Here is a 70739-nt window from a genome sequence, read left to right on the forward strand (position 1 = left end):
TGCTGAAAAAAGTGTTTTACGATTTCAGTGTAGTACGGCTCTTAATAATTTAATGTGTTGCTATAATAAAAAGGAAAAATGCTGACGTGAATATATATATGTACGGAATCATAGATGTTTTTCATATTGAGCAATGTGAGAATCTATGTCAATTGTAATGTTACTACAGTACGACTCTAAAAAAAAATTGGTGTGGCAATAGAAGTTCTTTCATACGTAACAGTAGCGTTGGGTACTTTGGGTATCTATGATCGACCCATCACACAACCTTTGCACGAAAACTCTCTCTCTTTCTCTCTCGCCCTGCAACTGTTTTCGCGATCGATTTCAGGTCGTTAATTTGAGAAATCTCACAAACTTGGGGAAAGATGTCGGGAAAAGGCGCGAAAGGTTTGATTATGGGGAAAGCGAACAAGGACAAAGAGAAGAAGAAACCCGTCTCCCGATCTTCTCGAGCTGGTCTTCAGGTCTCTCCTTGTAATTTCTTGATCTATATTGCTTCTTATAAATAAAAAAATCCTTTTTCTTTTGTTGATTGATAGAGCTGCGAAAGGGGTTTCTTGAAATTGGGGGTGAGGTGGTCGGTTTGGTGTGTTTTATAAGATCTTATCAGATTGGTCCGTAGTAGTTAATCATCTTGAGAAATAGAGATTCTAGGCCTTCAAATTTGAACCGAATCGAGTGAGAAACAACAGAGTAATGGAACAGAACCTTACCGAATTAATTGAAAACGGAAGATTTTTTTTGTTAGATCTAAACCCATTTCATGATGATTTCCCCCAGCTTGTTTGACGTTTTGGTGGATTGGTATCAGCTTTTTTTTATAAAGGTTCAAATTTTATATCAAATTAGATGGTCTTTTAATATAAAGGTTCAAACACCTTGTCCGGGAGTTGTTTTGTTTATTTGTTTTTCTTTTTTGCTGTTAACACGCTGCCAACATTGATAGGGATTCAAGCATTCCATCTTTTTCCCTTCATAGAACTGATTTACGTTCTACTTCGGCTGAGACCATGGTTTTCTTGTGGGAGTGAGGGATTTTTCGTTGAACCCTTCGGTGTCCATTGATTGCAGAACACTTTAATCTAATAGGATAGTTTTCTTCTTAAGAACTTTTTTTTTTCAAGGCTTGAAATTAGGGGCGGAGCCAAGATTTTGTCTACGTGCGGATAACTAAGAACTTATGAATAATAATAAATTTTATTTTATAAAATCTACGAAAATCAACTTCTATTATATGTATCTACAATAATTTAAATTGACCAAAAGTATATACACATAGCATTTATACAAAATGTTAACATTGTTTTCACAAAAAAATCAATCACTAATCTATATGCATAAGTTTTCACAATTGTTTTCGATGAGTTCTCATATTTTGATCACAAGTCAGTGGTAACCAAACCTTGGAGCAGGAATCCATGTCATAAAATTCAAAATGATGTGATTAATTTATTAATTAACATACCGTGGTGTGAATCCTAACTGCATCAATTTGTGGCATCCAAAAACATGATCTGGTGCCACAGGGCTATAAGGAAAAAAAAAATTCTAAAAACTTCGGAAAAAAAATGTTAATTTTTTTTTTGAATTTTTGCCTTTTTGAATCTGAGTTTTTCATGAAATCTAGAAGACTGGTGTTGGATTGCAAATTTGATAATCCATATAGGCCCAACGACCCTTAGTAAGATTTCAAATATTACTAAATTAGTCATGCTAGCCTAATACATAAAGGATGGTTTGTTCACTAACAAACTTGATAAAGTAAGAGAGTCATCGATAAAAGAAAAAAAAGATAAAGTAAGGGAGTTATTGTAATAAAATTGCAACAGATAGGTCTGCCCAATAAGGCTTTCTTCAATTTTTTTTAAATTATTCAAAAGTCCTAAATTTTAGAAATTTTTGTGGGGGAGAACTCTTAAGAAATTATCATTTTTAAATTATTAATAACCTATTAAGGTTTTTAAAATTTTTGTGGGGGCAAACTCTTAAGAAATCAATTTTTCTTTTTAAATTACAAATTACTCTTTAAGGTTTTATAAAGTCTTGTGGGGGCAACTGCATAAATAAAAGATTGCTCTCTCCATGATGTTGGTACTTCATGGATGGTTCCTGAATTCCTGTTAACAATCACATTGTTATTTTCACTTCCGATTCGACGTTGTAGTTTTGTGTTATTCATTGGGGAATTAGGTTAGAAATTGGTTTTGTGATTTTTGACCAAAAAAAAGTAAAGTCACAGAACTGTGCTTGTTTCGCTCATATAAGTTCTTATGTTTATTTATTTTGGATAGATTTAAGTTTTATTTAGTCACCAAAAAAAGGAAGAGGAGGAGCTCGAAGTGACCTACCTATTACAGACGAAAGAAGAAGAAAAAAAAGACTAGTAAAGTAATACTAACACTTGAGACGACAAATATTCCTAGAATTACTAGTCTTTCTTGTTGAACTTGTGTTACATCAGACCCCCAATGTTCCATTGTCTACAATCCTTCGTAATCATCTACAACCTCAAGATCCCCTTTGATTTTTATTAGACAATGAGTGGACAGCTTTCGTGTGGTTATGTATGGAGATCACATCCTCCAAGAAAGAAAGAAAACTGTTTTATTGTCTAAAATCTCTTTGATAGTGATTTGCAACATTATGCATTTCTTTGCTTTGAGCCCAATTAAACATCTCCTAGTTCCTCTTTTAGAAGGCACACGTAAAATTTCTTTTTGAACTTACTTTGCTTGGTAAGTTGGGTATAAATGGGAAATGGAGTTAGGTTTGTGGTAAGGTGTTGTCAAACACCTCCCAAATTTTAGTTTCTTTTTTTTTCCATTGGTTTTTGTGGCTTAAGCTTCATGTGGCAAGGTGCGACAGCTCCCCCACCTCCCAAAGTGACATTGTTATGGGATTGTGACGTGTGCTAGAATCCTTTGTAATCACGACACTTGGAATTTGTTTCATGTTACTTTGTATGGACTGTGTTATAGTGGAATCAGACATGGACTTAATGGCACTATGCGTGTGTTGTTATAGAGAATCTCACTTAACGTGACATTGTTATGGGATTGTGACATGTGTTAGGATCCTTTGTAATCACAACCCTTGGAATTTGTTTCATGTTACTTTTCATGGACAGGGTTGTAGTGGAATTGGACATGGACTTAATGACATTATGCATGTGTTGTTATAGAGAATCTCACTTAAAAGACTTGAATATTATTAAAGAGCCTCATCTGATCGCCACCTCCTAATTATTGTAGAGTGACTATAGGTATCTGGGCTGATTTTCTCTCTTTGTGTGATATTAGGAGGTGTCTCCGTTGTCTATTTGTGATCTATTTGAAAGTTGGCTTCAGTTTGGGTGCCGGGGGGGGGGGGGGATGAAAATTTCTTTGGAGTCTTGTGCCTTTTGCCATCTGTTGATGCAGTTGGAAAGAGAGGAACAATTGAATTTTTAAGAATCTAGAGCAGTCCATCTAGGATATTATTATTTCCATTTTAGGCTTCTTGTTGTTTTGGTGTAAGTTTTTTAAGGAGTTTTGAGGTGTATTTTTAGAAGATTTTATTGGTAGGTGGGATTGGGTTTATTCTATAGCTACTCTGTAGTGGTTGTTTGGGGAGGTGGGGGCTCTGTTTTTTCTTTTTTGGCTTTTCTTTTTGTGTGGCTGGTCATCTCAATCGCCATTTTGTTTCTTTTCCAATATAATCTGATTTTTCCTATTAAAAAAAAAAGACTAAAGATGATACTTAACTTAGTCAAATTAAAAGCCAGCCATGGTATTGGCATATCTTGGAGAGGCCCATGTCAGTTTTTGACTTGGACTTTGTTAGGTATCAAATTATATATATCTGGTCTCTTTCCAAGAGTAGCTAGTAGTCCTTCTGCACCCTGGATTTATGGTCCAGTTCCCGATTCATCTCGCTCATGCAACCATCTATATACGTAGGAAGTATCCTCTTCGCTTGCCATTCAAAGTGAATTCTTTCTCCCCACCCGCTTCCTGTATCCATGTTTTTACAATTCCCTATATTATTATCTGAGCAACTTAGCTTCATGAACAATTGGTTGTTTTGGGACTGCCTGATAATAGAATGTTCTAATAAGAAATATAATGGGTTATGCTAATCGAAATATGCCTCTTGGGGATTTTATCAAATAAATGAAAGAACTGGTTGATTGCAATAACGCAAATAGTAGCCGGTTGTTGGCAACAGTCTCTAAATGCCGGACAAAGATTTCAAATTCACTATTAAATATGGCTAACATAAAAGTCCCTCTTTTCTTCTGTATGGCATGATAATGTTTTGGAAGGTGAACATTCTCAATTTGCAGTTGTAAACTTGAGAATTTTACCACTGTTTGGCCACAACCTAAATCTACCACTCAGAGATTACTTCACTTACGAAACCAGTTATATGATCCCCAACACTCACAGTGATCTCTATATTGGAGAGAATTGTCTCTAAACGCCCACTACCTTAAATCCTGAAGGTTTTTCATTATCCAAACTAAGGGCAAGGATCTATATCTGAGTAGACCCATTTATTGCTAAAGCTTTCTTAAACTGGAAAAAGGATGGAATCAAGTTCAAACTTTACCAGTTTCTAAAGGAAGTCAACAGAAGATACTGACGGCAGGGTGTAACCTCATAACGAATGATAGCTGTTGGGGTCTTAAATAACAGCCGTAGTGGCCACAACAGCTATAATTCATTATGAGGTTACACCCTGCCGTCTGTGATGACTTTTTTGAGGAATACCCACACGACCTACCAAGGTTGTTCTCTAGGCCCGCATTGGACTTGATTGGATGAGAATATAATTATCTTTTTTCCGGGCACTTAACCATAAGTCTACAACACCTGTCCCAAAAAAAAACTGTTATTACCACTCACCAGATCTTTTCTGACAGTACGGGCTACAATCACTCAGATGATACTTCTGTTTAAACATACAAACTTTTAGCCCTTGGGATGGTGGGACCGAATCCCTTTGAGGTATTATCTTGGCAGGCCTTGGAGAACCATGTGCACTTTCTTGTGTTCTTTTTTCATTAAATATAATTGTGCAATAGTTTTTCTTGTTAGATATAATTGTGCAATAGTTTTTCTTGTTCTCAATAGGTGAAGTAAGGATTGTTCTTTCTGCATTGTTCTGCATATTGAGTTATCTCAGTTGTCATTTTTAAAAGACTTTTTTTTTATTGTTCTGATGAATCAAAAGGGAATGGATGTCATAGTTAGTTATAGATTGTTTTCTCTAAATTGTTGCGTCAAATACTTGAAGATTTAAGCATCCATGTTACATATGTAACAGATTTTTCTTTTTCTATTGAGTTTTTTTGTGTATGCATTCTATACTTACAGTTCCCAGTCGGTCGGATCCACCGTCATCTAAAATCACGGATTGCAGCAAATGGAAGAGTGGGAGCTACAGCGGCTGTGTACTCTGCTGCAATTTTGGAGTACCTAACTGCAGAGGTGTTGGAGCTGGCAGGTAATGCAAGCAAGGATCTGAAGGTGAAGCGTATCACGCCAAGGCATTTGCAGCTTGCGATACGTGGGGACGAAGAACTTGATACTCTTATAAAAGGAACCATAGCCGGTGGTGGTGTGATCCCTCACATCCACAAATCACTCATCAACAAGTCATCCAAGGATTAGTTGGCAAATTCACCCTCCTTTTGTATTGTTCTGCTTGACATACTTAATGGTGAGAATGGGTTAGGGAGTCTGATAACCTTGTAGTTTCAGTTGTTTAAGCTGTGTAAATGTTTGGACTTTCAATGGCTGAACACTTTGTTATCTGCCGCAAAGACTGTAATACCTGCCTTTTATTTTTATTTTTTTTGTTGGCGATAGACTTTCCTTGTCTGGATAAAATGGGAAATTCTACTAGAGGTTTCGGAAGCGTTATTCTAGTAGTGTTGGGGTTTGATTGTTTCTGATTACCATTTTTTTTTAGGTTTGCTGAATGAGGCAGCATCTTAATTACATCTTTGGAGTCATGAATCTTCCCTGCTTTGATATGTGGACATCCCCTTCATCATCTTTTTTTTTTAGGTTCATCTGATAACTGATGTAAGTTGGAACTGGTTCAAGATTGATACCTACCCAGAACAGACGAATCTGAATTCAATTTGGTTGACCTTGTTTTGTGCCGCCTTTCAAATTGTGTTTCCATCTCTGAAAACAGTGAAATTAGACAACGTTCTTACAAGTCTTCCAGTAGCAAACAGAATAATTTGAAGTTTTTTAGAGAGAAGAATTCATCACACACTTGAAGTGCCTTCACAGGTGAAAATTGCCCGCTAATTAATGAGAAAATTTTGTTTGCAAGAAATTCTATCGAGGAAAAAGCTTATGGCAGTAATCTAACACCCAGAGTTGAGAATGGAAGGCCAATAAAAACATGCTGACTGCTTTGCTTTTCTCTTCTCCTCTCCCTTTCTTTTGTTCCCTCCCCACTTGCATCCTGTTTGGGGCAAAGAGAAGCAAGGGGCGGGAACATCTTAAATAGGGGAGAAGAGGGGACATCATACAAGGCTGGATGCTCCCAAGGGCAGAAAGCAAAACAAGGAGGAAACATCCTTCAAAGGGTTGAGTTGAGGTTCATCTTATCGTGCCGGAGAATTTTTTTTTGTGTGTGTGTGTGTGTGTGTGTGTCATTGAAAGTGTGTTCTTATCCAATCCTACTTCATCTGCCTCTACCCTCACTAACAAAATAGAAGGGGCGGTTATCTTCAAGAGAGGAAAGAGAGAATCGAAAAACCAACCACTGCCCCGAGCTGATTTATTGGCAGAAAATCAAATATCAACAAGCTATTTTGTTTCAAATGGAAGCCAAGTCGATTCCCAAGTATCTAATATCTTTTAAGGGTGTACTTGGCTATATAGCCCATGGTAGCCGAGTCAAACCCCATGTATCTAATATCTTGCACGCTTGGACTTGGTCATAGATCCAATAGCTTTCAAATAGAAGCCAATTCAAACACCATGTATCTAATATCTTTCAAGAAGGGTGAATTTGGATATAGATCCAAACCAGACAGCTGTACACTTTCACATCAAACCAATGGCCAGCACTTGGATTTATTTGCGCCAGATATACCTTCCAAGCTAAATTTCAAATCTTTAGTCAACGATAGGTAATCTATAGACCCATAGAACAAAGACAAACACTTTCTTAACAAACAACCCATTTATCATATTCAAAGTGGATTCCACAGTGAACACTTAAAATGCAATCAATTAATATTGAATAGTTAATTGGCGACAAATGAATTCAAATCCCAAAACCCCATTAAAGTCATGAAGTTGGTTAAATCACCCACTTTCACCAAATCTGGTTCTAACTTGAATAACATACAAACAACATCCCCTCACAACCCAATACCTACTATTAATCCTTAACACTAAAATTACAAGAGAAAAAGTGAAAAAACACTTCTCCCCCAAAAACCAAAACCAAGATCCCTAATACATTCTAACATCCCAACCCAAATTTCCAACCCCTACACAAAAATCACAAAACATCTCAAGCATGCAACAGAAAAAAAAAATTCACCCTTCAAGTAGCCTAGCCAGTCAGACATCCATCACCAAAATACAGCCAGAAATTGCTGGAAACTGCCAATTGAAGACTAGAGAGACGAGACCTTTGGAACAAGTACCGGGAACTGATGGATCTCATCCATCCATGGGTTCTTCTCCTTTTCGGGGTTTACGGTCCTTATAGCCTTCCACACTGCACTGTTACACTTGAACCCAGACCCAAACGCTATCTGCCAAGTTCTATCACCTTTCTTCATCCTTCCCTTAGCTTCGGTATAAGCCAATTCGTACCAAAGAGAACTACTTGAAGTGTTACCAAATCTATGAAGTGTCATCCTCGATGGTTCCATGTGCCAATCAGATAGCTGCAAATTCTTCTCCAATTCATCCAAAACAGCTCTTCCTCCGGCATGAATGCAGAAATGTTCAAAAGCCAATTTGAAGTCTGGGATGTAAGGCTTGACCTTCATCTTGAAAAGCTTTTTCCCAATCAATGTAGCAAAGAAGAGTAATTGTTCCGACATTGGAAGAACTAGAGGTCCCAATGTAGTGATGTTGGTCTTGAGAGCATCACCCGCAACCGCCATCAGATCTTTGGACAAAGAAACGCCAATCTTCCCATTGGAATCCTCTTCTTGGGTAACACAAGAAAAGCACTTATCATCGGCTCCTTTGTGGGTCCGAACTGTATGGACTAACTGGTATTTGGATCGTCGGCGGTCAGAGCTCTTGTTTGAAAGCAGAATAGCTGCCCCTCCCATTCGGAAAAGGCAATTCGAAACAAGCATTGATCGTTCATTCCCAAAATACCAATTCAAGGTGATGTTCTCCATACTAATGACCAAAGCATAAGAGTTGGGATGAACTTGAAGAAGATCTTTTGCAAGATCGATCGAGATCAAACCCGCACTACAACCCATCCCACCTAGATTATGACTAATTATATTCCCTCGAAGCTTGTAATGGTTGATAACCATGGCAGATAGGGATGGGGTAGGATTGAACAAACTGCAATTCACGATTAGGATTCCAATGTCTTTGGGCTTTATGGAGCTCTTAGCGAAAAGCTGATCAAGGGCACCAAACATCACCGCCTCAGCTTCTTTCCTGGCTTCCGCCATTGATGGGTTTGGTGGAACACGGAGGACGGCCTCGGGGAGGTAAGTTGATTCGCCAAGACCCGATCTCTCAAGGATCTTCCGTTGGAACTCAAGGTTCCCCTCGGTGAAGGTACCTGTTAACCGGGATCTCTCCATAAAGATCTGCCTAGTACATTTTCTGGCTTCCTCAGGTTTGTAACAGGAGAAGTCCACGAGGTAAACGGGACGAGGACGGGTAAGGAAATAAAAGGTGGATAAAAAGACGAGCAAGGTCGAGCAGAGGATCGCAGAGATGAGATTGAATTGGAGGTGATGCCAAAGATCACGAAGGTCTTGGAGGGAGAATGTGGAGAGTTGAGCGGCGATGAGGACAAGGAGAGGAGAAAGAAAGAGATACATTCCATGGGTGATCAGATAATGGTAACCAAGCTTTACATATTTCAGTTTCACAGATTGCTTGAAATCGGGGAGCTTTCGTGCGGATGATGGTGGTATTAGGGGTGTGTTAGGTTTTGATTCTGCCATTGTTGTAGCAAATTGAGGTGGGATGAGATCAGATCAGATACTAGAAGAAGAAACAAGGTCTGGAGAAAAATTAATGGAGAAAATAAATTGTGGGCTCCTTTTGTTTAGTAAGGATTTATGGTCTGGGAAGGGTCAAAGATGGTTTTTTTTTTTTTTTTTTTTTTTTTTTTTTTTTTAAGACTGTGGGATTGGATTTAAAATTTAAGACATGGGTCTTCTACTTTTCTCTAAACAAAAAATGAGTTTTTTCTTCAGAAGATCCTAAAGAAGAAAATGAGGGGAAAAAAGAGACCTTTTCGATTGAGTTTCAGAAATGCAGCTCTGTACAGATCTCCGAAATCTGCAAAACGAGATTACCCAACAAAATAGAAGTTAAAAACCCCCCAACTAAAAAAAAAAAAAAAAATTTAAATCCCTCTTCTTCTCATCTTCAATCTCCTCCCTATTTTTACCCAAATAGCAGATCTTAATTAAAAATAAAATCATAAAAAACAGATTCAAATCTAACTTCAAAACAAATTTTTCGTACAAATTACGATAAACCCATTGTAGAAAAAACAATTTGAAGTAAAACCCAGATCGAAAAAACTCACCTTGAACTTCAAATCTGGCGACAGATCGCCAAATTCTCTCTACAGAAAACCAGATAAAGTTGGAGAAACCAGAGTTTTTTGGAACGTGGAGGGCGATATGTAAATATTTATAGGAGTGGGAAAATACGCCAAACGAGAGTTTCAAGTGGCGACAAATACGCGTAATCGTTATTACGTCGGCGCCGGTCGTGTTTTACCGAAATTCCAGTAATTATTATCTAAAAAGTCAATGGTTGATTCTTATAGGCGGAGAGATCAACGGCCGTTCTGTAGTTCTATTTCGATATTCTTTGAAAATGTATCTCTACGTATGTTTCTAATCCCTAGAAGATATTACGAATCTCTAGGAAAATTCTATTATAATAAAGAACTTTATTATGTTCCACTTCCACAGGTTGGACATCAATGTGTCCAACTAATGGCTGAGCTGGCATTAGAGAATATCTTCCCATCACATGGAGTTCATTGGACCGTATAATTTTCTTGAGCTTTGTTTGGTATTGTTGTCAACTTCTGTTTATGAGAATGTAGGAAATAGGAATCCTTGAAATCGCTTTTTGACATAATTCACTTTAATTATTTTTCTTTTCTTTTCATTTCTTTGTGGAAAGTGGGTCAGGTCAGCATACGCCTATTTTAATTAAAATAAGTTATCTTAACCTAACAAAATAATTTTGTATAACGGTTTGTTTCAATAAAGATCTTATTGACACACAAATTTTTTTACTTATAATGCACCCATCCTTTTGGAGGTATTTTCCAAAAACAGGTGCAATTTATGACAAAATTTGGGTTCTAACTTCAAATACACTGTTCATTTTAATTCCCAAAACAAGTTTTCCAATGAATTCGTCATTTTTATAATCAAATAATTTGCTGATAAATTATTAGTGATATCGTTGATGTGGTAAAATTGTTAGCATTTTATTAGTAAATTCGTCGATTATTAAAGTGACGAATTCATGAAAAATTTGGGAATTTAAATTAATAATGTATCGGACTCAGAATTTCATCATATTCAGCACACAAAATGGAGATTAACCTATCCTTTTGAAATTAACTGATTATGTGTACGTTGGTGTGTTATGAGTAAACATTAATGTGTTAATAGATGTTTTCTTTTTAAAAAGAGTTATTATTGGCACCCCAACTTTTACTTATTACATCTCAAATTCTTAAATTATCTAACACCCCAGTTAAAGATCAAAACACATCATTCAAACATAACAAAGGCTTATTATCTCAACATTACAAAATATTATAACACTCATTCAAATAATTTCAATAGTTGTGTACGATTATGATTAGGCTTATGTTAAATCTTAAATAAAAAATATAATAAATTTAGCAACAAAAAAATAAGAAAGAACTTCTACTAACACCCAAAGTTTTATTTATCCCCAACCATTTACTTATTTTCTTTATTTTTGGGTGGGGTGTCATAAGTAAAAGTTGGGGTGCCAATGGCATCTCTCTTTTCAAAACAAAAGATGGAGAGAAGCCTTATTGTTCTAGAAGCCATCATTTATCATTTTCAAAAATCGACATCTTTCTCACACCGTCTTATCCCTCGTGTCAAGCATTTTTTTTACTTTATAATTTATTTCACTATGGTTAAACTATTTTGTTTCACATCATTAATTGCCACTATTATTGTGATTTCATCAAATTGGACTATGTCACCAATTAAGAGTGTTTGGAAACGACAATAGTAAATCTATACGATTTTTCAAAAACATCTAATATTCTATTGTGTTTTGATTCATACTTCTATTTTTCAATTCACGTGAGGGCACACACATTATACTGATAATGACATAGATAGAGATACATATACAAATTATTTGAAATACATTAATATAGATTCAGAGGCCGATATACATTGGGGGAAATTGCCCCCACAAGAAAATTTTAAAAGAGTCGTGCAGGGGGATTTTGTTTTTCACTTCATTTCACACTACATTGACAATGAGGTGCACACATAACTATAGATGCTTTTCACTCATATCTTGAGGAAACACATCTATGGCCAATAAATAATAATAATAGTTGTCTACACTTCGACGACATCTTGGTTCCGCCCCTAAATGCATATAAGGTTAGTTTTGTACTTACAAAATTCGTTTAATGAATTGTGATTGACAACAATTACCCTCCTCTTACCATAATTGTATAGACTATTTAGGAAAGGATTGTGATAATATGACGCCCCATCACAAAATCATAGATTAGTTGTCTTAGGATACACACGAAAAAGATTTATAATTATGTGTATCCCAAAGAAAATGATCTATGGTTTTGTGATGGGGGGCGTGTGTCAGAGGGGGGGCGTCATAAAATCACTACATTTTAGGTAAATATTTTAATTTAAAAAAATTTATTTATCATGCAGTTTATGTGAAACACTCACCTTTATTTCATCACAACATTGGATACACTGACTCATCCAATCCTGGCTCCATTAAGCGTCCGTCTGCATCTAATATAACGTTGGGTTGTTTGGATTTTAGACCTACCCTCAATGTTTTGGTGAATACTTAGATACCCATTTTCAAACATGCCCCTTATCCTTTGTTTAATTAACATACTAATATGATAAATATTCTAAATGTTGTATAGGTGTCTTGTACTCTGTTGGCATTACGTAGAGCCGCGGGGGTGTTAGAGACAATGCCCCCTTCTCAAGGGTTCAAGGGAGGAACGCCCAGTCCATTTTTTTTTTTAATTTTTATGAAAAAGGTAATTATGTAATATTTTCTTTGGAGTTTTCTATTTTTTTGAAAAATACATGTTTTTTCACTACTATTGGTTTTTGTAAATATAGTTTTATAGAGTTGTAAAACTTAAAAGAAAATAATGATTGTTCTTGTTCTGGTCTGTGGACGTATGCACACTATCGAATCACGTAAATCATTGTGCTTGTGCGATTTTTTTTTGTTCTCTTTGTTATTCATTTTTCACACTAATTACTCTAAATTTCAACATTTATACAAAAAGACTTGATGTTCTTTTCCCACAATAAGTCCCTGGGAGTTTTTTTTCTCTTGCTTTTGAGCACAATATTTTTTCTACATCAACCTTAAGAACAAAATACAGTTTTTGAATAAGTAAAAAAACAATAGAATTTTGGGTAGACCATTGAAGGTTTTATACAAGAATTTCGGAAAATTTTGAATAGACTAAAAATAATTTACTACAGAGTCAAAAATCTTGAAAATGACTAATTTTGAAATGAAAATTCAAATGGGCAACACTCATGGATTTATCCCATAAACTACATGGTGCACCTGGAGGGGGGCACATGCCTCAAGGATTAGTCAACTGCTCTGAGAGGTTTGAATACCTCGATCCCTATCCCCCCCCCCCAAATATATATATATATATATATATATATATATATATATATATATTTTTTTTTTGTGAGGGGGGGGGGTGAGTTGTTTAGTAGGACTGCACCTGAGCAGGTTGGGTGAGTTGGAGTATGGACCCAAGCTCAACTCAAGTAATAGAACCCTCAACCTGAGCTTGAGCTTCTAATATCGATTTACCTCGAGTTAGGTAGTTTTGGATAGGTTGCTCATTAAACAAATCAAATTTTATTTTGATAAGCAAACAAAAAAAAATATATATATCTTAAACAATGAATACAATTAACATAAATGAAAATTAAATATCTTGAATAGAAATTAATCAAAGTAATTTGAAAATATATATAATTAATAAAAAAATGTTTATACAAGGAAATCCTAATCTTGAATTAAGGCTGGTTTGAGTTATTCTAACCTAGGCCCAACTCATGTTCTACATAACTCAACTCAGGCTCACCCATCAATCAAGTTGAGCTTCAACTAGTCTACCACAGTCGCAACTCTGCTCTATATAATGAAAACGAGGGCATTAAATCATTTTGAGTGACTAAAGTACATATGTGCTTACAACACAGACATCTTCATTGGGAGGTAAACGAGGAAAAGTAATAATATTGGAGAGGTATAATTAAAAAATATTGAAAATTAAAGGAATACAAGATGAAAGTTATAAGGGTATTATTGAAAAGGGGAAGGGAGTGGGGGGGGGGGGAGAGATAGTAAAGATAGTAAAATTGGAGGAGGAGAAAAGCAATAATAGGATCATTGTAGCTGATGGGACATTTATCCCCTATGAGTGGATCCCACTATTGTGCTTTATTATAAAAATAAAAAATAAATTGGGGTTGAGGAATAAAAGATAAAAAATAATAAAGTTACTGAGGGTGAAAATGAAAGGCAATAGAATGAGTATGAGACCTCATAAAAGTGTGGTTAGATGAGAGATTTATCACTCACGAAACCGCAACAAAGTGGACCCTGTAGTGTTTTATTATATAGGTGTACAAAGAAATTTACCCAATAGACCTAATTGTTGCATTTTTTCTACAAAAACTCCCTTGGAGTTTTGACAACTCCAAGAGAACTTACTTTATGAAATTTGTTACCTAACAAACCATACTTTATCAAGTTTGTTACCCAACCAACCTTGGTGTGAGGATCCATGTCACACAATTCATATTGATGCAATTAATTTGTTATTTAACATACCTTGAAGTGGAATGTAATCGCATCAATTTGTGGCATCCAAAAAACATAATCCGATGCTACAAGATTATCAAGGACAAAATTCTAAGAACTTAAAAAATTAAAAATAGAAATTATCATTTAATTTTAGTTTTAAATTTGGAAGTTTGGCAACTATCCATTTTCAACACCGAAGATCATGTTTTTTTTTTTTTTTTTCTTCATTTTGAATAGAGTTTTTCCATGAAATCTAGAAGGATGCGGCTTTGGATTGCCAATTTGACAATCCATATGGGCCCAATGAGTTTTATTAAGTTTTGAAATCCTACTAAGTTAGTTGTGCTAGCTTTTTTCACAAAGTACACTCTATTCAACGACAAGTTTGATAAAGTAGGAGAGTTTTTGTAATAAAATTAGAAATATAGGTATGTTTGATAAATCTTTGTAATCTATATAATAAAATACAACTGTAGGGCTTACTCTTGTGGGGGACAAACTTCCATCTAGCTAGGATCCTTGTGCAATAGGGGTCTCATAGTTTTTATGGGATCAACTATTATTCCTTTGCCTTTCTAATTTTTTGATATTTTATCTTTAACTCATTTTATTGTTTTTATCTTTTATCCTTTTAACTTAAAAAATAAAAATAATAATACCCCCATTTTTTTTTTGGTTCACTTTCACTCCCTTACATCTAAAGAGAATGTCTGCGCCGTAGGCATGTGTGAACTAATACATAACATAAAGAGAAGGGTCAGGATCGGATGACAATCATAATTTGACAATCAACGATGACAATCCTTTATCTTATAGGGTTATAGTTTTGAAATGTGTTGGCCTTTTGTGAAAATGATCTCAATAACAAGGAGATCGTCATCAAAAAAAAATCAGATTATTATGAAACTTCTAACTCTATTAAAAGTGGTCTATAAGTTGAAGAATTACCGACCTTTAAATTGTAAACAAATTATGATGGGGTTAGAAGGCTTCATAATGGGCTTACTTTTTGTGAGGATGATCTTCTCACTCTAAACATCATCCTCACAAAAAATAAATACATTTAAAAATTCTAATCATATAAGACAACGAATTGTCACTTATTTATTTTTTTTTTTAAATGGGTAGGTTTTACTAGCGTCGACTTCCCCATGTTTTATTTACAAAGTTGTGAACTCGATATTAAATAAAAAATGTCAGAGTCCGACACTAAAAAAAGTAGAGAACTCGATAGTGAAAGTTACGAACTCAACGCTAAATAAAAAAAAATTGTCAAGTTTGACAATAAATAAAAGCATTGAACACGACAGTAAACAAAAAAGCAGTGAGTCCGCCAAGAAAGAGGGATCATTAGGAAATTAAAAATTTAATAAATGTCCTATCAAGTTACTGAACAAAATTTAGGGAATATTTAGAAATAAGTCCCTCCGTCGGAGTCTTTTTAAATAATTTTCCAAATATTGAAAGGCCCTTATATGATATATGTGATAGCTTGTAAGGTACACAAGAGGTGTGGGCGCATGTTGACGTCGCGGTGAGATTTCTTACTTACACGGTCCAAGTGACGGTCATTACGCACAGTGCGTACCATAGCAGCACAAAGTTTTGTTTTAATATCTTACACCGATCGATTCGGTCCAGACAAGGAATTCCGCTAAAAAGCACCTGGGGAACACTCAGCGCTTCTTCGCAATCTCATCATTTGTAACTTGTAAGTTGTAAGTCGTAGCGGGCTTTCCCTTCTTTTTATTTTGGTTTGTTTGTTTGTTTTTCTAGTTCTTCAATTTCCCGCGCTTATTTCTCTCTTTCAGCCTCTAATTTTCCCTAGCTTATTCGTTCCAGCTAACGAACTTCATCAACAGGTGCGATTAGCTATGGTTTGAGCTCTCTTTTTCACTTGTTGCTCTGGATTTTGAAACCCTAGCTTTCATTTTTGCAACTTCAATTTTAAAATTTTGAAACCCTAGAAGCAATTTTTTACTCGTTTTCTCACTGGATTTCACATTTCACCAGCGAATTTCCGTACAATAGTTTCATAAACTGTAGGACTGGATAGTTCTCTATCTCTCTCTATCTTCAAAATTTTTTTTTTTTGGTGTGTGTTAAAGTTGTAGTTTGTTGCTGTAAAATTGAAACCCTAATAACATTGGATATGAGTCTTAGATCAGATTTTTGGTTCAGAAAACCTTGGAATTTTGAACCGTTACTTGGTCGATCAAATAGTAATTCTTTATTATTATTTTTTCCACAGAAGTTGGATGATTTGCCGCATCAACTCTCACGATGTACATAAAGCAGGTAAATCCTCTCTTCATATATGTTTTTTTTTTTTTTAAATTTTAAATTCTTTATTTATTTATTATTATAACATATTTGCTACTTTTTTCCACAATTTTTTAAAAACTAGGTTATCATTGAAGGGTTTAAGAGCTACAGAGAACAAATTGCCACAGAACCATTCAGTCCAAAAGTCAACTGTGTTGGTAATGATTTTCTTCTTCTTTAATGTTTTCTACGTTTCTTGGTACAATCATGTGAAGTTAGGTTTTTAATTTTAATTTTTTTAAAATTTATGTGTGGCTGGTTAACTGATGTACTTGAGACCTGTTACACTTGTTGAATGGTATTGTTTGGAGGTCCATACTTTCCCAAGCGGGTCTAGATTTTGTTAATTGAAGTGTGATTTTGTACTCAGACATTCGATTAAGAAGCTAACCGATGTGTTGAAAAGCTTGTTCAGAGATCTACAACAACTATTTCACTATTTTGTGTATATTTTGATGTTTAGGAGTAAACACTTGTAGAAAGTTTTGCCATGATAAAAGTGACGAAAATAAGGGTCTTTTAATTGTTGTAAACTCAGTTGTTTTGAGTAAAAACAACTCAAAACTAATCCCAACAAAATAAACATGATAAAAAAAATAATTTTGAACCCAAACAACAAGCGGTAATCGAAATGATTATAAAATTTCCAATGCAACCCGTGACTGTTGTCTGATTTGCATCCCTCATTATTCATAGTAAAATAAAGAGTAGTGAACTTAAAAAGTGTAGAGACTCATTTATAAATTTGGGGATAGTTTGTACTTGTGTTTATTTATGCTTTATTACTATGAAATGGACTTCAAATATGTGATCTAACTGTTGTTGAAATTTTTATGAATGAAAATCTAGTGGAGTCTACTCGCTCTAGAGAAGTGATTTCTCTCGCAAGTTCTTGTACTTTCTTTAGGTTTATTTTTCTTATTCCTGTTTTATTTTCCCTATTAATATTTTCTATTGTGTCAGTAACGTGGTGTTCTGGTTGCTTCTTCCGCTTCTTTTAACACAATTTGTGTTTCTTCCTGTTCCCCAGTTGGTGCTAATGGATCTGGCAAGACAAACTTTTTCCATGGTAAGAATTTTGCAACTGGTTTTGTTCAGCTTTTGTATTTATGTTTTGGGATATAAGCATTGTATAGATTGATTTTTACTAAACTGACTTGGGGTTCATGGGTTGGTTTTACCTTTAGCAATACGTTTCGTACTCAGCGATCTCTTTCAAAACCTGCGCAGTGAAGATAGACATGCCCTTCTCCATGTATGTTCCCTTCTGTTCATTTTCCAGATTTCCCAGTCTATCCTTTTTGATAAATGGGTGAATCTCCGGGTGAAAATAAAAAAAATTCCTCTATTAAATTACATTTTTTATGTTTTTAAAATGTGGGCAAGTAAACTGTCTTTGTTGTCTTTTCACCTGTGGTGGACTGTATGTCAAAAGTAGTGGTTGCTCCAAACACTTTCCTTTCTAGTTCATATAATTTTGTGTGTGAATGATTTTCTAATTCAAACTCTTAAGTTGAACAGGAGGGTGCAGGTCACCAAGTGTTATCTGCTTATGTGGAAATAGTTTTTGATAATTCCGACAATCGCATCCCCGTAAGTTTTGTACTGCCATTGTTGTTTTATATTCTAAGAAGCCAAAGCCTTGAATCTTGTTTATATGGTGAAATGTTTGAATATTCTTGTTTGCATGCATCAGGCAATTTATTTTAATTTTTCATATAAAAATAAAATATAATCATTATTGTCTCCACACATACTTATTGTGTACGTAATTTGAGAAATGATTATTCCTAAATTATTCTTCTAACTGAAGCAGCCTCACATCTTTTAAACAGGGGTGTTCCATTACTTTTTTCCATTCAATTGGTATTCTTTGTATTTTAATTTGGAATCTTAAAAAAAATAAAAAATAAAAAAAAAAAAAAAAAAAAAAAAATCATTTTGTTAGTTGAGTTGAGAATTAAAAATAGAGATTTGTGATGTGAGAGAATAAGATGCATGAGATACGCTGTATCATTGTTAGTGTATCTCATCACAAATGGAAGGTTGTGATGAAGGATATTCTAGAATATATATTGATATTTAGAATATATCAATTGGGATATTCTAGAATATTTATATTAGGTACTTTTCATATGTCTTGGTTGATGTAATGTCTATAAATACCCTATTGAGGCTTTTATAATATTCATCCAAGAATTACCAATAAAATTCATATTTTCTAGATGGTATTAGAGCTCAAGTTCCACTGAGCACATCGATCTTAGTGCACCGTTCTTCGGTGATGGCGCCATCGTCATTGCCGAACCTTAATCATTTTGTTTACGTTATTAGTTTTTTTTTTTTCAATAAAAAAATCATTTTTCTCTATGTTCCGGACCTAGATATCTTATTTTCTTCTTTGCTATTATTTTAGATTTTTTGTTTTTCCAATAAAATTCACAATTCCTTTTATATCTCTACAAATCTCCCAATTTCACACATTCATGCTACACGATCTAAAAAAAAAATTTCTATCTAAAATCTCTCCAATGAGAGTTCTTTCATTTAAATAACACAATCCTACTTTTTTATGCTTCCGGGAGAAATCATGACAGATCTGGTCTAATAAGCTACCGGCTCCACACAAACTCAAAAAGAGCAGGATGCGACAGTGATGGATTTCATAGACAGACGATAACCACTAACAAGCATGATTGGCACTTCGACGATCAATGAACATATCCATTAATGAGATCAAACAATTGTTTAACAAAACCAATTGCATATTCCTTTTTCAAAGGACTATGCAATTGCCAGAGGATGTTAGAGAATAGGATGCACTATATTAAGATGCATGAGATACACTGTATCATTGTTAGTGTATCTCATCACAAATGGAAGGTTGTGATGAAGGATATTCTAGAATATATATTGATATTTAGAATATATCAATTGGGATATTCTAGAATATTTATATTAGGTAGTTTTCACATATCTTGGTTGATGTAATGTCTATAAATACCTTATTGGGGCTTTTGTAACATTCATCTAAGAATTCTCAATAAAATCAGATCTCTACATGTGAATATGCCAAACTTAGGGATTAAAATGGGACGGATTTATTTGAAATCCAAGTGATGCGAATTAAGTGAGTTTGGTTCCTTCAAGTATGTCCGAATTAAAATATGGTTCGGATATGGGTTGATGTCCCTTGACCCAAGTTGGATACGGATCCATCCTTATATCTGATAAGATTCAAATGATGTATTACTTTGCAAGTTGTATTTTTATATTTTTCAAGCTATCTTTCATCAACAAACAATGGTTGGGTGTAGTGGTCAAGGTCTCTTTTTAAAATGGAGAGGTATCGAGTTCAATTCCCCATTTGTCTACATTTTAACAATTTTATTTGAAATAAATGGTTTGACATTTCCGACCCAACCAACCCGAATCAATCAATTCGGTTGGATGGGATCCGTATATGGATTTAATGAAAGTAAAATGGTTTGGACATGGTTTTAGCAAGTAGGATATGGATATGGATATGAACATACTTATATCCGGCACCCGACCCTAGCCAAACTAGTCTCAAAAGAAAATGTTGAATTTGCTCCAAGTCTCATTGGATTGAAATTTCCCCAAAAGTTTCCCTTTCCCAATAGACCGGAATATACCTCGACATTGAAATTTAATGCATTGTTTGATTCCATATTTTTATGTGATTTTATATCTATTTTTGAAGCTTGTAGTTTATTTAGTTACAAGCTTAATACTTATAGTCTTATGTTTATTGTTATTTCCCATAGTATTACTTTTACTTCCATATTTCCCTCCTAGAATCTCCTGATAAAAACGAGACTTTAAAATTTCAATTCTTGGGCGATTCTATTGCTAAGAAAATCCAAAAAAAAGACTGGAAATACTGTAGCACTGTTCTTTCTCTACATAGCCAAAAGAAACATTATGTCTGGGTCAAATTTTGTGGAATCCACCCTGAATATGTTAATTGTATGAACTGGTCACATTTTACCACCACTAGCACTTGCTTGCAGGTTGATAAAGAGGAAGTGCGCTTGCGGCGAACAGTTGGTCTGAAAAAGGATGAGTATTTCTTGGATGGAAAACATATTACGTAAATTTCTTAGTTCTATGACATATTTCCCCTCTTTTGATTGCTTCACCCTTCCCCCCTGTTTTCAGTAAAATAACAAATTAATATGGTCAATTTGTAGGAAAACTGAAGTTATGAATTTACTAGAAAGTGCTGGATTCTCTCGTTCAAATCCTTATTATGTTGTTCAGCAAGGCAAGGTATGTGACTTTTAATTATGGTAGCCATTATTGCATATTTTTTATCCTGAGTTTATTGTATATTTTACAAATTTCCTGACCTGGTTTGTAGATAGCATCATTGACATTAATGAAAGACTCAGAACGACTAGATCTGCTGAAGGAAATTGGTGGCACCCGAGTTTACGAGGAGAGACGCCGTGAGAGTCTAAAAATAATGCAAGAAACTGGCAAGTTTACTCTTTTGTTGAACTCGATGCTTCTAATATATGTATGTGGGCATGTGATCAGCTCATTCTAACATTTCTAGCCTAATCAAAAGATGATTACATCTTGTAAAATTTCTGGCCATCCATTTGACCATTGACTTGAACTTCACATTTGACGTGGTTAGAAGTTTTATAAAAAGGTTTTTATTTGAGTTATTTTTTGTGAGGATGGTCTTCATGGTGGGAAGTAATCTTCTCGAAAAATCCTCCCTTGACCCATCTGTACGGGGGCTCCTAGAGCGTGCGTTTTTTAGTGAGTCAAGGTTGGTGCGTTAATATATCCCAACCTATATATGCATACCCATTCGGTCACACACCCTTGGTGGGCTTGGGTTACAATTGTCTCTTCTGGTGACCAGGTAATAAAAGGAAGCAAATCATTCAAGTTGTTCAATATTTGGATGAGAGATTAAGGGAACTGGATGAAGAAAAAGAGGAATTGAAAAAATATCAACAGCTCGACAGGCAGCGAAGATCTCTAGAGTATACCATTTATGACAAGGAGCTCCATGATGCCAGGCAGAAATTGGGAGAGGTAAGTCACTTTATATGCTAAAACCCAAACAAAGTTCTGCATTCTGTGTTCTTGCTCTTATTATGATGGCTTTCATGTAGCTTCCCGGTTGTTCTAAAAGGTTACTTTTTAGGTTGACCTATAGATCTTTTTCTGCGGTGGTTTTTGCTGACTAATGAAATTTTGAGAAAATTGGTGGAACGTTAGTGTTCGGAAAGATTGTTGACATTCTTCTGGGAGATGTTTTTCCTAGATGTCTTCTATAATTGGACTGTTTTGGAGAATTTATCATCTTACTAAAAAGAAAGGTAGTCATTGGAGATACTCTTTTTAACGTTTGTTTGTGTAGGGCTCTCATTCTCTCATAGAGACTACTCACTGAGAATCTAATAATTTTTTCCCCTGATCTCATGCCAGTTTGATGCCTTGATCTTCTTTACTCTATTTGTAGGTAGATGAAGCTCGAACCAAGGTGTCTGGGACATCAACAAGGATGTACAATGAGGTGTTGGATGCCCATGAAAAGGCCAAAGAGTTAGAGAAGGACTTTAAAGACCTTACTAAAAATATTCAAGTTATGAACAAAGAGAAGGAAGTAATGGAGAAGCGACGAGCAGAAGCAATGAAGAAGCATGCACAGATTGATTTTGATGTTAGAGATCTAAATGAGAAAATCTCTGGGAATATCAGAGCAAAGGTATTTCTTTATGACCTTTTAGTATATCAAAAATCCTTGTTTCGCAAGAAGGCTTCTGATGAGGTAAGTGCATGGGTTGATGCCTTATTTTTTATGGTTTTAGGTGGAGGCTGGAAGAGAGCTTGAGGTTCTGCAGAAGACAATTCAGGAATCAAGAGAGGAATTGGAAGAAATTAGGTCATCATACAATGATCAAGTTACTAAGGAGGAGGAAATAACAAAAGGGTATGTCTTAGTACCTGGACCATCTAACTCAGAGACTCACCCACACAATATATACTAGGGTTAGCATGGTCAATCCCGCCTTTATCTTCTCTAGATATGACTCTTTTAAGAAGAAAAGGGAACTCTTATCTCTCATGTAACCATCTTCATCTTCCTATTCTTTGCATGCCAATAAGGGTCTGTTTAGTGCACCTAAAAATGTTGTTCATGCTATTTTCACATGGGAAATGACTGCTTAAATACCGTAGAAAGTCTTGTATTGGCCAACATCCATTGGTCAATGGATGTTTATCAATACAAGTTTGAATTTTTCCCTTTATGTTGAGATTAGCACTCTCTTTAGTTTGCACCAATTGCTCGTTAGGTATTCATATCTCCTTCTCTGCTCTGTGCCATACTCAAAATGGTGGTCATACTATGGAACTGATATGGTCACAAAGCATTTTCTTTTACAAACTTTTGCAGTCTGTTGTTCTTCTACCTATCTGAGCGGGACTCTCTTAGTGTGTCACATTCTTTCCTAAACTGTACCTTTTTTCCACATCTCACTTGCGTTTCTCAAATGAAGACAACTTTCTGTCACTTACTGAACAAAAAGGAGGAAAGCATAAAAAAGGAAGTTACCTTTTTGTCCTAGGTACATTTTAGAGAGATTCTATTGCCACAACAACTTTTGCTAAGAGCACCCTAATGCATATGAAATAACCAAAGAATTAGCATAGAAATTGGGGTGCTCTTAGTAAAAGTTGGTGTGGCAATAGAAGCTCTCATAGTTTATCATCTATTAATAAACATTTGACCGCGTTTTACCTCTGGAGGAGGTTTTTTCAATAGAAATTCTCATATTCTATTTGCTTATGGGTTTTCTTGGAACATGTAGAATAATGGACCGTGAAAAGCAGCTTAGTATTCTTTACCAAAAGCAAGGCCGTGCAACCCAATTTTCTAGTAAAGCTTCTAGAGACAAATGGCTTCAAAAGGAAATTGATGATCTTCAACGAGTCCTGTCATCAAATTTGGATCAGGTACTTGCTTTAAATTAAATATTTATGGTTTGGAATTTCAATGGGGTTCTCTTTGAGAATTTTGTGTTTAGATGGGACTCCCTTTGTTATGTGTGAAGTCTTCTTTCTGTGGTGTCTTGTACTTTCGGCCAGTCTCCTTGATTGCCTTTTTTAATGAATTAGTTTTACTTATATAAGAAAAAAAATGTACGGTTTGGATGTGTGAGATTCCTGAACAATTTTATTGTTGTTCAGAACCAGAAAGGGGGATTCATGTTCTCATCCATGTGATACTTGGCTACTCTCTGGTTGTCTGTAATTGCTTACTTACACATGCATTGATTTTTTTTCTTCACTTCTCACAATAATGTAGTTTTATTTTGTAGTTAATTTCCAGAAAACTGCTGTATTATGTTTTTTGATGAATAACTGATCTTGTTTTTTCTTCCTGGGTAATTGATCCTGGGTTAACAAGGCAATAACTGATTCTTTATTTCATTTTACAGGAGAGAAAACTTCAGGCTGAAATTCAGGAGCTTAAATCTGGGATGCAAAAGCAGGACGAATACATAGAGGGACGCAAAGCTAAATTAGCAGATCTAGAATCTGTTCTCTCAAACTATCGTGAGGACTTCAGTGTATTAAAGGAAAAGAGGGATAAACTACAGGATGAACGGAAGTATGTTTTTTCTGTCTTGTTTTCTTGCTTTGAGATATCTGAAGGTATTTCAATATGATTAGGATCATAGCTTCTGTTCAGGAACTTGTGGGGGATGGAAAGTGACCTCTCTGCTGAAATTGATAAGCTTAAAGCAGATGTTGCAAAAGCAGAAAAGAGTTTGGATCATGCTACACCTGGTGTGAGTAATTGCTTTTCTTGCCTTGTATTTTCTGGCTTATTATGTTTCTATTCGGCTGTTCGTTTGCTTGGGGTTTGCTATCTGTCTGAGGATGCTGCCGTTTGATTCAAAGACGTACCTTTCCTAAGAACTTATGTTAAGTAAAGCCAATTTTACAAATAATTATATTAAGTTGGTTTTGGACCGTGTAATCATTTAAGAGCAACATTTTCGTTGTTGTGCTAAAATGAGCTTTTTCTTGTTAACATTTTCTTTATTTGAGAGACTTTCATCTCCCCTTAGGATCATGGAGGCAGATAATCATACAGATGCTAAATGTATTGCTATTTTAATGCTTGTATGCATGATCTGGTAGTTATGGCAGACTCAGTCTGCAGGACAATTAGATTCACCTTTTATCTATAGCAATGCCATTTTTCTGTTAATTCTCAGTATTGCTCTCTCATTCACTTTTCTCAGGATATCAGGCGAGGATTGAATTCTATCCGAAGGCTAGAAAGAGATCATCAAATTCAAGGAGTACTTGGTCCAATTATTGAGTTGCTTGATTGTGATGAGAAGTTTTTCACTGCTGTTGAAGTTACTGCTGGAAACAGGTTTCAGCCATATATCTATATATATATATATATATATATATATATATATATATATATATATATATATATTATCCATTATTTTTCGATAAGCTATATGTGTGCTTCTATAATATTCACAATCTCTTATTAACTATGGATTCCATACTTGGAATGGTTATCTAAGACAACTCGTATTCTTTATGTACAGCTTATTTCATGTGGTGGTTGAAACCGATGAAATATCAACTAGGATAATTAGATACCTTAATTCAGAAAAGGGTGGACGGGTTACTTTTATACCATTGAATAGGGTGAAGTCCCCACATGTAACTTATCCCCACAATTCTGATGTGGTACCTCTTCTAAAGAAGCTGAAGTTCTCTTCCCATTGTACTCCTGCTTTCCAACAGGTGAGTCTGCATTATATTATTTTTTCTCATTAAATTGTTAGGTTTTTGTCAGATGCTGCACCTGTCTGTTATGTATTCTTGTTTTCTTTTTTTCCTTTATTCTCTTGCTCGATCTCTTTGATTGACTTTGTTTTCTCTCATCTTGCTTTAGTAAATTGTACTTATGGTTTCAACCTATTGATTTTGCGGGTAACTTGGTCGAGATGTTTTATTTTTAATCTTAATTTTTTTTGTTTCACATGCCACTAATAATCACTTAATAGCCTTTTGCAACTTATACCTTCATAGGAAAAAATGAATTAAGTGCTAGCAGAAAGTAGTCACAAGCAATTGTTGTTGTTTTTTATTTTCATCATGTTAAAGGATTTTCTAGTCACCTTGACTCCTTGAGATAGTGCATTACTTAAAGAGTTATTTAACTAAGATAATTGTTGCATTTGTTCTCTTTATGCCGTCATTATCTAATACAATCTTCTTTACTAGGTGTTTGGTAGAACAGTTATTTGTAGAGATTTGGATGTGGCCACTAAGGTTGCTCGCGTAGATGGTTTGGACTGCATAACTTTGGAAGGTTTGAAATTGAACTGTTAAACCTTATTACTTGACATTTTTAGTAAGTAATCTGAAGCCTTCTCTAGTACACATCTTATTCCAGGCGATCAAGTAAGCAAGAAAGGCGGCATGACAGGGGGATTCTATGATTTTAGGCGTTCAAAACTGAAGTTTGTGAACATCATTAGGCAAAACAAGAATTCTATCATCACTAAGAAACGCAGTTTGGACAAGATTAAAGAGGAGCTTGAAAATATCCTTTGATAGAATTGATCCTCTAATATTATCATTATTCTTGGTTAGCTGTCACTTGCCTTCGTTTAAATTATTAATATTTATTTTTGTTTTTCCGGCAAATTTAATATTTCCAGAACATTTTTCTTCGTGAATTTTGATTGTTTTACATGTATTGCATGTGAATGCATATTTATAAACCTTGAGTAAAAAACCCAGATACTGCATATTTGTGCACATGCTGCTCTTTTGCTGCAAGTCTCTTAACATTTTCTGCTTTCTTTCTGTTTTCACTTAACTTTCCCCACAGAAAGACCAGGAAATTACTAAACTTGTCAGTGACCAACAGAAAGTTGAGGCTGAGCAGGCTCATTACAAGTCTGAGTTGGAACAAGTTAGGCAAGATATTGCAAATGCTAATAAGCAAAAAGCATCCATTTTAAAAGCTCTTGAAAAGAAGGTACTTAAAAAGCTATAATTTACTATGTTTATGCTTGGTAGTGCAACTTCACATGTGGTAATGGTTGCGTGCTGGTTCGAATATTCTTTATCTATTTGTAGGAAAGGCTGCTTGCAAATTCTCATACTCAAATCGAGCAGCTTAGAGCTGGTATGGCCATGAAACGAGCCGAAATGGGAACGGATCTTATTGACCACTTATCGCCAGAAGAAAAAGACCTTCTTTCACGATTGAATCCTGAAATCACAGAACTGAAAGAGAGGCTTATTGCCTGTAAAACAGATCGAATAGAGGTTTGTTAATGGAACCTTAATTTGAATTTCTTTACATTTCTGGTGAATTCGTACTGATGTGGACTGGATTCTCATGTATGTCATTTACAGACAGAAACTAGAAAAGGAGAACTTGAGACCAATTTATCAATCAACCTTGTAAGACGGCAACAAGAGTTGGAAGCCATAAAATTGTCTGCTGATGATGATTTGTTACCCGGAGAAGCTGATCTAAAAAGGCGGGAACTAGCAGATTCTAAAGCATCTGTTGAAGATGTGACACAACAGCTTAAAAGTGTGAAATTATGGTCACATGCCTAATTTTTCATCATAATTTTTTTATTTATCTCATGTTACCCTGTTCTGAAGAAAGTACACTCCACAGGAGCTTCGGTTAAAATTGATGAACTCACAAAGCACGTGAAAAGTATCAAGGATGAAAAAAATAAATTAAAGGTAGTCTTTTTCAACCTGTTGTGAATTTTATTGGTCAACATAGGGTATATGGTTGAGTTGTCATTATGTGTTAGATATTTACATATTCTCTCGTGCATCCTTCAGGCTCTGGAAGACAAGTATGAGCAGACACTTCAGGAAGAAGCAAAAGAACTAGAACAACTACTGAGTAAAAGGAATGTTCTTCTTGCAAAACAAGAAGATTGCATGAAGAAAATCAGGGATTTGGGTTCATTACCATCGGATGCTTTTGAAACGTAATATTTTTCACCAAATTTCAAATTTCTGTCGGAGATTATGGATTATTATTGTGGTTTCTGACATTATAGTTATTTTTCATCGTGAATGATTTACAATGGAAAGCTTGTACTGCATTTTTTTTATTACTGGTTCTGGAACTGGAATATGTCACTATGACTTGATTTTATTGAAGGCTTATTCCCCTTTCTGGTTATTATTTTTTCTGTTTTGAGCCATACTCTTTTTGTAGCTAAATTCTTAAATTCTGTTTTGAGCTTTGATGTAGATGAGCAACTAATTGCAGTCTGTTTTCAGCGTACAAGTTTTTTTTTTTTTTTATTACTTCAATTTTTTTTAGAAATAAATTCATTTTACTTTAATTGGTTAGATCTTCATGTTAACAAGCTATAGTGGCTCACTAGTGGGAATTAACAGGAAGCTGGTCTATTCTTGTCATCGATGGTATGAGTTTTTGCAGAAACAAACATATTTTTGATCAATTTTTTTGTTTGTTTGAAAAGTTTAGTTTTATTAGCAAGAGAAAACAAAAAAAGAGCTCATACTGGTATCGTGAAGAAGTTAACGTGTTAGAAGAAGGTGAAGTTATGTTGCTGGATCCCCTTGAAAGGCTTAGTAAAATCGAAAATCATGGCCGATCTAGGGAGGTGTCAATTGATAACGAATACCTAAAATAGTTAATTATTCATGAAATATTTTATTTAAAGGTATTTTATATATAATTTATATGAATTCAATTGTGACTTACTATTAACTCGGGGCATTTGTTTTTAACGTAAAATTACCAAAAAATCCCATCTCCACAGGGTCTGAAAGGAAACACTAGTGATATATTTCTATTTCCATGCTATATAATTTTTTGTATTTAGAATGTATCATCATCAAAGTTCTTAACTGTGTATGCATCTATTTTTTGGCTCCTAGTCTGTAGTTCTACAAGCCCTAGTTGATGTGCAACTCCAACATTCTCCGACTCTTCTTCCACATTTTTTGTTCTCTTCCTATTTCCATCTCTCTCTCTCTATACTGAATCTATTCCTTCATCCATTCTTAGAACAGAGTTATGCAGTTAGATGGTGATTATACTCCAAGTTTTGTGTTTTAGGTTGACGGTTTAAACTTGGAAAGTTAGAAGTATAAAACTATGGATGTGATTAAGTTTTACTTTGATAGTTTGAAATTTGGATTTTTCTTAATGAATTATCTTCTTATTTTCTTATAATGTTAATAAGCAGGTATAAGCGGAAAAGCATCAAGGAATTGCATAAAATGCTTCACAAGTGCAATGAGCAACTACAGCAGTTTAGTCATGTAAACAAGAAAGCACTTGACCAATATGTCAACTTCACAGAGCAACGGGAAGAACTCCAGAAGAGGCAAGCTGAGCTGGATGCGGGAGATGAGGTACTACTTTGCCATTAGCCTTGTCATTTGCCTATTTTAAAATTTCACTTATAATTAGTAGATTAAGATCTTGGTTTCAGATCAATGTCTCAAGTATTCATTACTTCATACTTCTGCAGAAAATTAGGGAACTAATATCTGTTTTGGATCAACGAAAGGATGAATCAATTGAACGCACGTTTAAAGGTGTTGCTAGGCATTTCCGAGAAGCATTTTCCGAGCTTGTACCTGGTGGCCATGGCTTCTTGGTTATGATGAAAAAAAAGGTTTGTTTTCTCTTTCTTGGTCCAAATATTTTATAATAGCATGTGTATTTACCTCTCTATGATAGCCAACCCCAAAATTTTGGGATAAGGCTTTGATGACGATGACTAGTGTGGTGGCTAATTTTCGGGGTCTGCGTTTTTGTTAACTATCTTCCTGGGTAAAATATGTTCCACCATACATTAGTAGTGCACAAATGCATAAATTGAATCCTTGTCATATATTGAGATCATCACAAAATGATTATGCATAAACATACAAGTACTTAATTATTGAGATTTTTGAGTCCCAATTAAACTTAGAGCTGCTTGTTATGGAATTGAGAGAGCCCCATTAGAATTCTGATGCAGTTGATTATGCAGTTTTTGACCGTCACAAGAAGTAATCCGGGTCATACCAAAGAAATCTGAGAAATGTATCGTTTCTATTCCCCTAGTAGAACAACGTTGAGTTCAAAAGATTATATTAGAACAAGCCTTTGTTTGTAACACTAGTTTTCTCAAAGCCCCTTTTGCTCATCTCTCTCGTCAAAGTAGCAGTATGGTGTTCTTTGGTGTTGAATTAGGGTGTTCACGAAGAACAGGTTGTCCCAGCTCGTTACTGTCAAGAATGCCCTGACTATTGCATGAGAACAGGCCAACGGATTCATCTTCGAAGCATTTTCCCTTGCATATTTTTTTTACAATAGAACCAGATGTAGATTATTCAAGAATCAAAGTCAACTTGTTTTATAAAAAAGAAGATATCAATGAACTTCTGTGAAATGGTTCCATGGGATTCAGCCAGCAAGAGGCTTTGAGAAAAGTAGTGTTTCCTAAATTATATGAAGCCAATAAGCAAACAGCGAATCCATGGGCATTTGGACCCGAGTCTCCATGAAAAAGCAGAATGAAACTCATTTTTTTTTTGTTTGTTTAGTTCTCAAGCTATAAATTCTGCAAGAATATTAGGTTGTCTGTAAGGTTTTGCAATTCTTGCATTTGAAGCACCAAATCTGGGGAAGCGTGCTTCCTGATAGCTCAGAAACCAGTACACTTGATAGCTAAAAGCTATTCTTGTTTCTGCCTCGAGAAATTCATGTTGGATGCAAGGAGCTCACACGCCACTAATTTGCAACCAACCTTTTTCTATCTTTACCCTTGTAAGTAGTATCATATTGCTGTCTACTTAGGTAAAATCTCCTTCCACATTCCCTTATTTTTATGGTCAACAAATCTTCTGTTTTAATAATTAGATGAAGGCCTGTTTGGTCTTTCAAGTGCCACCTTTTCCTTCCTTCCCTTTTTAATAATTAGCTAACACGTTGAATGGTCAAATTTATTCTGTAAGCTATTTACTCTCCGAAAAAAATGTAAGTTCTGCAATGATCTTGGGTCTATGACCTGTGATAATGTAATAGTACATATCCTTTTGTTGTTTAAATCAGCAATGTTCAGAAACCTGTCATTGTGAAATCAATGGTATTGGGACTAGTTTTAACTGGGTATTTGACTAATGAATCAGATCCCCCACTTGCATGTGTCTGCTAATCAAATCATTTCAATTCTTTTAGGGGACTGTCAATTCTTGGTTGGTGTAAGCTCTTTGGAGAGGGTCAAACTATGTTTTAAGGGGGTTCCGTTTTGAAGATTTTTTGTTTAGGTGGAGATGATTTGTAGTGGGTGATTCTTTGTGGAGAGGGGTTGTGTTGGTTCTTTTTTTTTTTTTTTCTTGTCTTTTGCTTGTTTCTTTTTTTCTGAGGTCTCCTTGTTCTCATTTTAATAAAATTTGGCTTATCAAAAATAAAATAAAATAGTTTGCTCTTGATCATTACTATATATACATATGGAATTATGAATGTCTCACGAAACAATTTTGAAAACGGCTGAAAACCATATGGATGAGAAGAGCAAGAAATTTTGGATTCAGGAGTGGATTGTCTGATGCAATCCTGAGTTGGTTTGGTCAATCTGGACATCCAGATCTACTGTGTCATTGTGATCGTCGAGTAGTAACTACTGATTTTCCAGTGATATTTATGTTATTTATTTATTTATTTTTGCAATGCATTACATGTGAGTCTTTTTTTATTTGTTTTTTAATAGGATGGTGACCATGGTGATGATGATCGTGATGATGAAGGACCTCACGAGGCAGACCCAGAAGGAAGGGTTGAGAAATACATTGGTGTGAAAGTTAAGGTATGTCTTAGCATGTGGAAGCACCCATTTCTTTCCTTAAGATTAAAGTGCATGAGATCTTTGAGCTTGCACAATGTCTAGTGTGCAAGCAATGATTGGTTCCTCACTAGAGCCTTATGTTCTCCATAGAATGTGATTAGAATTTCTTAGACCCAAATCAGAGCCCACAGTGAACTTTCCCAACATTTGACAAAATCACCGTCCTTTGAGGAAAATGTCTCGAGCTTTTGTGGGTCTCAACCAATTTTCTATTTAAGTTCAGGATTTTTGAATTAGCTTCTTTTGTGGCAGGTTTCTTTTACTGGCCAAGGGGAGACGCAGTCCATGAAACAACTGTCTGGGGGTCAGAAAACAGTTGTGGCCTTAACACTGATCTTTGCCATACAGCGTTGCGACCCTGCTCCTTTCTATCTTTTTGATGAGATTGATGCGGCATTAGATCCTCAGTACAGAACTGCTGTTGGAAGTATCCTATCTTTCATCAGTTTTGTGGTGGTTCTCTTTTTATCTACTAGTTATATTTCCACCTATTTGTTGATTCCATGCACATAATTGCATATAAAAATACAATATACATGTGTAAGTACACACTCACATACATAGATGTTTCTCTATGTACGTGACTCTGTACATTTACATATGTATAGATGCAACCACGACCTATATCACGTGCATGATTAATAGTATAGCTCCATCTAGGACTGTTGGATGGGGCGTGTTCTTCCCATGAGGTTCTGAAGATTTATGTGGCATGTATCATCTTGTGCCAGAATTTAATTGAAGTAATTAAAAGATTTTTTCTATGGCTAGTTGCATTGATAAAGTGCAGGTCTTAGAATAAAGGTAGTGTCAGGTTCTGCTAACCCCAAAAAGTAGGATTCATTGACAAAGCCATACATTTTAGACTTGTGTGTAAAGATAATTGGTAATATCATATCAAAAGATAGAACATTTTTAGTTAAATTAAGATCTAATATTAGTTTATTGTAATTCCTTGCTTATCAAGATGGATATCATTATCTTTTTCCAATTTCTCATTCCATCTTGTTCTAGATGTTTCATTTTTTTCCTTTCACCTGTTCACTTAACAAGACAGATATTTTAAACTTTGATTACATGAAACACTATGGAGCACACATTCTTTGTTTATTCTGATTAAGCCCACAAAACCTAAACGTCACATTGATAATTGCACTTATCTCCTTGATTGTAGGCTATTTCTTCACCATCCCAAATTAAGGCACCCTTATATGGCTGCCAGGATGTATTGAACTTTGTATTTGGCCATGATTAATCCCGTGGGCTCAGGCTTGGTGTTCATGGGTTGAACACAATCATCCATTATTCTTTTCTTCATTTCATTTGGTCCCATTCTATATACCATTTTTAAATCTAATATTACGGTGCATAACCCCTTTTTTGTTTGTTGGAGAGTCTGGAAGGAGAGGAATAATCGTGTTTTCTTTGGAAGGAGCACTCTTTCCAAGAGTTCATCATCACTTTTGAGTATTTTCGTTTAGGTGGGGTCATATATTTAAGAATTAGCTGGAGTTTACAATTCTAGTCGGGTTATTTGCTTTGTTTATCTTCGGTCCTCGGCAATAAGTAGGTCTTTTGACCTTCTCCTTTCATCATTCATAGATATACCTTATACCTATAAAAATTAAATCTCAACCATTGTATTTAAAATTGGCTGGGAATCCTTAAACATTGGCATTAGATATGATTCGCCGCCTAGCAGACATGGCGAATACTCAGTTTATAACCACAACTTTCCGGTCAGAGCTTGTGAAAGTTGCTGACAAGATATATGGCGTGACACATAAGAACAGGGTCAGCCGTGTGAATGTCATATCCAAGGAACGAGCCCTAGATTTTATCGAGCACGACCAATCTCACAATACCGACTAAGGTTAGCTTTCTTGTAACCAAATGCTTATTCTATTTCTGATTTTGAAACTTAAGTTGACCTCTCTCATCTGTGGATGCAATTTCGTTTTGCAGGTTTGGTAGGGGAGAGATTTTTGAAAAGAAAGTTCTCTTTAACTTTGATATTTTCCAATCAGGGTAGTTTGGTGTTACTGCTATTCTGTCATCGCCATGTATGATATGTAACCAGCTGGTGAATTCAAGCTTCTTTGGGTTATGGACGAAGTTATAAAGATTGTATAGTTCTGAAACAAGAACTTTGCCTTTGTTCAGTAGTCGATCACTTGGGTGCATAAAACTCTTGTCATCATAATTCAAGCAATTTTAGTGGGTTCAATACAAATCTCAACTTGGGAAACATTTTTTCTCTCTAGGCAAGCAAGGTTCAATGAGATTCGGACCTATGTTTGACACTCTACATGTCTTCACCAACTTAAGTTGACACCTTCAACTTGGGAAGCATTTTTAATTACATTTGCATCGATTTGAGCATTAGTTTTCTCATTTGTTTCATGTGTTCTTTAGTCGTTTCCATCATTCTTGCTTGATGCTTGCGCAGCTCAGGTTGAATCCTTGGTTTGTCTGATGAGGTTAGGGAAAATGCTTACAGTGGGGCTGGGAGAAAATAGATAATTTCCGCTTCGTTCCTCTTATTATCTTTCTCATACCCCAGGCCCCCAAAGACCAGGTCGCACTATCCAAGCTACCTTGGTGACCAATGCTATCCAACTCCCAAATGTTCTCATTGCAACCAAACTTTCAATATTCTCGACTTGTGCTGCTCATCCAAGCAGGCCAATCTTGTATGCTAGATTGGATTTCTTTACTTTGAATCCATTAATCGCATGACTGATGAATGAGCATATATACATATTTGTAATAGTTTTCTGGTGGCCTATCCTTACCATCTGAGATGCATTGATTCTAACCTGGGGTTCCCGATGATGGGTCATCACATTGCTTCACCACACCACCTGGAAATGCGTTACTACATTAGGGTTAGGTTGATTAGCTTTGTTGAGCTCAATTACATCTAAAAACTTGTAAACTTTACTGACTGCCATTCATTTTGTTAAGTCTGTATCTTATCATCAAGATATGTAACTACAACTTTCAAATAAGTCAGCTGCTTAGAATACAATCAAACCAAGCTCTCTAGCTAAACCCGAATCCTGTTTGCTCTTTTGGCTTTGTAGTGTACTCTTGGCAGGCCAATTTTGTGAAGAGTTGAAGCATGGGAAGCGGGCCAGAGATTGGCTCTCATTTCAGTACATATCAATCCAGGAGCAAGCAAGTAACAAGAAGACTTGATTTTAATTCTGCCTATGACCCATACAGGTTGCTGAAAAGTCTAAACTATGATCGTGCAATTCATTAGAGACACATGGAAAATAAACAATCACTAAACTCCAAAACTTTCATATTTTAGCATCTCTTCAACCTTGTAAACCAGACTTCCTAAAGGTCCAGGTTTATTTGATGCAATAAGGTGAAGATCTGGTTCAACAACTAATACCCACTATGTTGGGTGTACAGAATCCGCACCATGAATCTCATTTCTTGGGTTGAAATTGAGTGATGAACTTTGTAACAACATAGCAGTCGGGTGGGGTAATATTTGTGTAGTAGTTCTCGATGGTGTCAGTGATTTCGAACCCAAATTTCTTATAGAAGTTGATAGCATCTTCATTGTTTGTCTGGACATGCAAGTAAATCTCTGAGATATTCTGCTTGGAGCAGAGATCTAGAACATGGTTCAACAGCTTGGTACCTGCAAGAAACCCAGAGGCCATTGAGTCAGTCTGGTTCAAGTTTACAAGTAACCCTATAAATGTGATGAGGAGATAAAGCATCTATGGATTAGATCACAAGTCTACGTGCTGATCAGAGTGTTCATCAGCCTCAGCAATCCATGGTGCCTTACAGTGGGTTTGTAGCCTTTGGATTGATTAGAAAGTCATGTCTTCCCAATGAGCTTTCCATTTTAAACAGTCCAAAAAAACTGCAACATTAGACCCAATTTTTTTAAGGACATCCTACCTTGAGTCCTATTTATTGCAAGCTTAGCCCAATATACACTTGCAAATGAATTTCATATTTTGCATCTGAGATGTTATAAAAAGATCCTTTTTGGAAATTGTGATCAGAAAAAACATGCAAGTTAAAAGTTCTAAAAAAGAGAGGAGTGTCAAAAAGTACGTGGATTAAGGTAGTGAGAGCATGTATAAGGACTCTTGAGGTAGCTTTAGATAAAAGAGGAACATGATTTGTTCAGCCGATCCGAGATTTTTGGGTTATGGCTTTGATGATGATGATGATTTCTCCAGATCCAAATGATTTTACGGTGGTGAAGTAGTATCTTCATTCATAGGGTAGCTAAAATAATCGAGCATTGGTAAAAGGAACTGCTACAAAAAATTTACACTAGAAGCTAAAATAACCCATTCTAATTCTGGTGTATGTGGAGCATCTTAGCTCTATGCCTTTAATATTGGACACATGTATTCCAAACATAACTTAAAATTTTGACGGATGGCTCAATAACATCACCAAAAGGCCCGTGTTAAAGGCACCCCAATTCTTAGTAAGGGCGCCCATCTTAGTCAGGTCACCCTTTAAACTTATTTCTATGATTTGAGCACCCCACTTTTTTATTTTTTATGTTGACATGCCTCCTTCCACGCGACATAGGTGGGGTGCTCTAATCATGGTAAAACTTTAGTTTTCAATAGTTTGTGGGTGCCCTTATTTATATGGTGGGCGCCCTTAAAAAGAGCTCCAAAACAATCCTAGTTTTGTGATATTCCATTGAGTACTTAATGAGGTTTCAACACGTAGAGTTTACTGAAACAGGGCCCTAATTTTTTTTTATCAGTAAAACAGGGCCCTAATCAAGTTTAGGATTGTTAAACCTCGGTCAGAATGTCAACAGATCAATTCACAGCTACGAATTTGCAAGTTATATTGGAAGTAACTGGACCAATTTGCTATCTTAAAATTATAATCCAACAGTTTTGCCTTCCCAATTAATTGGGGAAGCGTAGCCAATTTGGAATTGATGAAGGGGAACTATGATGCTAGATGGGTCTAGGATTAGTTTCATGGGTCTAGTTTCTCCCAAGCGTAGTGTCCATATGGCACTCGAGCTAATGACGCATTGGGGAAGACTGACTTGGAATACGTCCAGGGATTTGCTTGAATGACAAATGGGCATAACGCTTGGGAGAAGCTAGGTCATGATACTAAGGTTGCAATGTGAGGAATAATACCCCCTCTGCACAATTTTTTTGTTCTGTTTTTCACATTCTATTCCTACTTTTAAAAATGACTTATCATCTCCACGAAACTCAATGAGAAAATAACCACCTTAAGCGTGTTAACTAAAAATTAGCAGAACCAAGGAAACATAAACTGTACTCACCGATTCCTAGCCCACGATATGGAGCCAAAACACCGAGTGTCATGATGTAAACACGAACAGACCCACCTTCCTTCTTCTCGAGGCGGCATGCAATTGCACCCACACAAATGTCACTGTAGTATGCTGGAAAAAGTAAACCATGATTTAGGGAGCACGCCATCATACTGTAAGAAATGGAAAATGGTGCAAGTCTCAAAAAGAAATAGATCAAGAAAGAAAAGGGCAAGTACAAGGATCTGAAAAAAGACAAGTACACATCTAAAATGTAACCCTAGACAATACTCCCCGTCTAGGAGTTTGTCACTAGGTATTTGACCAAATATGATCATCCAGAATCTACACTATTATTATTATTCTTTTTTTTTTTTGTAAGTAGACGATTTATTTTATTAGAAAAAAACAGGTGATTGATAGACCAACATACGAAGAAAGTAAAAAGAGCAAAGAAAATAGAACACAAAAGATCCAACTGGAGCATACACGATCCCATCGAAATAATAGATTCTCAAAGAAGACGCCTAAGAATTCTTTTAAGGTTTTGCTCCAATAAAACAAATATTCCATAGCACTAATGATAACATTGCGGGTTGAGCTCTCTTTCACCTCAAAGACCCGATTGTTCCTTTCCTTCCATATTGCACAACAAACCGCGAAGGGAGTCATGCTCCATAATATCCTTTCAGGAGAAATGCCATGGATTTCCACAATTGGAACACGGAGGATAGGGCTAAGCAGATTGAAAAGGATTTTCCACGAGATGGAAAGTGAAAAGTATTAGTCCCACATAAGGTTTATGAATAAGTGATTGTTTGATAATGACTAATGAGCACGGAATATTTATCATTTCTACATAAGGAACTCAAAATGTTACTCAAATGCCTAATTTTATTTGAGAAAATGATATTCCACCCTTTTATTAACTTCCTTGTCTGATGTTCTATCACATTCACGAGTCTCAAACAATATGACCTCTGTTATTAAATTTTTTTTTGGTGGAATACGCCACAACAATAAAAGAAAATAAGATATGATGATCTCCCCAAACAATACACACCTATTTGTGTCAAAGAAGGAAAGCCTAGAGAAATTTCCAATATTGAGCACACTCCTAAATTTCTCAAGCCAAACAGAAAGGCGTAAAAAGGAGATTCATACCTATCCCTTTCAGAATGGACATAACACATTGATACAAAATAAATTTCCTTCAAGGGATAAGACGTGCACAATGAAAATTTTCTTCAACTATTGATACTAATAAAAATCACTCCTCCACCGACAAACTATGAAACACCATAAAAAACTTCTTTGATGGTATCACATGCTAAATGTAAATAAACATATGCATTACAAGGGCCCACACATTCCTCTTGCAGCTAACATGCCTCTAAAATGTACTTTATCTTGATGATTTAGAATAAATATACTCAATAAAAATTAAATGCTAGACTTTAACAAACAAGTGAATTTCGTTGAAAACCCTAAACAAATTGAATAAAATAAAACATATTCTGAAATTTTTAATAATTTCATTTTATGGGTTTTAGTAACATAGCTTTTTTGCTACATATCATTCATAGGCAATATGAACTTTATCTATTATTTCACATATTTTAATTAATTAAAACATTGTATGAACAAATGACAGTAGATATGCATTTAACCCATATTTTAAAATAAATCTATAATATATATATTTAAAACGCTAAGTCCAAAATTATCTGCTATTTATTTCTTTTTAATTTTTGGGTTTCTCAAAACTCTTTCAAAAGAAGGTGCTAGCTCAATGAGGTGGTGAAGTTTGTTTGTGGTAATGCTATAGACTTTGGGATCGAAACCCACTTCACACTTAAATCCACAAAAAAGAAATATCTTTTCAAAAAATCCTTTAATCTTGATTAGAGATTCCTAAAATTGCCGACAATCCAAACTGAAAATTTTAATAACTCATTTGCAAGGTTTAAAATTTTGTCTTGAAGTATTGTCTTGGTCAGGAGAAAAACTGAGACCATCTCGACCAAGACGATCCCAAAAGACTGAATGTTACGAGCACAATGTCTTGTATTGGTCTCAGTTGAGAAATTTCGAGCTGGTATGAAACTTAAAACCATGCTCACCCATTTAGAGAAAAATGGACTTCAAATACAAAATTTACTGTTAGCTAAGACTTTTTGGTTTTTCTCTCCTAAAATGGAATGAAACATAAAGGAATCTTGAACCCTCCTATATTCTATATCAGTAATGCCCAAACACCCTTATCAGGTTTAATATGACCATCCCTACTCAAAAAGAGATTGCCTTCAAGAAATTATCTTTCCAATGATTATCCATTTCTAAGAAGCCAAAAAGGATAATATAGAAAGTTAGGAAAAGAAGGGATGGTTACTATTTATCCTCTCCCTAAAAAGAAAAAAGGAATATTCAAGCAAACTAAATAACTTCATCCTAAAAAGAAAGAAAAGGAATCTTCAAGCAAGCTAAATAACTTCAAACATTCCATAATTTCACTATTGAACAAACTTTTGTAAAGATTCGTACTCCTTTTAACAAAGAGATAAGTAACTGGTCAATTATTGATGCAAGCTAGTATGTCAAGGACAAATGTTGGAAAATCTACTAACTCTGAACTACCATTCTCTGAGAAAACACATACTGCCACCAATCACCACTACACGTGAAATAAATACCAAGAACAAAGACATTAAAGTTTTCTATATCTTCAATGCAATTGTCCTAGAAGCACTACATTATGCTCAACTTTCTGACACCAAGATCCCAAAATCATAGTTGCTAGAGAAGGAAATGAGTAAGGGAAAGACCCTTAAAATCCATAACTGATGCAGAAACGGGAAATGAGTGGCAAATGAGAGTGAAAACATATGGAGAAACGGGTGGAAACATGTAAAATATGACATTGAAATTCTATGGTTCTATCATTGCCAGAGGACAAGTATTTGGATAGAGAGGCCCATTGAGAATGAGGTAATGTTGACATCAAAAAAGGATTTAGAAGCAGATAAGGCATTGGGGTCCATATGTTTTTGGGCTTACGTTATACAAGAAGTAATATGGGTAGGTGGAAGAAATTTCAAGGAGGCACTAAACAAATTTCACGAGGAAGTGCATTTTGACCTTTGCTCAAGTAGTACTGTAGTACATTTATTATTAATTCCTAGAGAACAATACAGATCAAATATTCTCGACCATCAATTTAGTGAGAAGGGTGTGTCGTCACAAATATCTCACGTTTAGACTCAAAAGAACCGTTGGGTACTATTTTCTCTCTCGAAAAAGATGCTAATGCAAAAGATCGGACTTGACTCCATAACTGTTTACCTAGTTGTACATGAAGCAATTGCTTGTAGAACGACCAAGTCCCTTGGTGTCTATTTTTTTGGCAAATGAGGTAGTGTTAATTGACAAAACTAGAGACGGAATCAACAAAACTATTACTTTAGAGAGATACATTGGAGTCCAAGGGATTTACAATAAATAAGTAGAACCAAAATGGAGTATTGAAGTGCAGCTTCAGTCATGTCAGCATAGAGAGGAAAAGGATGTAAGAAATCGATGATCAGGAAATACCTTGAAACACCTATTTTCGTTATTTTGGTTCTATTTTACATAAGGATGAATAGATTGAGGAGGCTGTTGTTCATAAAATTACAAGTGGATACTTAAAATTAAGGTGCGCTTTTGGAGTGCTATGCAACTGATACATTTCAACTAAATTAAAAGTAAAATTTTATAAAATGACAATAAGACTGACCATGCTTTGTAATATCAAGAACATGTTCATAGTAATTCTTGGGTTTCTTATTTTTGGTGGAAAATCAATTGTTTGGGATTTTCTTTTTCAGTTAAAAGGGAAGGGGAATCCAAACAGGCCCTAAGCCAAAAACCCCAACAAAAGGATACCACATCAATGGAACAACATCTGAACTCTTTTAAAATCTATAACAACGCCGATGAAGAAAAATTCATTAATCAACCCAAAAAAAAAAAAAATTTTTGAAGGAAAAAAGATCTAGATAAACTTTCTTAGTTCTTGGGTTTCTTATTTTAGGTGAAAAATGGATATTTGAGATTGTCTTTTTCTATTTAAAGGGTGGGTAAGAGATCCAAACAGGACCTAAGTCTAAAACCCTAAAGAGGAGATGTTACAACAACAACAACAACAAATCCATAAATAAACATAGAAAACACAACACAACAAATTAAAGGGGGAAAAAAAATAAAAAGAGATACAAAAAAAGAAAAAAAGGGTAAGTGAGTGAGATAAGACCTAGCTTTGTAAATTCGAAAGAAGCGAGGGCATCAGCGTAATATTTATCATTGTAGCGAACAGGGAAGAGAGCAGTGTTGAGCTTCTTAAGCTGCATCAGGTTTTTGTCTCTCACTCCATCCAAAGATATCACCACTTCTCTCTTTCCACCTCCCATTTCCTCCTTCCTCTATACGGAGGACAACCCAACCAACTGTTTCTAGAGAGAGAAAAAAAGAGATATATATATATATATATATATATATATATATATATATATAGAGAGAGAGAGAAGAGAGAGAGAGAGAGATGGATTAAAAAGTACCCCCACTTTTGTTTTTGACCATAGACGAAGCTATGGAATAAAATTGGAAACTGTTATTTTGGCAGTGGTGATTGCTAATGTACGCTGGGTGAGTGGTGTGCGCCTCTACGGTGGGATCTAACTTTTTTGAGAGCTGCTATTGGCTTATTGGTGCCCAAACTTTTACTTAACACACCCCAATTTCTTAAATTATTTATCACTAAAACACACTATTCAAACATGAGGGATTGTTCATAGGATAATAATTGTGACAAAATTTATGATAATGATTTTTTTGTAAATCACTTTTGATAGGATTAGAAGTTTCAGAATGGGCTGATTTTTTTGTGAAGATGATCTCCTTACCCCTATTTACAAGTTGAAGAATCGTGGACTGTCAATTTTTTTATAAATCACTTATGATGGTTTAGATGTTTTGGAATGAGCTGATTTTTTGTGATGATGATCTTTATGACAAGTAGATCTTCCTCACTAAAAATCAGCTTAAAATCTTCTAATCCATACAAGACAAAATCATTGTCATAGATTTTATCACGATTATTGTCCCATGAACCATCCTCTTCAAAGATTACAAAGTTGTGTTCAAAGTATTACCTCAACATTACAAAATCTTATAAGAGATTCAAACAACTTCAACAATTGTTTACTTAAGTTTATTTATTAAGTAAAAGTTGGGGTGGCAATAGCCACTCTCTTTTGCGTTTAGTAAAGATGAGAAACCAATTTTTTTTTTAATACGAGCCGGGGACTTCGCTTATATGGATTGATTAATTACTTTTTATTGATAAATTAATAATTTATTATATGAAATTTCATGTTTATTATTATTATTCCATTAAAAATATGTTGCTTCGAAGTAGTTTGATAGGATATTAGCAACCCATAGAAGTGAACTGAAACAAATTGGCCTTAGCTTGATTTGGTTTGGTTTGATTCATTGATATTTTTGCTCGATTTTGATTCTTATTTAGTAGAATCAACCTATGTCCATTCAATTTTAATATGGCAAAAATCAAATCAAGTTGCACCCCTATTGCCTAGTATTTGCATGTACATGGGATTTGGGCGACATAGGATGTCAATTGGCTCTCCCCTGCTAGTAGGGTCTATGGTCCGGACACCCTGTCATATATATAAAAAAAAGTCTTTCCAAATTAATAAAATTAGATTATCCAAATTTTAAAGGATTATACAAGCCAATTGTTAACTCGATTCAATAGTTGATCCACACTAATTTTTCTTTTTTTTTTTTAATTTTAGGTTCTTTGAATTTTATCTGATATGTCACCCGATCATGTTTTTGGGTGCCACATGCACATAAACAGTCCACATAGATAGGCCCCTCAATGGAAGCCAATTATTTTATCCGTTGGTCAAAAATTAATTATTTTATCATTTGATTCGATTTGACTCGAACCGATATTTTTCTATGTAATGTGATGCCACGTATTTTTCATGACCACAATTGATCGATTTTTTCGTGCTTCTCTTATTCAATATCTTTTTTGTGTGATAAATCACACTATGTCCATAAAATAAAATAAAAAAATTATTCGTATAAATAGAGATCAAATCAATATAAGACTTAAGACTCTTTATAACTATAATAGAGAGTAAGAATTTCCTCAATGGTTTCATTTGATATTCAAGCAAATCACTCTTTGGGGATAATGAAAATGGTAATATTGATTAGAATTTATAATTCAAAGGATGAAATACAATACTATAATATAGCTGATGATTGCGACCAGAAAATTAATTTCTGCAAATAGATTTATTGAAAGTGTTTGTGGGTTTTTATTGGGAAAATGTATTAGTGTTTTCTTTGGAGGGAAGAAAGTAATCATCAGAAAATAAAATTAGGCATCACAATTTCATGCTAAGAAATTATTCTCCACTAAGTTTGGAAATAATTTCCACGGATAAAATTAATTTTAAATGAAAAGGCCTAACCATACAACATCAAATCGCAATTTCAAGGAATACCATTTTCCCAGATAATTTATTGCATATTCTCTATAAAAAAAAAAAAAGAAAAACAAAGAAAACCAATGGAACTGTTCATTGTTTCAACAATCGATTCAAAGGGTCAATAAATATTAAAAAGGTAAATTTGAAATATTTTATCATCATTTTTTAAAGTAATAATTGTGGTGATACCTGCAATGCCATGTTGTAGCAATCATCGTCATTGTATCACAAGGATCGCTTCTTTATCATAAGCATCACTAGTGTCATAGTAGTAATCAAAATAGTGAAGACTACCATACCATTATATGTGCAAAATCATTATTATAACATGCATGGTCTGTTGTTAGTGTATTTGAGGCTCTGCCTCATTTCATATGTTACCAACCAATTTTGTTGGTCATCTGTACATCGTAATATATCACCAACCCCATTATATTTGCAGCATTGTCGAACATCTTCACATCCATTAACACAGGAGGGTCCTTGACACCCACACAAAGTCCAAGTATAACCTTATTGCTACTCATAGTTTGGGTTGTACAAGAGGAGAGCTAGCTATGCTATACTGAACAGGTCAATATCATTATTGTATCATGAGGATTGCTACTCATAGTGATCACTGTTATCATGCCCATCCTATATCATTCCTAACAATCACTATAGTGAAGACTACAATACCATTATATTTGTGATCTCTATCATAACATGCACCCCATACTGTAAGTGATATGTGCTTTGCTTTATTTACAGGTCCCTGATGGCTCACAAAGTTACTCCAAAGGTGCTAATGTAACAATCCAAATTCGTCTACCATCTGTCCATTGACAAAAGCAATCTCTATATTGCATACTCATAGGGGTGAGTTGGAAACCCCGTGCATGGTTCAGAAGACATGAGTTCGACACTACGAACTTTATTTCTTAGCTATCCATAGTATTAAAGCTAAGAGCGATTAGTGAGAATTTTGTCACAAGTGCATTTTCTGCAGGTAAATTTCCCAAACATTCACAGAGCTAGTGACACGAGAGGAATTCTTGGAGCTTCTATGTTCTTGTGTGAAGCCTAGTTGTTGATATTATAAAATGAGTACTTCATGAAAGCGGCAATACATGCAGTGCTCCAACACAGAATGAGCCAGAACCATATAAGACACAAGGGGCAAAATTGTGAGTCAAATTCCAAATCACTATATTGTAATTATCTATCAGCCCGTTTTATTTGAGGCGTTGGCAAACATCTTTAGGTCCATACATCAAACGGTCTTCAAGACTAGCACAAATCCCAAGGATCACATAACTGTAGGTCAATAACATTTTCCACAAAAACACTGGTACCATGCATGTATGACTGGAAAATTATTGAAGTGAATTACAAAATAAGAAAATTCTGAAACCATTCATAGGGCGAAGTTGTAAATAAAAAATTATAGAGCATTTGTATGATGGATAAAGTTCTATAAACCACCATATCAAGAAATATTGAGGGTTACATTTTTTTCTTTTTTGTTTCATTTTTTTCCAAAATGACTAAAACATACTACATATAGACAAACTGATATTTTCTCTATTTCATTTTGTTGTCAGTATTATCCACATGTATTTCTATTGGTACCCAATATGTTAGCAAAAATGGGGACCTGTAACATACATCTCTATTTCATCTTGTGTAATCTCTAACTAATATCCTACCTCTTCTGTCCTTCCCAAAACACTCCTGAAAAACATGAAAGTCATGATATTAGTAGACATAGTTTATAATTTAAAGGATGAAGATACACCCAGAAAAATCAATTTCTGAAAATGGATTTCTTCAAAATGTTGGTTGATTTTTAATTTAAGGTAGTAAAATGTAACACAGAGAATTTGTTTAATTCATATTTTTTTTTTTGGAGGGTAAGAGGGAAGAAAGTAATTATATATTATACTTTTCAAAAAAAAAAAGAGGGAAGAAAGTAATCGAGAGATAATAAATTAGGCATGACAAGAAAATTATTTTCCCAACGGGTTGGGTAGGAAAATATTCTTCAACTAAGACAGGAAAATAATTTCAAGAAAATTAATTTCCCGTGAAAATGCATAATCATACACCTGCAAAGAGACCATTTTCCCACGGATTTTCTTGCACATTCTGAGACAAAAAGGTAAAGAAAAAAAAATCAGTTAAGTCCGTTTCTGTGGAGAAGGCTTACCAAAACAAAAGACTGATATTTTCAGTTATTCTTTAAAGAGCTGGCCCTTGAGGTCATCCAGTTCCTTCCCATGTTTCTACAAAGATGGTAAAAAAAAAATATCAGACACCAAGAGAATAGAAACTAATGCTTATGTATCAAAAAGGAAAAGGAAGAGATCTAGAGCTCTTCTAAGATCACCTCATATAAGGCCTCCCACCAGAGTTCAGACTGCTTATGTAGTAGACACCATTCTAAAGCCATTCCATATTCTAAAGTGTTTGGCTGGGGAAAGTGTGATGTGGACACTGCATTTCTCTAAAAAATTGAAGCAGTAAGTTTAAGAATAGAACACCAAGGGGGAAAAAAATGGTATACAAAGAAGCAAGAGATGAGAAAAGAGCATTGTATATCACCATGTCTGGTCGTTGCTTTTGGGGTTTGCTTTTGTCAATGGACAGATGGCCGACAAATTTGGTTGGTAACATAAGGCCTACCTTTGGATTTCCTTTTTGAGCAACCAGGGGTCTGGAAATAAAGCAAAGCCTCAAATACACAATTAACAAGTCTCAAGTAAAGCTAGCTGCATTAAATACATCATTAACGTGTCTCAAGTATAGCAAAATTGAGTGGTAAAAATCAAGTCAGTCCAGTTCAATTGGGTTGCATTTGTGGGGTGTTTTGTGATGGCCGAGCTTCCGGCCTCCTGCAGAATCCAGAAGTTGATTTTTGTGTGTGTGTGTGGTGGGGGGGAGGAGAGGGGATATAGTTCTAGGGAGTCCTATATGTATTATGCAAGCATGAATACCTTCCATTTGGTAGCATCAGACATCCATTATGTAATTTCTCAATTGCTAGCTCCGCTACTTCTCTTGATTTGAAAATCACGAAAGATTGACCTAGAAAAACATGATCATTATCCTACTTGTGTATTTGAATTTTCATTACACATGCATGGATAGAACTGAAGCATACACAGACAAAGAAAAATAACTTTCTGAAAGAAAGAAAGAAAGATAAAAAAAAAAAAGGCTAGATGATTTACCATTGTGTGGACTAGAAAATGCAGTCCGCTCTATCAGCTTTGCAGTGCACTTTTCCCGAAAAGCAAGCCAGACTATTTCCTGAAATTAAATGAAGAAAAATTAAAAAGTAAAACAAGACCACTGGAGTGCACTGTAAAATATAAAGATGCTATCAAATCATGAAACGAGGTTTGTTAAGTCATTTAGTCTCATTGTAGGTTGCGAAGGTAGAGGCCTAAAAGATAACCCCTCCCACAAGAAGGTTTTAGTTAAAATCTTAATTTGACTCAGAATGAAGCCTAGTCAATTTAACAAGGCAAACTCTTATAACAATTTTCAAGGGTTTAAGATATGAAAGGAGGTTCTTCTTTATTTGAAATACGTAAGCTTTCCATTTTTGGATGCAAAGCTACGTCTGCCCTTTCAAGACACTCCAATGCTACCACCTTCCATCACATGTTTGGGTGTGAATTAGCAAGTCGGGCCGTGCTTGACCCACTTTTTCTGCTCATCATTTTATTCGACTTAAGTTAACATGCCCATGTTTGAAGCCTGGTCTCGAGGTATGTGTTAGGTGAAAAAAATTGAAAAACTCAGATATCTTAACAGAGATGATAGGAAACAATGGCAAGAAAAACCCGCAAGAAAGCAAATCAATTTTGGAGACGAACGCCAAAGAACAACTCACAAGTCATAGGGTAAGCAAATTGTAAAGTCAGTAATGAATATACTAGAATCCCACAAGAAAGCAAATAAATTTTCAGGGTTTCAAAAGGTTAAAACAGCACAAATATTTTGAAAATTTTCAAGGATAAAGTCTTGTTTTCTATCATTATGTAGATTTCAAATTGAGTAGCTTATCAATCAAAATAAAATTTGGCACTTAAGCTTTATCAGAATATTGGAAAAGTGATCAATTAGCGGACACACCAGCCATAGAGCTGAAATATCAACTTCACAAAACTAGAAGATAAATCAATTCTTCATTCTAATCTAAAATGGTTTCCATTAGCCTCTAAACACAATAACCGTGAAGGAGTATCAAATCTACCTCAACTTCTGTAGATGTGTAGGATGGATCCAAATTTTGGAGTAGGACAAGGGTTCCTTTCTCATAAGCTTCCTTCATTCTAGACTCCCATGGCTGAAAATAAGATCATTAGATAACTAAACAAACAACAATGGTGATAACATTCTCTTACCCACTATAAATTTCTCATTTTTTCAATATGAAATAATGGATTTATTTTCTTTTCACCAAACCAAGAGAGAGAGAGATTCTTCATATATTTTTTCAATATATATAACGATACAGAAATTGGTGACAATGTGACGGACAAAATTAATGTTGAGTGGATAGAGTGGATGATTACTTTAAGAGTATTATGTGATCTAAGTGCACTGACCAAACTGAAGGGAAAATTTTACAAGATAACATTAAAACCACCTAAGACATTATGGAGCTGAATGTTAGGCAGTCACGAGAAAATGTGGTCATAGAATGATCTTAACAAAGATGACAATGTAGAGATGGATGAGTGGTAACACAGACAAAACTAGAAATAAATACAATTAGGGGAAGTTATGAATAACCTTAGTAGGACATAAAATAAAGAAAAGTCAATTGAAATAGTTTGGGCATGTACAACAAAGACCACTATCAGCACCGGCTAGAAGGGGAGCTTTGGCGTAAGTCAAAGGCTCTAAAAAAGTGAGAGGGCTGAAAATGACATAGATGGAGATTGTGAACAGATATAAAAGCATATGCCTTGACAAAAGATATGGCTCAAGAAGAAGTTGAACGGTGCAATTATTTTTCCGACGACCCCAATATTTGGGATAAGGCATATATAATGATAACTTTGCCCTTATGTGCTTAAAACTTTGAAATTTATTTTCAATTTAAGAACTCAAATTACCTCATTGCTGGTTAGTGAGATTAAAGTTCAAAGAATACACTAAAAAGAGACGACTTTAGAAGGTTTAAGAAATGACCACTTACAATTTTGAACCATTTGCTTCTATCCTGTGAATACAAAAGGACAAAATAAAAAAAAGAACAATTATGATCACCATAAACAAAACTTGTAAGTTGAAAAGAAACAATATAATTTCGATACGTCTGAAAATGGTATAACTATTACAATCAATGTGAAAATTAAAACAATTTTATGAAAATGTTGCAGAACTAATAACAGAAATGACTATAGTCGGCATGGAAATGAGAATAATAATGTCACATTAAAAACACATGCATAAATGAACAAAATATTATGTACTAGATTCATGCATTATTATGCATCTTTATTTTTTTATGAATATGTATTGAATAAACTACAAAAATATCCAAGAAATTAGAACATAGACAATTGTAAGTGTATGCTTCTATGAAATGCTAATATGCCTATAATACATCAAATAAGATAGCATATATAGATCCTAACTGATCATAATAAATGATTATCATGTGTAACAAGTTCTTTCAAAATGAAATTTATAGTTTTTGTTATTTTTTGAAAATTGTAAATATTTTGAAATAATTTTTTCAAAAAGAATTTTTTGAATGACTTTTACTGTTCATCGAAATATTTTCACTGAAATCTTGCAACAATACCTAAAATTTCAATATCACTATTCATCAGAATATTATGCGAAATGAATTGTGATTTCCACTGCAATTATACAAAAGAAACCATAAATGACATTTCGTGTTGAGACTTGTTAGAATGTAAATATTTTGGGTGAAGATAAAGGAAGTGGGGTGGATTAAATTACAACTTACAACATTAACAGGCTTGCGGGTGACCTCCAATACTTGTCGATCAGATTTGATGCCTTTCTCCGGAGCCAGTTTAAGACCCGCTTTATCAGAAAGCTTGGTTGCCTTTTCACCAGGATTCAACTTCTTTGACAGGCCCCCATCATCTCCATCAAAATCATTAACAGGTCTAGTTTTTACCCTATATTCAGATGTTCTTCTAGGAGATCCAGAAGACTTTCCAACATCATCATTGGAACTAATTCTTAGCTTACGTATTATATTGGTACCACTTTCCTTCCCAAGACCTAATGGAGAAACATTGGGCTTCAGTTCCTCTGGAGGTCTAGCTGAATCACCAAGAAGCCTCTGTTTCTTCAGTTTAGCTTTATCTTCAACTTGGGTGATGGGAACTTTGCCAGCCTTAACCCCAACCTTATCAAAGGCACGTTTGGGCAATGATAGAGTCTTCTCACCCAAAAAACAACCCTCTGCATCATCACTATCTGCGGTTTTCCTTAATTCCACAGCTGTGACAGAAACACATTTCTCTTCAACTTATGGATTGAATTTAAATGTCAAGTATGCTAAAAGAACTTCTTCGAAATTACCATCGGGTTCCAATTGAAAAAAAAAAGGAAAAGAAAAGAATTACCTTTAACTACATTGCTCACTGCCACTGCAGAGTCTAAGTTAGTAGATAAATCTGATTTCACAGTCTTGTCTTTCCGAATTGTGTCGAGCTTAGGAATAGGCACAGGCTTTTGATCTTGTTTCCTGTTCAAAAAGTACTTGGCTGCGATGCATGCAATATATTTTAAAATAGCATTAAATAACATCCATTATAGAAATCAGAACCACTGGAGCTACCTAGCAATCAAGGAAGATATACTACTTAAAAAATAAGGGACTAAAAAAAACAGATAACCCACCATCAATCCCATCTATTTTTTCCTCTATTTTATCAGAAATTGCGAATGTTCCAACGTCAAATGTACGATAAAAAATGTAGTCAGCCATTCTCACTTCTTCTTCGGAAGGTTGAGGATTTCTCTCGTCCTTTGATGTACAGATGACATTGCATTTGCCAACAAGCACTTCCTGATTAAATGATTAGATTATAAATATATAAAAAAATAAAATAAAAAACCCTTATAATAGAACTAATTATGAAGTTGTGTAGACAAGACTAGGTTTTCCTTGACTAGATAAGAAAAAATCATATGGCTTGGTTTTGTTCGAGTGTTAGTCTTAAGTGCATTAAGAATTCTTTCAACAATGCCAGGATGCTAACTAATTTCCCTAGATACCATTTTGAGTAATACCCAAATACACAAACACAATGACTATTTATTAAAAACATGAACACAATATACCTCTTTTTTGGTAAAACACAAACAAAATAATATCTTACACAGGATGTTGTGCTACAACGATTTCAACACATCCTCCCATACAACACCGAATCCTCAGTCCAATCATTCATTGCTGGTCCATCAAATAGCTCAAAAAAGTAATCATTTTTTTCTCAATTATCCCCGCCTTTTTTTTTTTCTACAATATTTTACCATCCGCAACTATACTCTTGAAACATACGAGAAGCATGGGTTACACATTGTGGCACAATTAGATGCACTAGCATACTTTGATACAACATTCAAAACATAATATTCAATTTCAACATATTTCCATGAAATAATTCCATTTCGAAAAGGCATGACACAAAATTTAACGACCGTTTCTTTTTTGTATATATTTCAGTGGAAATCACTATTTGTTTCCCAATATATTTTGATGAACAACAAACTTTGACCGAGATAATCAAAACTTAGGTATAAAAATGCAAGATTGCAAGTGAAATATTTCGATAAAGTAAAATTCAATCAAATTATTCTTTCTTGAAAATTATTCAAAAACTGTTGAAAATTTTATAAAAATCACACACAAGCGTCCATATACTAAAAAGTTGGATATATTAGTAATTTATTCACACATATCTAAAATACAATACAAGTGAATATAATATGTAATAATTTATTTATTTACGCAAGCATTTTGCATATTAAAGCGTACTTAGTTAATATGACATTATTTATCACATTTCCATGTAAAATATATCTTTTTTTTGGCTGTGGCCTTTCAAATACTCATGCCCATGTGTAACAGTATCCTATTGATCTTCATTTCCACCCTCCATATGAATTTTTTTTATTTTTGACAGGTAAAATTTCATCAACAAAATCCTATAGTAGATTGATGACTTACAAGAATTTTCATTTCTACCTTGAACAAGATATTTCTATGTTAGCTGAGATAGACATCAAAACCGAAACTAAATACCTTATTCGAGGTAAACTACATTTGTGGAATATTATCACAAAAATGAACATAAAGATTGTCAATCCAATTTACCAGAGGATTAATGTTGGCAAGGCCTACACCTTTACCAGAAGCTAAAAATATCTCATTCTTGAGTGGAACATCATCTCCCAGCCAATTTAGTAGTTCAACAGGCCGAAAAAACCACACTACCTTCACTCTGTTTTTTTTATTCGGACTCTCCCATATTTTCACAAGCTTACCTATATAAGGCTCAGGTTCTTCCTCAACATAAAGATAAACATTATCGTAAAGAAAATATTCTACACCATCGTAAGTAAATGACTCATAAAATTGGACATCTTTCTTTGGCCCACCAACTCCTTTCTTTCTACCCCATTCAACTTTAGGATCAGACATAGCTTGTGCATCTTGGAATCGAGACTCAACACGATTATCTCCGATAACCTATATATAAAAAACATTAAACAAAATATAGTATGGAGGAAACAACAAAAAAGGATCTTAATTTCTAAAATTCAATCATCAATATAATGCTTATAATGATCAAACTGCAAAAATTGAAAATATAGATGTGTGAGCTACAACCAACTAAACTACATGACCAATCCAAGTACATGACTGGGATAGTAGATGATACAGAGCATGATTTTAAAATACTAGTGCGCAGTCCAAGAAATCAAAGAACTTCAGCGGGGTTGCTGCATGAAGATAAAGTTGGATTTGAAGCTAAAATCAATTAGTTTTTTTACCCTCAATAAGGGGATTTTTACAATAAGGGTGGGTCATGTGAACTTCATTAAGTTATTGTGGATAGTGCCCTAAGTTTGCATTACCTAATAGCAAGGGAATTACACCTGATCACCAATTATGGTACCCCGACCAATGCCAATTAGACCACAACAATAAGTCAACATAGTATCATCCGCCTCATCCCAAAGACACAGCCGCTAAGGTCCTTTGACACAGTTGAGATACCAATCGCCAACTGGGAAGATGCTTAAAGGAACGAAGGTTCAAAAGGCCACAAGAAGAGGCACCACCCCTAACCATCACGTGAAGGTATCCACAAGATGACCTCTCAAAAAAAATGCCCAAAGAGTAAGTACTTATTTTTATGGGTAAAGGGTTAATGGTTAGCAAGGTGAAGATGGGTTCAAGGGAGTTTGAACCTAGGACATGGGAACAACATTCCACATGTCTTACCAACTTAGCCAAGTTAGAAGTACACTCCACATGTGCCCTTCCCGCATGTGTACTTGAGGATGCTGCACAGTGGTAACAAGGAAGATACCTAAGCCATTGGAAGACATATTATGCATCATCTCTCATATGAACCAAGATATCCTCTCTGTTTTGCAATAAATGAGCCAAACACTGGAAGCATTAGCCCAAGGAACAAACACAAATGTTTAACAACTCTTCCATTAATCAACAGATCCATTACAATGTACCATTGTATTGACATATTTCCAGAAAAAAGAATTTCCATTTCCAAAAAGACAGACGTGAAATATAACTTATATTTTCCTTGTGCATGATATTTCCCAGGAAATCCTACTCATCTCGCAAAATATTTGGGCGAATAGTAAATTTTGATTAAAATAATCAATTTTAATGCATAATAATGCAAGATTTCAGTGGAAATATTTCGATAAATAGTACCATCCAACTGACATTCTTTTTTGAAGAAATATTCTAAAGATATTGATAAAATTTATAAAATTTATATAATTTGCAAAATAAATTGCTCATATAGAGGACTTGTAAATTACACGTAACATTCATTTATTATATAATCTTAATTTTATGTATGTTAAGCACCTTAACACTTCTTATAAGCAAACATATACATTCATGGTTTTAAAACTCAGTTTTGCGTCTTGTCCCGTCCATGCCAAATACCGAGTCGTCTCGGGCGAGTTTTCCGATACGTTTAAGTCATCTCGTCCAAAAATTTGAAAAATGAACGTGGGGCATTAAATCTCGTTCGAAAAATTGACTTGTCCGTCCGTCTTGTTCATGCCTGATACTGAGACGACTCGAACGATACATCTTGGTCTCGGACGAGTTTTGAAACCATGATACACAATCATTCATGTTCTAATTAGTTGGATATATTAGTTATTTATTCATACATAATTAAAAAGTAAAAAATAATGTATGAATGTAATACTTAATAGTTTGTTCATTTCAGAAAATGCTTTACAATGCTTTGGTACTCTCCATACCAAAGTCTTAAATTCAAAAAATGCCCCCCAAACCCCCACACGCACGCATTACATTAAATCTTTAATATGTGACAGAAGGTGACCATTGTTGATGCCAAATCATTACTACTATAATGAGAGAAGGTGGAGTATTGTCAACACCAAAACTTTAAATTCCAAAAGTACGCCCACATTTAAACTAAATATTTACTATTATAATACGAGAAAGATGAGTTGTTATTGACACCAAATCCAAATTAATTAATTTCTCAAATTACAAAAATGCCCTTGCATTATATTAAATGTCACATGTTAACCAAAAAGCCCCAAAATTAAATTAAATCTTTAATATTATAATGAGAGAAAGGAGAGCAATATTGACACCAAATCCAAATTAAATAAAAAATATTTAAATTTCAAAAAATACCCCCACATTATTTAATATCTTTTGTATTTTAATGGAAAAAAGGGTGAGTGTTGTTGATGCCAAATATACATTAATTAATTTTTCACATTACAAAAATATCTTTGCATTAACATTAAATGGCACATGTTATAATACTAGAATAATTATATGGAGTTTTTAAAATAATCTTTAAAATTAATTATATAAATAAATATACCTTTAAAGGACTACTACATGCCACCCACTTGTGTAGTTAATGTGATATTGTTATTCTAATTTTCATGTAAAATATAGTTGTACTAGGCCATCATGCTCTCATATGCACATGATAACACCAAATCCACATTAAATAAAATTTTCAAATTACAAAAATACCCCCAAGTTATATAATATCTTTATTATTTTAATGGAAAAAAAAGTGTGAGTGTTGTTGATGCCAAATCTACATTAATTAATTTTTCACATTACAAAAATATCTTTGCATCAACATTAAATGGCACATGTTATAATACTAGAATATTTATATGGAATTTTTAAAATAATCTTTAAAATTAATTATATAGATAAATATACCTTTAAAGGACTACTACATGCCAACCACTTGTGTAGTTAGTGTGATATTGTTATTCTAATTTTCATTTTCACTCTACATACAGTTGCTTATTCTAATGACTTGTGAGTGTGTTTAAAAGTTTGTTTTGTTGCATCATTTCCGATTGTTTCAATAAATTCTCAACATTTCCATCATTTCAATGCGGGTTGTATTTATTTCCACATTAAGTGAAATATTTTCAGTTTTAGATCATAAAAAATATACACAAAAAACAATAGTGAGATGAAAGTTTGGAAGGCCATGAGAAACGCATACAAGATGTCCGCCAAACCGCTTCTCGATGGTGTCTATGCAATCAAGGATGGGCAAGGGAGACCTTCTCAAGTTTCCAAGAGTATTCGTCGATTATTTTTCAGAACTATATATATATATGAAAGTTTCATTTGTTGATTGATCACCCTAGCAAACAATGGCTCCAATAGAGATCCTGGTGATAGCTAAGGGGATTCTTGATATCCACTACCATCACTGCCCATTTGTTTACTACCTCTTCCCCCTCACTCTAACTTCCTTACATATCTCCTTGGCTCCATAAGGATCGAATGACCGCAAACTTAATTTAGGCAAAATCTAAAGCAAGAGCACTTATCTGAAAACATTTATGCCACCTCATCACCCTGAAGCATTAATATATTATAGTTATATGTTAAGAGTCTATTGTCGAGAATTTAAGGTTTTTAAGCTCTTTTTTCTTCATTGGATAATTCAGCTTGCGTAAGTTAACACTTTCTTATTTGTGATAATATTAAGTTGTGATTTTTTTTCCTTCGGTCATGCTAGTCAGATCTCGAGCCTGGTCTATTTATTAATTATATTTCACCATCCAACTTTATCATGAACCATATCTTCAATAAGATCATTTATGGATCCAATACATATGTTTTGATCCTTTTTTTTTTCCTACTTTGTGTCAGGTCCATATCAAATCCTTATAGATTGGTTGTTTCATGATTTTAGATAACACATGAAACTAAAAAATATTAATAACATGGTTAAATTCCTACTTAGCAAGTTCTCAAATAATAAATTTCACATATCTTTACCCCGAAATGCACAAAACAAAGATATTAAACGATTTTGTTATATTGACAGTGATGGGTGATAAATAAAAAACCTCAACTCACACTTGCTCATAAAAGCATTCACATCTAACTAGCAATCAAATTTATGGGGACAACAAAGGCCAATGGCCATGTCCCTCAATCTTCAAAAAAATGTGTGTTTGATTCGAACCCTGGAATACAAGGGTTTAGGAACTTTTCCTTCAAATAAAATAAATGAACAGAGTTGAACAAAGTATGAATGTAGCCTAAAAGACCAGAATATCCATTATAAAAAAATGAACATAGTTGCACAAAATATGAATGGAGCCTAAGAACAAAATATTCAAAGAGAATCACACACAAACAAACAAACAAAAACAAAAAAGGAGAAAAAGAAACAATGAACATAGTCTACATAGATGAATAAAATATAAATGGAGCTCAAAAGAGCAAAATATTCATAGAGAATCACAAACCAGATGTCTACTACTGCTTTGTCTATGCCATGGTCTTCTATGTCTCTGTGCTAAAATGCGCATGTTTTGTGGGACCCTAAACCCTACACTCACTTGGACTCATTGTTGGTTTTCTGTCGCTTTCCTTCCAGAAATGAGAACCAGAGAAGACAACTAGGATCTAAGACGAATAATTTTTTTGTTTTATTAATAAAAGAGATTGGATCTTGTGCTTATAGGAGTTAGTTAGTTACAAAACTTTTGAATTTGTTTCCTAATTCAGTTGGGCCCACTAGACCTTCTGATGGATATGACTATAAATCATCAATCAGGCCTGTGTTTGATCTATGTTGATGAAAACTTTTATTCATCAAAATTTTTGTGCCATCTGTTATAGATTATAATCAGGAGTTGGATATAGACCGAGCTCGTTAGAGTACAGGATCTATATCCTAAAAAATATCCAATGCCCAAAGAGCGGAGACGTTTGATTTTAGAATTACGCTAAAGTGACTAAAACGTGGACATAACATCGCACACCCTTACGTGAAAGTGTATGTGAATCGTTGATATTTTTCCTCGAGATACGAATAAAAAACGTTTATGATTCCTATCCACCTTTCACGTCAAGATGTGCGATATATGAGGTCTAATCTTCAGCTCGCTCCAGCTCGACTCTTGATTTTATTACTACCCACCAAATTCAATTTTTTTTTTTTTTTTTTTTTGTTTTTTAAAGAACTCATGGGGACCTACCACCAACTTCAGGTGTTCTGTGTTGTCCAAAAGAGAGTCGTGTGGGAGTGACAAATGGACATCGTTTTAAACATTGGTGTGCACATAACCATAGATATTTCTCATTCGTATCTCAATGAAAATCATCTATTGTTATGTACTCGCAATTCACTCACTTGAGGTGGCATTTGTCCGGAATGATATGTCTTTTCTTTGAGATACACAACGCAAAGAACTATGATTTTATAGATATGCCACGTCAAGCGAGTGAATTTTAAAACATATATGATTCTTGCCCTTTCTACATCAGTCGCATACTGATCACATGGTATTTATCGCATTGATTTATCATTAGTCATTTATATACCTATATAATAAAACACAACTGAACTGGTATAACTATTTGATACAAATTTTTGTGTAAGACCCACTTTAATCACTTTATTATTTTCTCTCTATCCCCTTAATTTTATTTATACCGCTCTAACTTTTTTATATTTCTTCTCTTTACCAACTTAAACCACTTTATTATTTTTTCTCTTTATCATTTTTTAACCCTCTTATCAATCTATATTTTTGCTAGACCTATTTTAACTTTTTTTACACTTTATTATCTATAACTTGTTATATTTTTTGTTCGACCTATTTAATTCATTTTATTATTTATTTAACTTCAATTTTTTTTAATAATACCCCAAATTCAATTAGATTTGATTCAAACCCACTAATTTCGTATCATTTTTTAGTATTGTTTGTAGATTATATAAAAATTGCCCTCACATACTCCAAATTTTTTGTTCAATTTTACTCTCTTAACTCAAGAAAGAGGATGTCTATAGGCACAAACCTTTGTGTGGACCTATCTATATAGGATTAAAAAAAAAAAAAAAACTCCTGCCCATTCATTCTCCTATCACCCCTTTCTCTTACCTCTCCTCTGCCATTGCCCCTACTCTCTGTCATGGCCTCTTCTCTCTTCCCTCTCCCTCTCCTTCTCCTCTCTGTCATACATTCTCCTTTCCTCTCTACTCAATCCCTCTCCTCTTTGGGTCTTGGGCACCATCGCCACTTGTCGCACTCGCTCAGGTAAGCTGTGTGTGTGTGTGTGTGTGTGTGTTTTGGTGATGTGAAGAAGGAAGGTGTTGTGGGAAAGTGCTTTAGAGGTAAAAATGAGTTGTTTGGAAGTTAAACTATTTTCTTTTTATTCATAGAGGCTCCTGCAGTTCTGAAAGGATTCACATTGATGAGAGTGTCATGGCAACCAACTGATGAGAATGATGGAAGGATTCACAGTTTTCAATGAGTTCCCTCACGTTTTAGAGGATATTTGAGATAGCCCTTTTCTTACAAACTCATAGGGAATGTGGGACTTTAAATATATAATATAAATAAATAAATTCAAGGTTCTGAGGGAAGCGGATAAGGGTGTAAATGGGTACCCATTGATGAGAATGATGGGAGAGTGAGAGAAGAGTACATGGATACAAATCAACTGGTTGGCTTGGAAGTAAGTTAAACTTCCCTTCACTCTCTATTTCTCTCTACGTTCTTCGAAAACAAAATTAAATTTCTATTTTTTTTCTTTTTTAATTTGTTTTTAATCTGTGTATATGGTTTCTTTTTTCTGCAAGGATTATTGTATTTGAGGGAAATTTTGAAGTTCTTTCAGGTAAATTTTGTTGTTTAGCAAGAAATTTGCTGTTTTTTATGCAATTTCCCTCTTCCCATTGTGTGGCTTGCAACATAAAATACCATGGTTTTAGACTTTTAGGCATTGTCATATATACATTGTTAGGCATCCTACAGTATGAAAGCACTTCCTTAAATAAACGCTTCCCGACTAAGGAATCGCCCATTCGAGTGAGCTTATTGGAAATTAATGATAAAGTTCAAGCGAATATAAGCAAGGGAAGGACAAGGTGGACTTCCTAGAAATTAATGGTAAAGTTCAAGAGAAAATATAAGCTAAGGAAGAGAAAGGACAACCAAAGGAAAAAAATTAAGATAAAGAACAAATTGAATTTAATCATCACGAGACTCCAAAAAAAAGACTAGCAATTTACCCTTCCCCTGTCGAAGAGGAGTGCTCAATGGCTCCAGAAGTAAGCATTGATATTTCGCTAGATGAACCAATCTTTTGTTCGAATCTTGGAAGAGATCCTTACAAAATTTCAATCCATAGTGACATTCATAATTTCACGAAAAGTTGATTTGAAGTGAATAAAAAAAAAAATGGATTGTTCATTTGAATTTTAGACATAGTTAATAATATTATAATGATTGAGATGGTTTGATTGTCCAAAAGTTATCCATATAGTCTCACAAGTGGGAGTGGAAAAATTGATCAATTTTTTCAGCTCTCGGATTCGGCCTAGGTCCCTCTAGACTAGGCAAGGGTTTGCCCATTTAGTCTCAATACGTGCATAGATCCAAACTGATGTCTGCGTTGAGCTTAGTGTCACACGAAGTCAATTCAGCATTTTCCTATTTTTTAATAGACAACAAGTGAGTGAAGGTGGTACAAGACCCTTGTTTGTGGTGTCTTCGCTCACATACTTCAATGGATCAGAGTCTGTCTCCTTCCATCACTAATGGCTTCCCGAGCATCCTCATCAAATGATCTCGCAAGCCAACAGGTTTGATCAAGGCTAATGGAATCAAAACATATGTTATCCAAAAGAATCCTCATTAGAGTTAACTGAGATTATACTCCACTGCACTGACGTGGAGGTGTGCTTGAAACCATAGATGCTTTTTCTCAAGATAAGAGTGAGGAGCATCTATGATCTGCCCACACCCCCACATCCATGCAGTGTCCTTCGCAGTCACTCTAGCATTGTTCATTTGAATAATCAAATGCCAACTTGAAGTTACTCATCAAAATGCTGAAGTACAGCACCAATAATGAACGAAATCAAGGAAATATGTAGAAAGATAATAGACAATGACGCTTGAGTTTATTATTTTGACTTTAATTCTAATGTATATGTTCATTGATTGAAGGGCATGCACTAACAGAAATTATCCATGTTCATTATCAAAAGGCTTAAGAAACATATTTGGATTACTTGACTTTTGACTTAACTTCATTGATCCAAATGTTTGGAGGTATTTTCTACATTTTCGAAGAAATCCAAATGTTTGCCTCATCGTTCCTCATGATATCCTGTAGCATCTCCCGAGTGTTCCTGGAAGTTTGTTCGGAGGTATTTCAAATGTATTTTCCTAATGTCTATGGTTTAGACCCTATTTACACGCCAAACACTACTTAACTAACATGACTACTTGCATAAAGCACAAGCCAGAAAGTTAATGAAAGAAAACCATGCTTGAGAAGAATCCAGGCAGTACCACTCTGTTAAATGTACAAAAATACATGATATTTTCCACACCCTTCGTGGAAAATAACAATAACCGCTAAAACAAACATTGAAAAAAAAAAAAAAAAAACCTGATAGGAAAGAAAAAATATTACATATGGGTGAGCTCTAAAACCCTAGAGAATTAGGATCTGGCTTCAAAGTAATACAGCAAAAAAAAAAACTCAGGAGGGAGATACATGTTAAGCCCCACTCCTGAGGTATAAATCGAACAAAGAACAGAAGTGAAAACATCTGCAACCCTACAATCAATTGAAAAAAGGTTGGTTTTACTATTGTTCTTGAAAGCTCTGGTGATACTGTGATACGAGTCTGGTCATGAAGGGTAGTAGACCTGCAAGTAACGCCTTAGGGCATTCCTCGTGTGGAAGATGACCACAACCAGAAACTGCGACTAATCTCTGTACAAAAATAAAACACAAAACCAATTAATTGTATGGTTCCATTTTATACTATGTATTTTTATTCTCACGTAACATAATTGATGAAAAATGAAACAAATGAACCTAAGATCTAGAATGTGATACAAGTTAAGAAGAATGTGCATGAGAACAAAATGACAGCCCCCCGTGGAGATGGCCCACATATGCAGGAGTGTGTGCATGGAGATGGTCCATATATGCAGGACTGTGCCTGGGGATGGTCCATATATGCAGGACAGTGCAGCCCAACCTGTGTATTCAGAACACTTGGACAGTGGGGTCTGCAAAATCATACTGACTGATCCCTTGACCCTAAACTTCATTGAATGGTTGAGAAATTAAAACATCTTGAACCCATAATGTGCAAGTGACACACTTATTCATCAATCTGGATGGTTAAATTAATTCCAGTGGTCACATTTTGAATGGGACATGACCCGAAAGTCAGGACTGCGAAGTAGGACACTCTGACATACAACTGATTTACTTCATCCTTCACCATTAGTCAAGTATTTATGGTGGAATTGAATCATAGTAGAGGTAAGGGTGTTAGTTTTGGTGGTGGGTTCAAGCTTTTACAGTTTGGGACATTGAATCATAGTAGAGGCAAGGGTGTTAGTTTTGGTGGTGGGTTCAAGCTTTTACAGTTTTAGAGATAGTAAAAGAATTGGAAGAAGACAAAAGCATACTTACAGTATTTACAAGCTTCGAAGCCATAAGTTGAGCAGATTTTAGAGAGACGAGGGCATCCTCGGCACCTACAACAACCAAAACTGGCAAGTCTTCTACTGATTCCAATAGTGCTGCCGCGTTTTGTGATGAGAGGACTGTTTCAAACGAAAGTCTACCTATTTCACGAAGTGCTTCATCCCAACCTTCAATGCATAATGGTGCCTGATTGCACAAGAAAAATAAATTTAGGCCCATCGTTACAACTTACAAGCACATCACCAACTCAATATAAGAAGTGCCAGATCTTGGATGCTAATGCCATTCATAAATAAATCAGTAAGTGGGCTGTGTAGGGATGAACATTCGAGTAAAACCCAAACCAGACCAAACCGAATTTTCAGGTTCGGTTTGGGTATGGCTAAAACCAAGTCCAACCCGAAAATCTCGGGTTCGGGTTCAGTCCGGGTTCAAGTATCAAAGGTCAAAACCAAACCCAGACCGAACCGAAATTTTCGGGTATTTTTAAGGTTCAGGTTCAGTCCGGGTTTAGAACTGAAATTCAAAGGTTTGTATTGAAATATTTTTAAATAAAATGGGATTTATGGGAGTTGAGCCTTGGATGTGGCATAGCCACCGTGTCTTTACCAACTCGCCAAGTGCTACCTTGTGCTAAAACTGCTAAAAATAAACGTAATATAATAAATCGGTTCTTGGTTCGATCCTTAGAACGGCTTTGGTCCAGGTTCAGTCTAGTTTTTTGTCTGGGTTTCGGGTTCCGGGTAAAATGTACATCCCTAGGGCTGTGCACACCAAGCAAACAATGAAAAAGACATTAAGTCTTAACAAATTTAAATTGGCAATAGGGTCCAGATACAAAAACTATTTTGGTTTATTGATCAGATCTTTTACATTTAAAAATCCAAGTTTTTTTTTCAGCTTTTCTACTATTATCGACAATTTCAAATCTATGAAATAATCAAACATTACATATAACTAATAGCTTCTTACATCACCATTTCAAATATAGCTTCTCTTCAGATAGAACTAAGTTGTGTCTGAAAAAACTGAAGGGTAAATTACACTTTGACCCCCTAATGTTTTGATAATTGCACTTACCTCCCTTATAATTATCTAAGGGGTTCACTTACCCCCCTTGGGTCAAATTGCCGTCAACTTAACAGTTAAATTCCTTTTATAAAGACCATTTTGCCCTTTTTAAAATATTAATTCTTTTTTATAAATAAAAAGTTCCCTGTGAAAAAATGAGTTCAATGAATGCCTAGGGTATTTTAATTATTGTTTTTCTAATAAAAAATAAGAGGGTAAAATTGTAAAAATAACATCTAATTTTTAACCCAATCAGTGCAAGGGGGGAGGTAAGTGCAATTATCAAAATGTTAAGGGGTCAAAATGGAATTATGCCAAACTATAGGGGGTCAAAGTGTAATTTACCCAAAACTAAATTATTCGTGATGAAATCTCTCTACAACTATTTTCACTCAACAATATAACTTTCTGATTTTCAGAGAATAAGAACTACTAGTTTCCAAAGAAAATGGGTAATTTTCAATAAGGGGTTGGGTTAGTGGTCAATGGCGAAGGTGGATACAAAACCTAGGTCGTGCGATCAATGCTCCACACGACTTACCGACTTGGCTAAGTTGGCACTCTGGAGTGCCAGACAACTTGCTAAAATAAATATGCATCATTTCTAAGGTGAAATGTATAAATGTGGGATCAACGCTCCACACAACTTACGTTGGCACCTTGGAGTGCCAGACAACTAGCTAAAAAAATATGCATCATTTCTACTAAGGTGGAATGTATAAGCATACCTTGTAGAGGTTCAAAATCTCTGTGGTTAGCTTGGTAGCATCATACCATGCACGTCGATTAACCACTTGAGCAATCTCAGTTCGCAACAGAGGGCGGACCAAGTGCTTCTTCCCCAGGGAAGTACGTAGGAGGATCCTAGCTAAGGCAGGAACAACTTCTCTTGACAAGCTGACACTGAGTAATACCACTCCCTTGATGTCTACCTGAAAGATGCATGAGAAAAAAATATCATATATACTACTATTAGTGCAAAAGAGATACACCTGATTCAGGCTTTACTAAAATGGTTTTAACATATTAAAACCCATGATGATCTTGTGGAAGCAGTAATTCCATAGTTTCCAATGAAAATAGTTTCCAATGGTTTTAACTGCATCTAATGCAATAAATTCTTTTTTTTTTTTTTTTGTGTGTGCTAAGAAAATCAAGCAGGCTTACTCACATAGTCGGAATTTGCAGATGCCCGGACCCTTTGTGCAGCCCTCAATGCAAGCAGGCCTCCGTCATCATGACCAACAAGTACCACAGAAGAAAACCCCATCTCCAAACAGAAAGAAAGGAGAAGATCAACCTGGGTTTACATCATAACTAACTAGATGAATTCACATGAAGCATAAATCTCAATAAGGAATAAATGGCAACCTGACAAAAATGTATAACAAGGAAAGGATGTATAAGCATTGACTTGACAAGATATTAACTGCCAAACTATTTTTCAAGAGTTGACCAAGCTACAATTGATTTTCCATTAAAAACAAATGTGTTGTCTTGAACATGTCGTGTGGCATGCAGGTGCCCCAAACAAGATTGGAGGAACATATGTCATATAGTTCTGTTCTATTATGTGAGTAACCTAAAAATAAAAGAAACCTAGAAATAGACATCACCTGAGTTTCAAGACCGTCACATGCATCAACAATTTCAACATTGTAATATATGACAGGCACATTAACAATTGGAGGAACATGTGCCATATGATTCTACTATGTCAGTAACACTCAAGAATTATAGTATGTCAATAAAACTCGAAAGTTATAAATTAAGCCATTTTCTATCCTTTTTTCCATCCTAACCCACTTGTCAACAACCTAAAAATAAAAGAAACCTAGAAATAGAAATCACCTGAGTTTGAAGCTTGCAACCAATTAATAACTTAAACATTCTAATATATTACAGGCACATTAGCGATTGGAGGAACATGCATCATATAGTTCTTGTATGTTCACCTGAGTTTCAAGCTTGCAACCAATTAATAACTTCAACGTTCTAATATATTACAGGCACATTAGTGATTGGAGGAACATGCATCATATAGTTCTTGTATGTGAGTAGTAACACTCATAAATTTATTTCTGTTTTTCTATCCTAACCCACTTGTCAACAACATACAAATAAAATAAACCTAGAAATGAAAATCACCTGAGTTTCAAGCTTATAAGGATTAGGCAATTGCTTTTCCTCCCAATCCTTTCTGTGTGGCCGAGAAGTTAATCCCCAACCTGGTCGATCAAAAGCAGCAACTGTGCAACCAACCTGCCGTGCCAGTTCCCCCATCACATGCCTCCAGGAGAACACTCCTCCTCCAAATCCATGCACCAAAACAATCCCAAAATTCCCAGTTCCATCTACATCTCCCATCTTATTCAAAGAGTTCATTACATCCAGTTTACTGTCTCCATCATCTAGGCTCAAAACAGGAATTTCTTCAGAGAAATAAGCGGGTGAAGCTGGAGAATCCTCCAACAAAGGAGCATACAAAGAGGAACGGTGGAATTGGTTGCTAACGCTCCTGTGGAGATATTGATATTGGGTTTTGGGTGGAACAGTTAGAGTTGGTCTTTCAAATTTAAGCCTTCCTGACGTAATTGGTGGGGTGGGAGTGCGTTGGAGAAAGGTAGTAGAGGCTAAAGACCGAGGAACTGAGTCAGAAAGGCCGAGCTTGTAATGGAGAATAAGACCTTGGCAGGTAATGAATAAGCTGTCAATGTCTGCAAGAAGCCTGCTTGGAAGCTCCCCTTCGTTACGAGCTGTACCTAAAGGTTTTCGCCATGTTTCACTGTCACTTTTAGGGGTTCTCCCAGCAGAAGGTGTGGGAGATCGTGGGACCTTCTGGTAACCAGAAAATACACTCTTGCAGGATAAAGCCTGTGATTTGGAGATAAAACGAAGTGAGAAAATAATCTGTAAGTTGTTACTAACAATCCAAATGATGTGCTTTTTTATTTTTTTCCCTCTTTATAAACACTATAAGAAACTAAAATAACTACATTTAAAAAATAAAAATAAGAAACTAATAGGCTGCCTAGATCATTTTTCTGCCAAGAAAATATATGCTTGACAGTTATGTTGCACAACTAAGAGCATCTCCAACCCACATCTTCAAATTTTTCCATCAAATTTGAAGATGGAGGTCCCCTCCAAACCACACTTTGAACTCCAACCAGCCCCCTCTTTAAATCACTATTCATCCTTTAAAAAACTGTTCATTCTCTGAAAAGATTGTGAAAGAGAGGGACAAAAATGGCATTTATGAAAAAAAAAGGGGGGGGGGGGGGGAAACATGTATTTAGAAAAGGTCAATAGTGATTTAGAGAGGCCCTTCAAAATTTCTCTCCCCCTCTATATTTGATGACGTGAATAGTGATATAGGAGGCGTAACTTCGTTTTGAAGACTGGTTGAAGTTTGGTTCGGAAGTCTCCAACTCTATATTTAGAGTTTCGAAGACCAGTTGGAATTACTCTAACATATCTTCTTCTGGACAGAAAAACATGATCCAAACACAACCTGTAGAAGTTTCTGAATTTCAAAAAATCTGGAAGAATCTGGAAAATGCACCTAAAACTTTTAAGGGTACAGAAGGGAATTCAAAACGTACTTGGGTTTATATGGAGTATTTTTCAAAGATGTCCATGATAAATAGGGAAATACTTACAAAATTATGCAGAAACATATCCCATTGCAAAGATAGGATATAGAAAAGAAAACTTAAACAAAACTTACCGCTTCTGGGTCAACCCAATGAAACAGGAGCTTTCTCCGTGCTATGCAGCTTGTTCGATAAGCAACCACAATATGGCCAAGTGCAAATACTAGTGAAGATAAGAACAGAACGGGCATACCCCATGATTTCTTCAAATGGAGCTTCTGCCTTGCCAAGGAAGTTGAAGCCCCAGCCTCAATTTCGGAATTTGCAGTAAAAATACAAGCTTTCACTGACAGGACAAGAATTGAAACAAAGGAGCAGAACGTAGCTGTTCCAAGGTAAGGCCCGTGAGAGAGCCCTGGGCCATCACACAAAGAATAAACACCTGCAACCAGGATACATAGATAGAAATAAGCAAAGAAGAAAAAAATTCCAGAAACCCAAACAACCATTAGGCTTATTTATTTACTAGGTAAGATGTATACAACAACGAATTATGTTGACGATGATGACAGATGTAATAAATGTGACTTTTACATTTGGTAGGCTAATTTCTTTGATACAATTGAAACATTTCCACTCATTAAAATAACTGGAACTTTTCTTTTGATCAGTAATACAAACAAATCAGCAAAGACGAGTGCTATCCGGATGTAATAATATCCTGGACGTGTCCGTGATTGTGGGCATCTTATGCTAACATTTCTCCTTTAAAAAAACATTGTCAAATCTGAAAATATTTTAATTGAAACAAAAAACCCAATCATAATTTCTCCTTTATTATGAAAAAATAAAGAAAAATCTGTTTTACACATAGATAACAAGGTGTCAAAAAAGACCCTTTTGGGCCAAAAACGTACTTTTTAACTCAAATTTTAATCCAAGAACGCCTCAAAGTTGGAAAATTTGATGAAATCAACCCCAAAGAAGATAATTAGAAATTAAATTTTTTCTACTGCACAGAAAACCCTAATCATCATGTCTAACTACAGATAAAAGGTCGTCTTGACATTTCTTCTAAAACACACACTTTAATTCCTTTGAGTCATTTATTTAATGATCTCTATTTGTCATAAAGTCTTCCGAAACGAATCTCAAAGGCATCAAAACACACTTCATGTTCATCAAATCCCAACGTAGAAAATAAAATAAAACAAATTTAAAATATATCACAAAGAAATGAAAATTTTGCCGATAAATTAACTGAAAATAAAGTAAAAATAGGAATAAATGAAGAAAATAGGGACATATAGAATGAGAGAGAACAAACATGTTATAACGAGAGATCTGGTGATCGAGACAAAGGGAATATCCATCAAGGAACTCCTAAATCCGTATCTCTGCAAATGTTCTTTGAAATTAAAACATCCCACACACATAAAGCTAGGAACCAACAGACAAGGCACCAATACATCTCCAATGGCAACAAGAACAGGAGCGGAGATAACCAGAAGCGACGCCACCATCGTCAACATGAAGAACACCGTCCGTACAAATCTACGAATCTTCTCGAGATTCCCTTTTGCTGAAGCCATGGAGATGGAGGGAGTTATCTCCTTCTTCAACACCCCCGAACACAACCAGATCTAACGATGGAAACGTCTCCTCAAGTCGATCGAACGATCCTCGTTTTTAGATCATCGATCAAGAAGGATTTTGAGAGGTTTGACGATCGAGAACCGTACGATAAAACCCGAGATAACGGTTTCAGTTTCTGAGGGTTTTCGGCCATTATAAGGAGAATCGTAGTTTCCAAAAAGAAAATTATAAATTAGTTGAAATCGCCATGGCTAGGGTTTGAACTTCACATAAATTGATCCGGAGAAACAGAAGAGAAAGATGAGATTCGAAAAAAAAAATTCTCCTTTTTTTTTCTTACCCTTTCGTCAGACCTCTCTCTCTCTCTCTCTCTCTCTCTCTCTCTCTCTCTGTTATTTGTTTTATTTTTTCAAAAATATTTTTACTTCGTTTCTATCGTTTAATTAACTGTATTTTAACAAAATACACCTGTTAGCCTGTTACATGACAACATCAAAATTCATTGACGAAATTGCCCCTATAGAGTTTTCAATTGGGGGATTATCTAGTTGAATAGGGACCATTGAATATTCAATGATCCCACACACTATTTAGGTACCGAACATTTTTATCCCTTTGATATTTTTATAAGCAAGTAAAGGGTTAGTGACTAATAGAGGTGAAGGTGGGTTCAATGGAATTCGATCCTAGGTTGGGGCACCTTTGGGTCCAAGTTCTCGTCTCTTTCTCGTAAATTAAAAAATTTACTCTCATCTCTAGTTCTTGTTTCTTTCTCATAAATTAAAATTTTATTCTCATATCTAATTATTTAATAATTAGGATAAAATTGAATACTTTTTTTGATGAAATTAGGCATCAAACAATTCCATTTTTTTTAAGTATGAATTATATATTTTTTTAAGCTCGAAAATCAATTAAGCATTGACCCAAGCTTATTAAGGTTGATCCAATGTACAACCCACTTCTTTAGGCAAGTTAGGACTCATCCAAGCTTGGCCCAAACCAATATCAATAGTCTTTAAATTCCTAGCAGTGATTGAATAGGTAGAAATTTAGATCTTGAGATGTTATTGAACAAATGACCTCTACGCCTTTCAATTCTTTAGTGAGCTCCCTTAAAAATCAATAAGAATTTTCACAGAATTTAGACCTCATAATCAATGATTTTATGTGCGAGGCTCTTATTTATAAAATTATTGAGGTTCATGGTTCTACCGTGTATTGTCCTTGTGATATCACGCTTTTTTATTTGGACATGTGTACCTTGACGACATGCCTTGGGATTTCTTTATTGCAGGTCTTGTTGCTTGTTGAATTTCATTTGTTTGGTGATTGTAAAGTTGAATGCCTTCAAGATACGTCCACTCGGAATGGGTCATTAGTAGTTTGTTAGTCTCTATACCTTGTCACGCAAACATTTTGAGAGTTGTAACTGGGTTCTACCTATGTTAACCGATTCGTGGGTTTGAATTCAAGTTCGGAATTCATGGTTCGCCAATCTAAAATGAACCCGAGTCATAGTAGAGAAAATTCATTGTTGGGTTCGCTTTGGTTTCTTATTTCAATTCGCAAGCTTGGTTTGTTTGTAATTCAAGTATACAAGTTATAATTACAATTATATTATCAATCTTTTGTAAGTTAAATAAAAATAAATTAGTAAAATAATCTAAATTTTAAGTATAAACAATGAACATAAAATAAAAATTAATTAAAAAAATATTTGGTTAGTCTAATTTCATGTTTGGGTTCATTGTACCAAATGTTTTGGTTCGTCGAACCTGATCAAAGTTTAGTGGATTCATGGTTTCACTTGATTTTTTGAACCGTAACACAAACTAGTTCGTGATTTGGACTAGTAGAAACGAATTGGATAATACAGGGCTCTACTATGAGGTCTAGGGAACATATTGACAAAGTCAGGGTTCGAGAATAGTTTGGCAAGAGTAAGCTTAAAAAAAAAAGTCAACAAAAGTTGATAAAATCGATAAAACATCTTATAAAATAAAGAATAATTACTTTAAGTATTAAAAAAATATAAAATAAAAATGTATTTTACAAATTAAATGAAAAATGATACTTAAAAAAAGAAGTTAAAAAAAAAAAAAAAAAATTCAGAATTAAATCATGATAAATATGTGTGTGTGTGTGTGTGTTTTTGTTGAAAAAACAAAGATTTTTTGAACAAATCTTGATTTAATTGACAATTATTAAAATTGCAATTTTATCATAAATTTTTATCACTATGCTCAGGATAGACTCTTGCAAACCACAATGCATATTGAATGGGTGCAAGACTATTAAAGCACATGCTCTCCAACAACAATCATCCTTCCTTGAGTGATTAGATGTTATCATCCCTTGGACCCAACTTTGTAGGGTAATGTGACACATATAGATCATATCGACTTCTTGATGGAAGAGTCATTTTATACACATGTCATGGTTTTTGATTGGACAGATTACAGGTGTTAGATCCACCAAGACTCAAATTATACAAACTAATAATTGCCGATAGAACTCCTTGACCATGCCTTCTCATAGCCTGTGTTACAAGATTTACTTTTCCTACACTAGTCAAAAACTTCATCTGTGGAAAGAGTCGTGATAATTTGATGGTCTTTCTTCACACATCGTGTACACCTCCATCACAAAATCACAAATCCTTTAATTTTTGATACACAAGAAAAAGATTTATGGTTTTGCAATTGCTAGGAGTCAATGAGTGTATGGGGGTGTTAAAAAACAGAGCGTTAGATTATCA

The 70739-nt window shown here is 34.8% G+C and overlaps 6 protein-coding genes across 13 annotated transcripts; 2 read left to right on the forward strand and 4 right to left on the reverse strand.

The window, feature by feature from the left end:
• Positions 1–240: 240 nt before the first annotated feature.
• LOC147411942 (putative histone H2A variant 3) lies at positions 241–5909 on the forward strand. The gene is made up of 2 exons (XM_086454336.1): positions 241–467; positions 5361–5909. Exons 1-2 carry the CDS (start codon positions 369–371, stop codon positions 5655–5657), a joined length of 396 nt encoding a protein of 131 aa, XP_086310462.1. The 5' UTR covers positions 241–368; the 3' UTR covers positions 5658–5909.
• A 1313-nt stretch (positions 5910–7222) lies between these two features.
• Positions 7223–9925, reverse strand: LOC147411943 (3-ketoacyl-CoA synthase 11-like). The gene is made up of 2 exons (XM_086454330.1): positions 9766–9925; positions 7223–9512 (listed from the first exon to the last, which is right to left on the reverse strand). The coding sequence occupies exon 2, from the start codon at positions 9170–9172 to the stop codon at positions 7637–7639; it is 1536 nt and encodes a 511-aa protein (XP_086310456.1). The 5' UTR covers positions 9173–9512; positions 9766–9925; the 3' UTR covers positions 7223–7636.
• Positions 9926–15839: 5914 nt separating this feature from the next.
• On the forward strand, positions 15840–33818 carry TTN7 (Structural maintenance of chromosomes (SMC) family protein). 5 transcript variants are annotated; one of them, XM_086454353.1, is made up of 31 exons: positions 15840–16026; positions 16127–16177; positions 16567–16613; positions 16723–16798; positions 17671–17709; positions 17828–17895; positions 18162–18233; positions 20675–20754; positions 20855–20933; positions 21025–21139; positions 21538–21716; positions 22147–22392; positions 22496–22617; positions 23498–23642; positions 24128–24300; positions 24382–24481; positions 24941–25077; positions 25265–25466; positions 25950–26037; positions 26122–26271; positions 26561–26712; positions 26814–27005; positions 27096–27279; positions 27370–27440; positions 27546–27697; positions 28934–29102; positions 29222–29368; positions 31451–31546; positions 31838–32012; positions 33267–33458; positions 33551–33818. In XM_086454353.1, the coding sequence occupies exons 3-30, from the start codon at positions 16599–16601 to the stop codon at positions 33455–33457; spliced, it is 3615 nt and encodes a 1204-aa protein (XP_086310479.1). In that variant the 5' UTR covers positions 15840–16026; positions 16127–16177; positions 16567–16598; the 3' UTR covers position 33458; positions 33551–33818. The 5 variants fall into 5 exon arrangements, 4 of the variants coding, with proteins under 4 accessions (XP_086310479.1, XP_086310488.1, XP_086310498.1 ...); XM_086454362.1 differs by having other exon boundaries at positions 16158–16177; XM_086454372.1 differs by lacking the exon at positions 16127–16177.
• A 952-nt stretch (positions 33819–34770) lies between these two features.
• On the reverse strand, positions 34771–41396 carry LOC147411945 (Acyl-CoA N-acyltransferases (NAT) superfamily protein). The gene is made up of 3 exons (XM_086454381.1): positions 41179–41396; positions 36897–37019; positions 34771–35246 (listed from the first exon to the last, which is right to left on the reverse strand). The coding sequence occupies exons 1-3, from the start codon at positions 41333–41335 to the stop codon at positions 35029–35031; spliced, it is 498 nt and encodes a 165-aa protein (XP_086310507.1). The 5' UTR covers positions 41336–41396; the 3' UTR covers positions 34771–35028.
• Positions 41397–44828: 3432 nt separating this feature from the next.
• LOC147411946 (protein ANTI-SILENCING 1-like) lies at positions 44829–56624 on the reverse strand. 4 transcript variants are annotated; one of them, XM_086454399.1, is made up of 13 exons: positions 56492–56624; positions 51816–52190; positions 50336–50504; positions 50059–50199; positions 49428–49933; positions 48648–48671; positions 47697–47789; positions 46666–46744; positions 46429–46519; positions 46037–46148; positions 45822–45938; positions 45642–45717; positions 44829–45163 (listed from the first exon to the last, which is right to left on the reverse strand). In XM_086454399.1, the coding sequence occupies exons 1-12, from the start codon at positions 56552–56554 to the stop codon at positions 45667–45669; spliced, it is 1821 nt and encodes a 606-aa protein (XP_086310525.1). In that variant the 5' UTR covers positions 56555–56624; the 3' UTR covers positions 44829–45163; positions 45642–45666. The 4 variants fall into 4 exon arrangements, 3 of the variants coding, with proteins under 3 accessions (XP_086310525.1, XP_086310520.1, XP_086310532.1); XM_086454394.1 differs by having other exon boundaries at positions 44830–45166; XM_086454406.1 differs by lacking the exon at positions 56492–56624 and adding an exon at positions 52580–56384 and having other exon boundaries at positions 44830–45166.
• Positions 56625–60534: 3910 nt separating this feature from the next.
• On the reverse strand, positions 60535–68370 carry LOC147411947 (uncharacterized). The gene is made up of 7 exons (XM_086454419.1): positions 67710–68370; positions 66517–66824; positions 64935–65660; positions 63958–64086; positions 63515–63718; positions 61701–61901; positions 60535–60986 (listed from the first exon to the last, which is right to left on the reverse strand). Exons 1-7 carry the CDS (start codon positions 67972–67974, stop codon positions 60858–60860), a joined length of 1962 nt encoding a protein of 653 aa, XP_086310545.1. The 5' UTR covers positions 67975–68370; the 3' UTR covers positions 60535–60857.
• Positions 68371–70739: the final 2369 nt, after the last annotated feature.

This window comes from Akebia trifoliata, chromosome 1 (genome assembly GCF_017979445.1).
Source record: "Akebia trifoliata isolate Shusen 1 chromosome 1, ASM1797944v1, whole genome shotgun sequence".
Lineage (NCBI taxonomy): Eukaryota > Viridiplantae > Streptophyta > Magnoliopsida > Ranunculales > Lardizabalaceae > Akebia > Akebia trifoliata.

What these genes read in the sequence shown, in the direction of transcription:
- LOC147411942 (XM_086454336.1), top strand. Translation starts at nt 369, where the DNA reads ATGTCGGGAAAAGGCGCGAAAGGTTTGATTATGGGGAAAGCGAACAAG. An exon ending in CTTCTCGAGCTGGTCTTCAG is followed by an intron (nt 468 to 5,360) that starts GTCTCTCCTTGT and finishes CTATACTTACAG; the next exon opens with TTCCCAGTCGGTCGGATCCA.
- LOC147411946 (XM_086454399.1), bottom strand. Translation starts at nt 56,554, where the DNA reads ATGCGCATTTTAGCACAGAGACATAGAAGACCATGGCATAGACAAAGC. An exon ending in ACACATCTACAGAAGTTGAG is followed by an intron (nt 46,745 to 47,696) that starts GTAGATTTGATA and finishes ATTTAATTTCAG; the next exon opens with GAAATAGTCTGGCTTGCTTT. An exon ending in ATTTTCTAGTCCACACAATG is followed by an intron (nt 46,520 to 46,665) that starts GTAAATCATCTA and finishes ATGTTTTTCTAG; the next exon opens with GTCAATCTTTCGTGATTTTC.
- LOC147411943 (XM_086454330.1), bottom strand. Translation starts at nt 9,172, where the DNA reads ATGGCAGAATCAAAACCTAACACACCCCTAATACCACCATCATCCGCA.
- LOC147411947 (XM_086454419.1), bottom strand. Translation starts at nt 67,974, where the DNA reads ATGGCTTCAGCAAAAGGGAATCTCGAGAAGATTCGTAGATTTGTACGG. An exon ending in CAGATCTCTCGTTATAACAT is followed by an intron (nt 66,825 to 67,709) that starts GTTTGTTCTCTC and finishes TCCTGGTTGCAG; the next exon opens with GTGTTTATTCTTTGTGTGAT. An exon ending in CATCTGCAAATTCCGACTAT is followed by an intron (nt 63,719 to 63,957) that starts GTGAGTAAGCCT and finishes TGCATCTTTCAG; the next exon opens with GTAGACATCAAGGGAGTGGT.
- LOC147411945 (XM_086454381.1), bottom strand. Translation starts at nt 41,335, where the DNA reads ATGGGAGGTGGAAAGAGAGAAGTGGTGATATCTTTGGATGGAGTGAGA. An exon ending in TTTCGAATTTACAAAGCTAG is followed by an intron (nt 37,020 to 41,178) that starts GTCTTATCTCAC and finishes TACTTTTTCCAG; the next exon opens with CATACTACAGTGACATTTGT. An exon ending in ATATCGTGGGCTAGGAATCG is followed by an intron (nt 35,247 to 36,896) that starts GTGAGTACAGTT and finishes GGTTTCTTGCAG; the next exon opens with GTACCAAGCTGTTGAACCAT.
- TTN7 (XM_086454353.1), top strand. An exon ending in TGTGACACAACAGCTTAAAA is followed by an intron (nt 27,280 to 27,369) that starts GTGTGAAATTAT and finishes TACACTCCACAG; the next exon opens with GAGCTTCGGTTAAAATTGAT. An exon ending in ATGAAAAAAATAAATTAAAG is followed by an intron (nt 27,441 to 27,545) that starts GTAGTCTTTTTC and finishes TGCATCCTTCAG; the next exon opens with GCTCTGGAAGACAAGTATGA.